At 30.8% G+C, this 69,013-nt stretch overlaps 10 protein-coding genes and 5 non-coding genes across 26 annotated transcripts in view; 5 read left to right on the top strand and 10 right to left on the bottom strand.

Annotated features, from left to right (window-relative positions):
* LOC112695915 (uncharacterized) overlaps positions 1 to 806 on the top strand; it is a 2,273-nt gene extending 1,467 nt beyond the window's left edge. For both annotated transcript variants that reach the window (XM_025748450.3, XM_025748452.3), the window contains exon 2: positions 1 to 806. This exon is cut by the window's left edge. In XM_025748450.3, coding sequence (XP_025604235.1) covers positions 1 to 285 — 285 coding nt within the window. In that variant the 3' untranslated portion in view covers positions 286 to 806.
* A 12,771-nt stretch (positions 807 to 13,577) lies between these two features.
* LOC112695914 (amino acid transporter ANT1) lies at positions 13,578 to 16,355 on the top strand. The gene is made up of 3 exons (XM_025748449.3): positions 13,578 to 14,197; positions 14,721 to 15,368; positions 15,877 to 16,355. The coding sequence occupies exons 1-3, from the start codon at positions 13,979 to 13,981 to the stop codon at positions 16,258 to 16,260; spliced, it is 1,251 nt and encodes a 416-aa protein (XP_025604234.1). The 5' UTR covers positions 13,578 to 13,978; the 3' UTR covers positions 16,261 to 16,355.
* A 6,609-nt stretch (positions 16,356 to 22,964) lies between these two features.
* Positions 22,965 to 26,920, top strand: LOC112695913 (probable glutamate carboxypeptidase AMP1). Of its 4 annotated transcripts, none has more exons than XM_072197977.1 (10): positions 22,965 to 24,233; positions 24,507 to 24,753; positions 24,947 to 25,095; positions 25,195 to 25,263; positions 25,403 to 25,490; positions 25,725 to 25,808; positions 25,922 to 26,010; positions 26,133 to 26,246; positions 26,358 to 26,492; positions 26,580 to 26,920. In XM_072197977.1, the coding sequence occupies exons 1-10, from the start codon at positions 23,298 to 23,300 to the stop codon at positions 26,766 to 26,768; spliced, it is 2,100 nt and encodes a 699-aa protein (XP_072054078.1). In that variant the 5' UTR covers positions 22,965 to 23,297; the 3' UTR covers positions 26,769 to 26,920. The 4 variants fall into 4 exon arrangements, 2 of the variants coding, with proteins under 2 accessions (XP_072054078.1, XP_025604233.1); XM_025748448.3 differs by having other exon boundaries at positions 23,019 to 24,233; positions 24,507 to 24,749; positions 24,943 to 25,095; XR_003150615.3 differs by having other exon boundaries at positions 23,101 to 24,233; positions 24,507 to 24,749; positions 24,943 to 25,095; positions 26,383 to 26,492.
* Positions 26,921 to 27,769: 849 nt separating this feature from the next.
* On the bottom strand, positions 27,770 to 27,842 carry TRNAR-CCU (transfer RNA arginine (anticodon CCU)). The gene has a single exon. It is a non-coding gene; the product is annotated as a tRNA-Arg (tRNA).
* Positions 27,843 to 27,939: 97 nt separating this feature from the next.
* On the top strand, positions 27,940 to 30,440 carry LOC112695911 (uncharacterized). The gene is made up of 8 exons (XM_072197976.1): positions 27,940 to 28,120; positions 28,218 to 28,421; positions 28,522 to 28,615; positions 28,912 to 28,986; positions 29,329 to 29,408; positions 29,504 to 29,616; positions 29,785 to 29,884; positions 30,068 to 30,440. Coding segments are annotated over exons 1-5 (489 nt in total). The 5' UTR covers positions 27,940 to 28,005; the 3' UTR covers positions 29,330 to 29,408; positions 29,504 to 29,616; positions 29,785 to 29,884; positions 30,068 to 30,440.
* Positions 30,441 to 30,484: 44 nt separating this feature from the next.
* LOC112695908 (MATH domain and coiled-coil domain-containing protein At3g58280) lies at positions 30,485 to 37,294 on the bottom strand. 5 transcript variants are annotated; one of them, XM_025748445.3, is made up of 4 exons: positions 34,515 to 34,724; positions 33,500 to 33,643; positions 33,223 to 33,383; positions 30,485 to 31,499 (listed from the first exon to the last, which is right to left on the bottom strand). In XM_025748445.3, exons 2-4 carry the CDS (start codon positions 33,616 to 33,618, stop codon positions 30,583 to 30,585), a joined length of 1,197 nt encoding a protein of 398 aa, XP_025604230.1. In that variant the 5' UTR covers positions 33,619 to 33,643; positions 34,515 to 34,724; the 3' UTR covers positions 30,485 to 30,582. The 5 variants fall into 5 exon arrangements, with proteins under 5 accessions (XP_025604230.1, XP_072054072.1, XP_072054073.1 ...); XM_072197971.1 differs by lacking the exons at positions 30,485 to 31,499; positions 33,223 to 33,383 and adding exons at positions 36,231 to 36,385; positions 36,473 to 36,774 and having other exon boundaries at positions 33,601 to 33,643; positions 34,515 to 35,285; XM_072197972.1 differs by lacking the exons at positions 30,485 to 31,499; positions 33,223 to 33,383; positions 33,500 to 33,643 and adding exons at positions 35,201 to 35,285; positions 36,259 to 36,385; positions 36,473 to 36,774 and having other exon boundaries at positions 34,260 to 35,060.
* A 156-nt stretch (positions 37,295 to 37,450) lies between these two features.
* On the bottom strand, positions 37,451 to 42,500 carry LOC112695909 (rhomboid-like protein 15). 4 transcript variants are annotated; one of them, XM_072197975.1, is made up of 14 exons: positions 42,364 to 42,500; positions 42,107 to 42,270; positions 41,824 to 41,989; positions 41,289 to 41,592; positions 40,847 to 40,879; positions 40,674 to 40,765; positions 40,521 to 40,594; positions 39,760 to 39,854; positions 39,595 to 39,667; positions 38,712 to 38,890; positions 38,352 to 38,403; positions 38,211 to 38,267; positions 37,771 to 37,845; positions 37,451 to 37,686 (listed from the first exon to the last, which is right to left on the bottom strand). In XM_072197975.1, the coding sequence occupies exons 2-14, from the start codon at positions 42,146 to 42,148 to the stop codon at positions 37,681 to 37,683; spliced, it is 1,248 nt and encodes a 415-aa protein (XP_072054076.1). In that variant the 5' UTR covers positions 42,149 to 42,270; positions 42,364 to 42,500; the 3' UTR covers positions 37,451 to 37,680. The 4 variants fall into 4 exon arrangements, with proteins under 4 accessions (XP_072054076.1, XP_025604229.1, XP_072054075.1 ...); XM_025748444.3 differs by lacking the exon at positions 42,364 to 42,500 and having other exon boundaries at positions 42,107 to 42,349; XM_072197974.1 differs by lacking the exon at positions 37,451 to 37,686 and having other exon boundaries at positions 37,759 to 37,845.
* Positions 42,501 to 43,392: 892 nt separating this feature from the next.
* On the bottom strand, positions 43,393 to 46,033 carry LOC112695907 (small ribosomal subunit protein uS7). The gene is made up of 5 exons (XM_025748440.3): positions 45,888 to 46,033; positions 45,695 to 45,795; positions 45,241 to 45,512; positions 43,780 to 43,983; positions 43,393 to 43,661 (listed from the first exon to the last, which is right to left on the bottom strand). The coding sequence occupies exons 2-5, from the start codon at positions 45,791 to 45,793 to the stop codon at positions 43,607 to 43,609; spliced, it is 630 nt and encodes a 209-aa protein (XP_025604225.1). The 5' UTR covers positions 45,794 to 45,795; positions 45,888 to 46,033; the 3' UTR covers positions 43,393 to 43,606.
* On the bottom strand, positions 44,231 to 44,312 carry LOC112700631 (small nucleolar RNA Z102/R77). Its single transcript, XR_003153537.1, has one exon. It is a non-coding gene; the product is annotated as a small nucleolar RNA Z102/R77 (small nucleolar RNA).
* Positions 44,456 to 44,537, bottom strand: LOC112700635 (small nucleolar RNA Z102/R77). Its single transcript, XR_003153540.1, has one exon. It is a non-coding gene; the product is annotated as a small nucleolar RNA Z102/R77 (small nucleolar RNA).
* On the bottom strand, positions 44,703 to 44,786 carry LOC112700632 (small nucleolar RNA Z102/R77). Its single transcript, XR_003153538.1, has one exon. It is a non-coding gene; the product is annotated as a small nucleolar RNA Z102/R77 (small nucleolar RNA).
* On the bottom strand, positions 44,968 to 45,050 carry LOC112700636 (small nucleolar RNA Z102/R77). The gene has a single exon (XR_003153541.1). It is a non-coding gene; the product is annotated as a small nucleolar RNA Z102/R77 (small nucleolar RNA).
* A 1,463-nt stretch (positions 46,034 to 47,496) lies between the features above and the next one.
* LOC112695906 (small ribosomal subunit protein eS28) lies at positions 47,497 to 48,266 on the bottom strand. The gene is made up of 2 exons (XM_025748438.3): positions 48,213 to 48,266; positions 47,497 to 47,900 (listed from the first exon to the last, which is right to left on the bottom strand). The coding sequence occupies exon 2, from the start codon at positions 47,897 to 47,899 to the stop codon at positions 47,702 to 47,704; it is 198 nt and encodes a 65-aa protein (XP_025604223.1). The 5' UTR covers position 47,900; positions 48,213 to 48,266; the 3' UTR covers positions 47,497 to 47,701.
* A 1,724-nt stretch (positions 48,267 to 49,990) lies between these two features.
* On the bottom strand, positions 49,991 to 52,786 carry LOC112695905 (IQ domain-containing protein IQM6-like). Its single transcript, XM_025748437.3, has 9 exons — positions 52,611 to 52,786; positions 52,249 to 52,460; positions 52,041 to 52,149; positions 51,881 to 51,946; positions 51,714 to 51,802; positions 51,526 to 51,613; positions 51,199 to 51,429; positions 51,003 to 51,104; positions 49,991 to 50,884 (listed from the first exon to the last, which is right to left on the bottom strand). Exons 2-9 carry the CDS (start codon positions 52,446 to 52,448, stop codon positions 50,192 to 50,194), a joined length of 1,578 nt encoding a protein of 525 aa, XP_025604222.1. The 5' UTR covers positions 52,449 to 52,460; positions 52,611 to 52,786; the 3' UTR covers positions 49,991 to 50,191.
* A 790-nt stretch (positions 52,787 to 53,576) lies between these two features.
* On the top strand, positions 53,577 to 57,546 carry LOC112695904 (eukaryotic translation initiation factor 3 subunit C). The gene is made up of 4 exons (XM_072197970.1): positions 53,577 to 53,725; positions 53,928 to 53,966; positions 54,061 to 55,857; positions 56,370 to 57,546. Exons 2-4 carry the CDS (start codon positions 53,943 to 53,945, stop codon positions 57,342 to 57,344), a joined length of 2,796 nt encoding a protein of 931 aa, XP_072054071.1. The 5' UTR covers positions 53,577 to 53,725; positions 53,928 to 53,942; the 3' UTR covers positions 57,345 to 57,546.
* Positions 57,547 to 69,013: the final 11,467 nt, after the last annotated feature.

Here is a 69,013-nt window from a genome sequence, read left to right as displayed (position 1 = left end):
CCAAGAAGATCTTGCAATTTGGTAATTTCTTTAAATCAAGGGCTGAGAGCATCGAACCTTGAGAGAAAGCTTGAACGAGCTGGTGGGCTGACTCAGTGGCTGACATCACTTGGACTAGGCCAGTTTGTTAGAATTTTTCAGGGGAAGAGTCTCAACAAGTATCAGCTGGTAAATTTAACCATGAAGAAGCTCAAGGATATGGGTGCGAATGCGGTGGGCCCTCGCCGGAAGCTCATACATGCCATCGACTGTGTTTGTCAACCATACTGTTTTGAGGCGTTATAGAAGTTAGTAGGGATATTTTTAATTTTGGTAAAACATGGTCGCTGTAAGCCCCTGCTAATGCCCAGTACCTTAGCCTCAAAGAGGATGCTTGGGCCAGCCTGGTTATCTGCCGAGATTTGGACTCTTGTAAATAAATGTAAGCATAGCCGTCTAAACCTGAATGTTACACTACTATTTCACTGCATCCTGCTTGGATTTCAGTGTTTCACTCAGAATCTCAATCACAAGACTTAGGATCTATCTGTATCTCAATTGTTCCTTGATGGTCATATATCTAAAAGCTCGAGGAAAACATTGGTGGAAAATGGAAAAAGTGGGCTGTGTTGGTGATAAGATAAGATGTGGTAGGACGAATGAAAATGGCTAAAGGAGTAAAGGATAAGGACAACCCAAGGAAATACATATCCTGAACAAATGACAATGCCAAGATTCTGGTGATGAGTATTAGTATTATTATTGGATTGAACGTGTGATAATAATAATTATGAAATTTGTAAAATAAAAAAGTTATGTTACGTGTACACCAAAATCAGTCACTAAAGTCAGTTATCAATATAAAATATAGTATAAAATATATGCTGAAATATAAATACACATTGAAAATAAATTAAACTATACATGTATTTATATACAAATACATTGGTGAATGATTTGTATATAACTTCTATGAAATATGTGCCTAATTATCTTAATTTAAGAGTGATTAATTTTTTACTTTATTATTTTATCAACTTTCTCATTTTAAAAGATCTTGATTCTTAAAATATATATCTATTAATAAATTTTGCTACTCAATAAAACGCCAAGTAGAAACTAAAAAGGGTTGATTCAATGTATATAAAAAATAAAAAATGGTTAGATTTTAAGGTTAGTGTTTAATTAATATATGGGTAGTTATCAATTAATTTTATATAAAAAATATATAAAATTTAAGTTTTTAATGTGTGTATATTAAAATAAAAAATTGCAACATTTTTATATATAAATTTTAGAATATTTACTCATTTTAGTTTTTAAAAAATTTTAGACTACACTAAAATTAATTAGTTTGTTAGTTCTCAACATTTAACTCTGCAAATTCATTAGTCAAAGACCCGCTTCGCTTTGTCAACTCTTAACAAAACTGTCTTACGTATTATGTTAAGTTGTCGCATTAGACGTTAATTGTCACACGTATGAAGGAAACAAATTGATTCCTAGACATATTACAATCAATCTAATCCTTTAAAATATTTATTATCGATTACATTAATATCTAAAATTATTTATTATAAGACAAATCAGTTTCCAAATATATTTATTATCAAGAAAAATAGGCTACTACAAACATAAAAATAAAAAATAAAAAATTCAAGCTATAATATCTATTTTTTACTTATAGAGATAAAGTTTTACCCTTCAATAGCACATTTACCTAAATCATCTTGCAATAGCTCCAAAAATCACTTCTAATTCTCATCGGTCTTACTATCTACTATGCTATAGGCCATCGCATAGAAGTGATTAAGACAAAATTCAAGACTAAGAGAGAAAATGAGACTAATATTGAAGAGGTTGGACAAAATAATGCTAATGGAGTTCCACCAAAAAATAATGAAAAATAATGAAGGAATATAGGGAGAAACAACTGAAACTGGAGCACATTAAGTAGTAATTTAGACCGGAACACAGGCAAGCTAGAAGTGAAAGACCTGAATTTCAAGTTTCTGTAACAACTAATAATGTACAAGATTCACAGAATTAATGTCCATGACTCATTTACTGTGCTTGAAATAGTGCAAGAGGCTGCTTTCAAATCAAAACTTATAATTTAAATCACAATTATACAAGAAAATTTGAATCTAATCTGGCTCATCAAAATTTGGTGATAATCAAGTTGGAGAAGAAGCTCCTTATTCAGGTTCATTTGACACACGAGAGGCATTTGATTACATAACAATTGATAATAAATATTTTGGAAATTAAATTAGTTGTAATTTGTCTAAAAATTAATTTATCTTCTTCGTACACCGACATTTAACGCCTAACGTGGTTACGTGATAACTTAACGTGATATGTAGGATATGTTGTAAAATAAATAAATAAATAAAAGAAATAAATATAAATATAGAAATATAAATATGATATGTTGTAAAATAAATAAATAAATAAAAGAAATAAATATAAATATAGAAATATAAATATGCTCGTATTTGACTGTGATATAAGAAGTTTATCTATTCATTTAATATTATATGATGTAATATATAATATAAGAGAAGGATATATATATATATATATATATATATATATATATATATATATATATATATATATATATATATATTAAATGAAAGAGAGAAATATTACTTAAAGAAGAGAGGGAATTGATTTTTTATTTATTACTTGCTTGCTTTTTTTCGAGACAAAGGCCTCTATTTATACATGTATGAAGGGGATCAATTTCAACATTCATTAATTATTATTCCTTCTTTGAGAATGTGAGTACTGCATGGGAATGGGCATCCACATCCCATTCTTATCACAACACTCCTCCTTGGATGTCCATTTAGGATTATTGCCTCATTAAAACCTTACTAAAGAAAAATTCTATGGGAAAAACCTTAGTGAAAGAAAAAGAGTACAATATCCTTTGTGATGGGGACCGTCTCATTAAAAACTTTGTTAAGAAAAACCCAATGGAAAAAAAAACTTGACCAAGAAAAAAAGAGTACAATCTCCCCCTCTTGCCAACATCATTTAATGTCTCGAAATCGGTGCATCCCAATCTCATGTACCAATCTTTCAAAGAAGGATTTTGGGAGTGACTTTGTAAATAAATCTGCTAGATTGTCACTTGAGCGGATCTGTTGGACATCAATTGTCCCTTGATTTTGAAGATCATGAGTGAAGAAGAATTTGGGAGAAATATGCTTTGTTCTATCACCTTTGATGTATCCACCCTTAAGTTGAGCAATGCATGCTATATTATCTTCAAACAGGACAGTTGGAGCTATCTTATGATCAATCAATCAACATGATGACAAAATATATTGAATCAGACTCCTCAGCCAAAAACACTCGCGACTAGCTTCATGAATCGCCAGTATTTCAACATGATTAGAGGATGTTACAGCAATCGTCTGTTTCGTGGACCTCCAAGATATAGCTGTACCACCATATGTGAACAGGTATCTTGTTTGAGATCTCCCTTTATGTGGATCAGACAAGTATCCGGCATCTGCGTAGCCTACTAGTTGTGACTTGGATCCATAGGGATAAAACAATCCCATATCAACCGTTCAATGAAGATATCGAAAGATTTACTTGATTCCACTCCAATGTCTTTTGGTTGGATAGAAACTATACCTTGCTAGTAAATTCACAGCAAATGATATATCGGGTCTTGTATTATTAGCAAGATACATTAGCGCTCCAATTGCACTAAGATATGGTACTTCAGGACCAAGGATATCTTCATTTTCTTCTTTAGAACGGAATTGATCATTCTCCACATCCAAAGACCTTACGATCATTTGGGTACTCAAGGGATGTGACTTATCCATATAAAATCTCTTCAAGATCTTTTTTGTGTATGTTGTTTGATGAATAAAGATCCCATTTTTTATATGCTCGATCTGCATGCCGAGACAAAATTTAGTCCTTCCAAGATCTTTTATCTCAAACTCTTCTTTTAGAGATTTTATTATTGTTGGAATCTCTTCAGGAGTCCCAATGATATTTAAATCATCAACGTACACAGCAATAATAATGAATCCAGATGTAGTTTTCTTTATTAAAACACATGGACAGATATCATCATTCTTGAATCCATTTTTGGCCAGATACTAAGTAAGACGATTATACCACATTCGTCCAAATTGCTTCAGAACATATAAAAATCTTTGCAATTTGACTGAGTATAACCCTTGCGAATATTCATTGGATGGTTTAGATATCTTTAGTCCTTCAGGGACTTTCATATAGATATCCCGATCTAATGAGCCGTATAAGTAGGCTGTTACCACATCCATTTAATGCATATGCAGTTTATGATATGCAGATAAACTGACCAAATAACGCAATGTTATCGCATCCACTATAGGGGAATACGTTTCTTCATAATCTATACCGGCCTTTGTGAAAAAACTTGTGCCACAAGTCGGGCTTTATAGCGCACAACTTCATTTTTCTCATTTCGTTTTCTCACAAATACCCATCGGTATCCAACAGGTTTTACATCTTCAGGTGTACAGACTACAGGCCCAAAAACATCACGTTTTGCAAGTGAGTCTAATTCAGCCTTCATGGCTGCTTCCCATTTTGGCCAATCATTTCTTTGTCGACATTCTTCGACTGATCTTGGCTCAAGATCCTTACTTTCATGCATGATATTTAATGCCACATTATATGCAAATATTTTATTGACAATTGTCTTATTTCGGTCCCATTTCTCTCCTGTAAAGACATAATTTATCGAGATCTCGTCATTTTCACTATTTTCAGGTACCTGAACGTCTTTTGGCGTTAAAACTATATCAGAATTTTGGACAACTGTAGGTGTCTCTACTATGTCTTTTTCAACAGGAATAATATTTGCCTCTTTTCTCTTTCGAGGATTTTTGTCTTTGGAAGCGATAGGCCTGCCACGCTTCTGGCGTGTATTTGCTTCGGTGGTAATTTGTCTAACTGGGACATCAATTCATATTGGGGCATTTTCCGCTGGTATATAAGATTTGGTTATCCTCTTTGTATCAGAAAATGCATCAGGCAATTCATTTGCTATTCTTTGCAAATGTATAATCTTTTGAACTTTAAGTTTACATTGCCCTAATCGAGGATCTAAATGCATCAAGGATGATGCATTCCAATTAAGTTCCTTTTCAGGAAGCTTATTCTCTTCCCCTAATGTTGAAAATTTTGATTCATCAAAATGACAATCCGCAAACTGGGCTTTAAATACATCTCCAGTTTGTATCTCAAGATACCTCACTATAGAGGGAGAATCATATCCAACATATATCCCCAATTTTCTTTGAGGTCCTATTTTAGTGCGATTAGGTGGTGCAATGGGAACATATATCGCACACCCAAATATTCTTAAATGGGAAACATTTGGCTGCTGGCCAAAGGCTAATTGTATAGAAGAGAACTGATGGTAACTCGTTGGCTTCAAACGAATAAGTGCTGCGGCATGTAAAATAACATGCCCCCAAACCGAGGTTGGGAGATGTGTTCTTATAAGCAAGGGTCTAGCAATTAATTGAAGGTGTTTAATAAGCGATTCTGCTAACCCATTTTGTGTGTGAACATAAGCTACTGGATGTTCAACACTTATTTCATTAGCCATACAATAAGCATAAAAAACTTGGGAAGTAAATTCACCAGCATTATCAAGACAAATTGCTTTAATTGGATTTTCTGGAAATTGTGCTTTTAATCAAATAATTTGAGCCAATAATCTTGCAAACGCCATGTTGCGAGAAGATAATAAGCACACATGTGACCATCTTGAAGATGCGTCTATTAGGACCATAAAATATCTAAAAGATCCACATGGTGGATGAATAGGTCCACATATATCACCTTGAATCCTTTCTAGGAATTCAGGGGACTCAAATCCAATCTTTACTGATGATGGCTTTAATATTAACTTTCCCTGAGAACATGCAGCATAACAAAATTCACTAGTTTTAAGAATCTTCTGGTTCTTTAGTGAATGTCCATGGGAGTTTTCAATAATTCTCCGCATCATGGTTGTTCCCAGATGACCCAATCTATCATGCCAAGTTATGAATTCATTTGGTCTAGTAAACTTCTGGTTTACAGTGGCATGTGATTTAATTGTACTAATCTTGGTATAATATAACCCAGATGAAAGTGATGGTAATTTTTCTAATATAACTTTCTTATTTGAATCATGAGTTGTGATACATAAGTACTCATGATTTTCCTCATTCATAGTCTCAATATGATATCCATTTCAACGAATATCTTTAAAACTCAACAAATTTCTTCGAGACTTGGTAGACAATAGTGAATTATTTATTATAAATTTTGTTCCTCCAGGAAACAAAATTATAGCTCTTCCGGAGCCTTCTATCACATTGCCTGAGTCAATAGTAGTATTAACATATTCTTTTTTTGGCACAAGATGGGTAAAATATATATCACTTTTGAGAATAGTGTGCGAACTTGCACTATCCGCAAGGCATACATATTCATTACATATCCTTACCATTCTCTTCAAAGACAAATAATAATAAAATGAGTAGCATGTACAGTTAAATTGAATACTTGATCGGAATTATTTTCCTAAGAAACACTGTACATAACAATAATATCATATACTAAAATTTTATTTTAAAACATAACACATTTAATGATTTCAAAATTCATAAACATTAATATTTCATTATTTATATACATTACTTTTGAAACTTAAATACATAGAAAATAAAACTTAATAAGTCCTTTACATTATTTATTTACATGGATATGTAACAATCCCATATTTTAAACTATTCTATCATTGATCAAATGACCAATATTTCCTTCAGGATCCTCAAAGAAATCTGATACATCATAATGAGTGGTAGAATTTTCAGCATCATTTGAAACGAAATTCGATTCTTTTCCCTTGTGGTCCTTTTTCAAGGATGCCTGGTAAAGATCGACTAGGTGCCTTGGGGTACGGCAGGTACGTGACCAATGGCCCTTTCCACCACAATAGAAACACTTCTCCTCTGTTGATTTATTCTACCCGATATTTCTTTCTTTATCCCACTTCTGGTGAGATTCTTTCTTTTGAATATAATTCCTTTTTCTTCCATAATTTTTCTTGTTATTAAAACCTTGCCATTTACCTCTTCTGGGGTAATTTGTCGCATTTACTTCAGGAAATGGGGCGGCGTCAGCTGGGCACGCTTCATGATTTTTCAATAGCAATTCATTGTTGCGTTCAGCAACAAAAAGGCAAGAAATTAACTCAAAATATTTTTAAACCCTTTTTCTCGATACTGCTGCTGCAGGAGCACATTTGAGGCATGGAAGGTTGAGAAAGTTTTCTCCAACATATCATGATCAGTTATCTTTTCCCCACATAATTTCATTCGTGAGGTGATTCGAAACATTGCAGAATTATATTCATTTATAGATTTAAAATCTTGTAGACGCAAGTGTGTTCATTCATATCGAGCTTGAGGAAGTATCACCGTTTTCTGATGATTATACCTTTCTTCAAGGTATTTTCAAAGATCTGCAGGATCTTTTAATGTGAGATATTCATTTTTCAATCCTTCGTCAAGATGACGACGAAGAAAAATCATGGCTTTGGCTTTATCTTTCTGGGATGCATTATTTTCAGCCTTAATGGTATCTCCAAGATCTATTGAATCAAGATGGATTTCAGCATCTAATATCTATGATAAATAATTGTTTTCAGATATATCAAGAGCATTAAATTCAAGATGAGAGAACTTCGACATAATAAAAATTTGTTACCTGAGTCTTTCTAAAAATTTGATCAGAGTCTCGTGCTGATAACGTGTTGTAAAATAAATAAATAAATAAGAGAAATAAACATAAATATAGAAATATAAATATGCTTGTATCTCACTATAATATAAGAAGTTTATCTATTCACTTAATATTATATGATGTAATATATAATATAATAGAGGGATATATATATTAAATGAGAGAGAGAAATATTGCTTAAAGAAAATAGGGAATTGATTTTTGATTTATTACTTGCTTGCTTTTCTCGGAGGCAAAGGCCTCTATTTATACATGTATGAGGGGGGATCAATTTTAATATTCATTAATTATTATTCCTTCTTTGAGAATGTGAGTACTGCATGGGAATGGGCATCCACGTCCCATTCTTATCACAACAGGATAATTCTATTAGGGGTTGACAGAGCAAAATGGATCAAAGACCAATGCAACTTACAAAATTAAATATTAAGGATTAACGATCTAAATAGTTTTAACTGAAGACTAAAATATCTTAATCAAAATTTTTTTAGGATTAAAATAAATAAATATTCTAAATTTTAATGTATTTTTAGGCATGTTTTTATTCTAACTTTTTGTTTTTGATATTGGAGTAGCAATAGTGTTTTTTTAAAATATGAGTTGATGGAGTGTTATTCTTAAATGTAGAACCATTTAATTAGATAAAGAAAAATCAGACCATCCGATTTGTGAGAAGTACAGAAATCGGACCGTCCGATTTGTGAGGATACAGAAATCGGATCGAGGGATTTGTGAAATAGGACCGAGGGATTTGTGAAAGTACAGAAATCGGACCGAGGAATTTCTGTTAAAAAATAAAAAAATTTGAAGTATAGAAATCGGACCCTCCGATTTGTGCATCTTCCATACTTTTGAAAAACACCAAAAATTACAATGTTAAGGTATATCACTACTTTTACTTCCATATACAAAAAAAGAGAGTATGTCTAAAATGAGCTCAACACTTATGTGCTTATTGAATGTGCCACATTTATATAGACTATTAAATTTTATTAGATTAAAATCAAAGGTTAATATAAAAAAAGAGTATTGATGGGCTTTAATAAGGGTCTGTCTATAATAAGCTCAACTCTTTTGAATTTTTCTAATGTGCACAAATAATAATTTATAAATATGCCTCATATGGGAGTTTAATAGTAATTATTATTTTTTTACATTTACCACATATTCCTTTCATTTTCGCTTCTCTTTGTACGCACTCCATTCAACCCTAAATCCACATTTTTCTCCATCCTCTGCCACCGTGACTGCGTCTTTCTTTACTGCCGTCGCTGCCTGAAGTTCTGCTTTGTTCAACTGGAGCTAGAATTCAGGTTTCCTCTCTCACATTGTGCTTCATTTCTAACTTGATTTTTCGATGTTATGAAAATAAAAATCATATTTTTACTCTTCAATGTAGAGTTATAGTGTGATTTGTGTTTGGAAGTTGATTTAGGATTTGATCAATGAATTCTTGGATTTGTCAATTGCATAGAATTTTTCAATTCAGAACTTAAAGCAATTAAAAAAATGGTGGAAAGAAGCTGTGATATTTTTCTGTATCTCCTCAGTCTAGTACCTCATTGTCTCATTCATTATTCTCAACATCTCTTTTCTCTCTTCGCGTCATTTGTTTTCAGCTTCAGAGTAGTGGCGTGAGTCTCTGCGAGTCAGCATCATCGTCAGCGCTATGGTGCTCTACTTCCAGAGTTTCAATGGAGCCTCAGACTTAGGTATATATGAATTTGCTTTATTGATTGATTTCATTTTTTTTTGTTCTTTTTATGTTCTTGCTGTATGAATCTGTTTCGTTGAATTCATTCAATTATTTTTTTGTTATACTTATTTTTTTGTTAAGGTTTTTTGTATGAGTTTATTTCATTCATTTCATTCAATTATTTGTTTTGTTCTGATTATTTGGTTATTTGAATTTTTTTTGGGTTCTGTTTATCAGGGTAAAAAATTTTTTGTATTTATTTTTATGATTTTGATTTCAATTTATGTGTTTATGTTTCTGTTCATGATGTTTTAGTTCAATTTCTGTGTTTATGTCTCTTAAATCTCAGGGGCAAATGATGATGAAGAGGCGGAGCAAAACCATCAACCATCCATTGCATCAATCAAAGAATAGTTTAAATTCCTTTGTTTATGTTTCTTTAAAATTATGCCTGGTCCGTTTGTGATGTAACAGAATAATTTTAAATTGGCCTGATTCAATCTTGTGTTTGATTTATATAATAAACATATTCTTAATAATTTTTTGAAGGTCAAAATTTGTTAACAAAGTTAGCAGTGTACCAAAATGTGTAATTTGGAACTAGATTATTCCTATGGATTTCTTTCCATAGTAGTCGGATCTTTGACAATGTAGAATATTTATAGGATAGGATAGAAACTCTGACATTTGAGGTTGTGTTCTCTGCCTAAGTGGCTAAGTTATCCAAATTTATTGAATTCAGCTATACACATAACATCATAAACAATCAATTCAATATAATAAAAAATAAAAATGGAACAAAAAGAATCATCTAGGTTCACTAATAACAAACTGAACTCTTTAACTCAAATAAAATGAAATTATTCAATAAAATAACAATTGAGACATTCTTTCATCCATTTTCTTAGTACATCAGAAGATAGTGATAACTGATAACTACATTTCTTTTCAAGAATGACACAAGGATTATGTTCCCATTCACATATCATCATGTATGGCGGGTACATCACTCCCTCGATTGGATCCTCCTTGATCAGATCCAAAAGTAGTTCGCCTGCTCATGTTGGCTCGCTGCAACAATTGTACTAAGGCTTGAAGCACTTCTGATATTGGTGGTTGGAATTCAGGCTCCAGCTGTGCCAAAAGTTTATTAGTAGAATGAAATAAAAATATGCTAAAAGATTTTATGACTACCTGCTCCCAATCTCCATTGGTGAATGAAATTTCACTCTTGATTCTGATGCCTCTATTGTCATGGACTTAACTTAGACTCACCAAATTAAAAGTTTAATAGACCTAAACCACACAAAAATAAAAACAAGCCAATAAGTCAAAATGAGAGAATACTGAACCAAACTTAATGCTCATGCAATTAGTTATTTTTCCTAGTTCTCTGTATAGTAAGAAGCATTTGGGACATAATGGTTAGAGGGGATATATTTCAAGAATAGTGGACTTTCAAATTTTCATGGCAAGGCTTAAAGGAGTTGACCATAATAGTTTTGCTGTCATATTTGACTGTTCAGATTTAACTATTGAAATAAGGCAAGTAAGTAACCATAGAAATTTACAATTTATTCTAACACAAAGGAGGAAAATCACAATAAAATAATTAACGTCTTCTACAAACAATAGAATCATAATAAAAAAATTAACAAAATTGCAACCTATGAAACCCCCTTTGATATCCACATAATCATAAATAGAATGCAAGTACTATGTAAATTCTTATTTTAAACCTTCTTCCAGTAATATAGCATAAAATTTTCAGAATTAAATCTTTGCACACAAAAAATTGTTATCGTACAATCTGCAATTGTGATTTTGTTGAATTTGCTTTTCATATTATAGTAATTACAATCTTGAGTGTAGTTCTACTGAGATCTAACAAGTGATTTCTCAGAAATTGGCATTGAAAAAATTCTTACGAGAGTCGAGAAGGAGCTCGAAACCACCAACGGGGCGTCAATGATCACAGTAACACATGGTTATATCCCCATCCATCTCTTCTTGTCACCTAAATCATGTAATCTTGTTCTTTCCCTTCACCGTTGTCCTCGACAATATCGGTGTCATGGCCTTCTTGGCACTAACATTGGTAACGCCGACATTCGGGATGATGTCGTCGGCATTCGTCCAAGGAAGCGTTTCCCAGATTAGCATACAGAGACAGAGTAGGATTTCGTTTTAGTCTGCCTTACCGAAATTAGCAGACAGACAGGGAGAGTCTTGTTTTACTCTAAGGAAGAGGAGGGGTCTTTTTAGAATTTTGAAACATATTATATTTTTTGATTTAATTTTTAAAAAGTTTTAAATTAATACCATCTCAACCGTTGGATGTTTTTTAACATATTCCAATTATCTTAATTACATGGTGCATCAGATGTGCCCAAAATGCTTGGGCTAATTTTAGATTGACCCTTTTAATAAACAAAGAATATCATAATACATAAATAAATGTTTTAAATGACAATACTTTAATACATAATAGTTTAAATGGTAATAGAATCTTTTATTCTTAAATAATTAAATATAAAATATATAAATACAAAATATTTAACTTTTTTTATTTATTAAAGTTAATTATTATATAATTTTTTTATAATATTAAAAAATTATATTAAAATGATATTTTAAATTATAACATAAAAATATAAAATAATTAAAATTTTATTTTATATTACTTGATAAATAATTAAATTATTATATTCAAAATTTATTAATTAAAATATTATATATACTACATGATATATATACGTAGATTATATAATCCTATATATGTACGTAAATTATATTTTAAAAATATTTTTATGAAAAATTATATTATAATATTTAATAAAAATAGTTAATTAATAAATTTTGAATATAATAATCTAATTATTTATCAAGTAATATAAAATAAAATTTTAATTATTTTACATTTTTATATTACAGTTTAAAATATCATTTTAATATAATTTTTTAATATTATAAAATTATGTATAATAATTAATTTTAATAAATAAAAAATATTTAGATATTTTATATTTATATATTTTATATTTAATCATTTAAGAATAAAAAATTTTGTTGCTATTTAAAGTATTGTGTATTAAAATATTATTATTTAAAGCATTTATTTATGTACTATGATATTTTGTATTTGTTAGAGTTCATCAATACTCTTCTTTTATATTAACTTTTAATTTTAATCTAATAAAATCTAATAGTCTATCTAATATAGCACATTCAATAAGCACATAAGTATTGAGCTTATTTTAGACATATCCAAAAAAAGCCTTTTAATTTACTCTTTTATAAAAGCTTTTTTATTTTTTATTTTTTTTGCGACTTGAAAAGTTTTTTTGGTTGATATTCTTAGCGGGAGAATGTCACGGTAAATTTTAGAAGGTTAAATTTAATAGTGTTCGTAGAGTTTTCTAAAGTATTTGAGAATGCTTTAGATGGTTCCGGAATGCTCTAAAATGTCTTAGAAGGTCCCGAAATATCTTAGAATGTTCTAGAAGATTCTAGAAGATCATAGAGTATTCTAGAAGAGTGTGGATGTATATAGAACTATGAAGAGTGGTATGAAATAATCTAGAAGTATTTAAAAAGTTGTGGTATGATGGATATTTGTAAAGAAGATTTTGGATAATTAATCTAGACTATTGATTAAATTTGCTCAAGTGTTTGTTACAAATGATTCACACCCACAAACTCTAATTCTCACCCCTGTTTATAGCCATCCACCTCATCAATGGATGATTAGGATTAAATTTAATCAATGGTCCAGATTAATCATCAAGAACCTTCTTTACAAATATCCATCATACCACATACCACAACTTTCTAAATACTTCTAAATTATTCCATACTATTCTTCATAATTCTATATACATCCACACTTTTCTAGAATATTCTATGATCTTCTAGAGTCTTCCAGAACCTTCTAAAACCTTCTAAGGTATTCCGAGATCTTCTAGGACATTCTAGAACGTTCTGAAACCATTTAGAGCATTCTAAAACTCTACAAATACTGTTAAATTTAACCTTCTAAAATTTACCTTGACAATGTGATATAGTCAAATTTCAAATGAAAAAAAAAAGTAGGGAGGAGGAACAATTCATGAATGTTGGTAGCTAAGAACATTCCTATAATATTATTGACTACTTGTCCAGATCTACTAAATTAGTTGTTTCACCGCGTTTGTTCACACTTCTGTTCCAACGCTTCCATTTTGCAAGTAACCATGTTTGTTACTTCCTTTCTTTCCATTTTCATTCTCCACTGCATCCAATCGTTTCCAAGTAACTTTCAATTACCCTCTATACCCAATATAAAATTATATAAAATCCAAAAAGAAAAGAAGAAGAACCAACGAATCACGTAATCATTTGGGGTCACTAATTCATTGATCCACACATCCAACTCCACTGTTCCGTTTGTCGTATAAACACCGGAACCCTAATTTTTTAGGGGAATCGAGGTTCGAGAAGATGGTGAATCTTGACACCGGAACCGTGTCACAACAACTTTTGGAGCCTCATCATTCAACCAAAGCTTCAAAGCTTCAAACTTTGGGGAACATCATAGTCTCTGTTGTTGGAACTGGAGTTCTAGGTCTCCCCTTTGCTTTTCGGATCGCTGGATGGGTTGCTGGGTCGCTTGGTGTTGCAATCGTCGGCGTAGCCACCTACTATTGCATGCTCCTCCTTGTCGGTGATCTTTCTTCTCCACTCTTTATGAGAGAAAAAAATGCACAATGAATGCTACCTGTTTGTGTAAATGCTTTGACCTATCTTATGCTTTATTAGATCTTTGTTAAGCTAGATTCAGTGAATCTAAATTACAACTTGAATCTTTAGGAGAGATGGATCTAATTGAGTGATTGGTGATACTTTAAGGAATGTATATAATCATATTTTTGTTGAAATTGTTGTTAGCTAAGAAAATTGTGAACTTTTGTACATCATGATGGTTTGGGCTTTCTTCGATTTGGTTTACTAATGAATGCTTTCTTTGCCTACTTTCATAATTTTTTCTGGTGGGGTCCTATGTCAATAACTTTGTCTAGCTTTGATGATATGATGATATCATTACAAAAAGAAAAAGAGACCACAATGCAAGTGGATGAATCAAAGTTTCATGATACATTGATATGTCCTTTATTTTTGCTGCTGCTTTTGTTGTGCACATGCCTTGTTATTTGACAGTTTTGCTTTATGCTTTGTGGTGTAGGTTACGTGCAGACGGAAGTTGTCTTCAGAAGAACTACTAGTGGAAGCAATAACTTATGGAGACCTGGGTTATAGGAGCTTTGGAACCTCGGGTCGCTATATGACAGAGATTTTGATTTTGCTGGCACAAAGTGGAGGATCGGTTGCATATTTGGTATTTATTGGACAAAATCTCCAATCTGTATTCCAAAGCTATGGATTTGCGATGAGCAGCTTTATATTTATGTTAGTGCCAGTTGAAATTGGATTGTCGTGGATAGGCAGCTTATCTGCTCTAGCACCTTTTAGCATTTTTGCTGATGTTTGCAATGTCCTAGCCATTGGAATTGTGGTGAAGGAAGACATACAACAGATCCTACAGGGTGAATTTTCGTTTGGACAAAGGACGACAATCACATCCAACATTGGGGGATTGCCATTTGCAGCAGGCATGGCGGTTTTTTGTTTTGAGGGTTTTGGAATGACACTAGCCCTAGAGAATTCTATGCGGGATAAATCCAAATTCCCAAGATTGCTGGCTCAAACTTTTAGTGGGATTTCATTTGTATACATTCTTTTTGGGTTTTGTGGTTACATGGCTTTTGGGGAAGAAACCAGAGACATTGTGACTCTCAACCTCCCTAGAGATTGGTCATCTCTTGCAGTACAGGTAAACAGCTCTCATACTCATATTTGACTTGAAATGCTTATTCTTAAACAGTGCACCTAGAGTTATATATATATACAAAGTTAAAACGAAACAAACATTTTTTGTTTTCCTTTCCTCCAGTAATTTATATTTGAAGTGGATAATACCTGATCCACTTGCGGATATATCCTTGCACATTTCCTTGGTGTCTAGTAATTATAACTATTGATATCACTTTCATTTCGTATTTGTGCTTGTTGTCATATGACTCATATCAAGGAATCTGTTCTTACCTCATAGCACAATCTTCTTGTGTACGTTTTACTGGCTGTGTACACATTGAGGATTCATCCCTAATACATGCTTGTCAAGTACTAAGCATTGCAAAGAGTGCATAAAAAGGCCAATTTACATTTCTGTTTTCAGGAAATTCTTATCTTTTTTATTCTGTCTTCAAATTTTGCCTTTGATTGCATTGCTTATTTGCTCATAAGAAGAGTCTGAAATCTAACCTTTTATCTGATAACAGGTAGGATTATGTATGGGGCTTGTATTCACATTCCCAATCATGTTACATCCAATTAATGAGATTATTGAAGGTAAATACAAAATCGGCCGGAGGGAAAATGATGAATCGGCAAGAGTAGGAAAGATTGCGATATACATCAGCCGTGCAGTGGTGGTGGTTGTGCTTGCAGTCTTGGCTTCTTTCGTGCCAGAATTTGGCGTGTTTGCATCATTTGTGGGCAGTACTATATGTTCAATGATGTCATTTGTATTGCCAGCCACATTTCACCTAAAACTGTTTGGCCCTTCTCTAAGCACTTGGCAGAAAGCCTTGGATTTTATTGTGTTACTCTGTGGATTATTCTTTGCTATTTATGGCACTTACAACACAGTGGTTGGAGTTTGATGCTTCTAGAGGTTGAAGATGTTTTAAAGTTTGTAATTTGTATGTAGCATAAATGTTATAGTTATTCGAGCCAGCTTACTTTTGTGGTTCGCAAAGCGAATTGTGCTTCTAGTTTTGCTTTATTTGAGTTTTCCTAAACATATATACTCCTAACCTAAAGATATCTAAAGAGGATTGTAAATCTAGAAGGAAAAAAGGGCATTGTTAGTCTTCCAATTATTTGTTGGGTTTAAATTAGTTTTCACTCTAAATCCTCAAATTGGGATGAACTAATGCGGCTATGGATGGGGAGGAAAAAAAAGAAATTTGTTCTACCATGCATAACTACTGGATTATAAAATTATCAATCCCAAAGAGAAAAGGCTATTATATTTACTTAAATTACATTCAACTCCTTCTCAAGCCACCAATTTGTTTCCTTAAAAACTAAAATAATTAATTTAACTTCAAGAGTTGATATTTCAAAAATAATTTATATTTGTGCCATATTTTTCTATTGTAAACATGATCAAAGAATACCCATGGGTACTCAACAAATACAAGTAGCATACATAATTAGATGAATAGTTACAATAAACTTTTTTTATTTATTCCTTATGATATCTCTCAATTCAATAGGTTAAAGACTAACTAGTGACAAATTTGAGTTTCATTTAAAAAGTTTGTCGTTAGCTAATAAATTATTGTATATATAAGATATGATTCAGATTTTCGACGCTTGTTTAAATGAACGAGTTAAGTGTCGTTAGCTAATAAATTGTTGTATATATAAAGTAGAATTCAAATTTCTGGCGATTATTTAAACGAACGAGTAAAGTGACCATATGATAAATCCATGCATGTTAGTAACATAGTTTATAGTTCCATATATTCTGACTAATGGTTAGGAGTGCATGTTTTGCTTTATAATAAACTTTTTAGTGGCTTTTTGTTATCTAAATTTGTGAATGAAATATTAAATTAGAAAATTAGTAACCAAGAAAAACTAAAATTTGGGCCTGAACGTGAGGTTCAAATTTCTTCTGAGGCAGCGTCCGATTTGTGCTGGTGCTGAGATGCCGCCATTCGAGTTTCTCATAAGGAGGTAGGGGGTGGTACTTACAAGAGACTACGATGCTTAAGTTAGCAAAGGCTTTAAGCAGGTTTTTAATAGATCGGGTTCTGAATATACCTGAGGACTATAATGTATTTATAGTAGAATCGATAACCAACCTTTAAAATAATTTCGTCTTTGATAGTTGATTTACCGTTTCTTTTTTTAAAGAAAGTTGTTGAAATTTCTCTTTTAAAAAAATAGAAAATATCTTAAGTATTAGTTGCTTATTTAAATAAGTAAAGTTAAGTTGTTGCCATGTGCCCAACTTTTTTGGGTCAAATAGAGATGTATGAAGCTACTTTTTTTTGGTAAAAGAATGAGCCATTTTTATTGAGTAGATTTTCGTTTCTTTTAGGCCTGACTATAATCTCATGGGCTAGGATATGAACAGAAATCAAACACTGAGTTACATTGAGGGAAAAAAAAGTGTTTAAAAGCACGGGTTAAGTTAAATTCTTGTTTCTTCTTGACCAAAAAAAAAAATTCTTGTTTCTTGATTGGAGCACTATAATTGCAAACTACTATTAACGAAGCACACCTGTCCTGGGGTGTTTATTTGGGGCATTAATTAGACATTGATGTGAGTTTTTGTTGTTTTGTTTTTGTTTCTATTTCGTTTTATTGTTCTTTAAAATCAAGCCGTCATGAGTTAATGTTAGCATACGTTACCTTTCTCTTTTGTGACAGTTAAATATGACAGCATGTGAAAATATGAATGAATGATTTCCTATCAATTAGGATTTGATTTGATTCCCTATCAGTTAAAGATTTGCTTTGTAGAGTTCTCCACTGAATCTATGTGGTCCAATTGCAACAACATATCTGTGAATTCAACTGCAATATCTTTTAACTTTAATTGTGATCATAAATTCATAATATTATTTGATTTATTATTTTTTTAGCATTTTTGTATGATATAAAAAATATACATAAAATAATAAATATGACATTTTTGTTAATTGTAACTATTGTAACTGCTGTAAATGCAATAGTTAGATTTTTTTATTTAATTTTTAAATTTTTTTTATAGTATAATTTTAAATGAGCCAATCAATTTTAAATAATTTTTACTAAATTATGTTATGATTTTGTTTTAACTTTTAAGTACTTAATTTACTCTTTCGATTATACATAATATCAATTTTCAATAATTTAGTTGTAAATATATTACTTTCTAATAATTCTTGTATCAAAAGACAATTATAATTAAATCAATTAAGATTAATTTAATAATTAATTCATTAATCTGCTTAAATAAATGTTAAAAATTTAAATTTTATTTTATATACATAATAATTCATTATTCAATAATAAATTTTTAAATAAAATTTTAATCCGGAATAGATTAATTTTTACCCCAGCAATTATAAACGAAATCACAAATGCAATTTATTAAACCATGGTAGGATCCACTATCCACTTTATGTTCACCTATACATGAAAGTGAAAGTGACAAAACAATTACTAACCATAAAAACAAAAGCAATAACACTTGACCTGACAAGTGAAACAGTAAACACCAAGAACAAAATTTGGTTGCATTCATCATTACTATTGCAGCCGCAACTTTGTTTTTTGTCTTGACTAAGGTTTATAGCTTTACTCAGCACTTTGCTGGGACACATTGATAGGCATTAGGGTTGTTGTTTTATGTTGTGGTAATCTTATCCACATAATAACTCCATTTCCATGGCATCAAGTCATTTTCGTTTCCATAACTGTGCATGGTCACTTCATCATTCTTCTTTCGTCATCTTATGGACTTTACTCAACAAGGCTTAATAGATCACACACCATTATTATGCAACCCACTACTCTTCCTCTAACCACTCTTTCTATTCCAATCCCTTTAGTGGATAAGATATCTCATATCCCCTCCCTAACCAAATTGCCCCTAGCAAATCACAATTCACTTTAATAGCTCAAAGATCTACAACAATAATGACACTTTTGTGATACATTTATTTGGTGAAGATATGTTTTATGTGTGAAAATAATAGCTGATAATCATTAAATTGATTAACATAATAGGTGTTTACATTTTAATTAATATTTTTTATTAAAAAAACATATTTATATGAGTAATTTTTTATTTGCTATTCATCAATGTTACGAACTTAAGTTATAATTTTAACGGTTTAAAAATGACTCAACTCTTAAACTCAAATCGTCCTCTTATAATTTAAGAATTCGAAACAAACTAAATAACCGAAAATTATTAATTGATATTTAAAATTAAATCTCTCCTATCTTAACCAACAAAAAGGATAAATTAACAAAACAAATTATATAAAAAAAAAGTTTAGAATCTGCTAATGCCTTATACACATACTTAAAATTCTACCTCTTAATTTTAAATCTATTTTGATTTGAACGTGGAAATATTTTTGTAAATTATCTCCTACCATTCAATCGATTTTATTGAAAACCATAAAGTTCATCCAGCCAAATTATCTCATCTTTAAAGAAACTCATGAACAATCAACAATTTGCAATAGTTTTGTTTTGTAGTGAGATACTTATTATAATTTCATTAGATTTTGCTATCGAATGTTTAGGATATTTATTAACAAAATTTTATTTATTTATAGGGCTTAGTTAATAATGTATTTACATTTTAAAACGTTTGTCAAAACTAATACTATGATCTTGGTGAACAATATATTTGTCAAGTCTCATTTCTATTAATTATTTTTATATAATATAATAAACATAAAAAAAATCATTTAACTTGGAGAGAGAAAGTTTGAATAAAATAGGTATTCTAAATATTCTAATCCTAGGAGAGATATAGCGAATTAGCAACAAATATTGGTTAGACGATTTGTTAAGATGTATGATTTGGGCTGATCTAAATTATTACATAACAAAAATGTTTAATAACAAAAATATTAGTTAAAAATAGTTAAAATTTATCCTATTTAATTTTTATTAATTATTATAATAATTAATAAATTAAATAAAATAAATTTTAATTTTTCTTTTTTACACATTATAGGCTCTTGTCCAAACTATTTTAAGAGTTTAAATTTGTTAATAGGTAACCTGTCAAAAGCTAAGTGAGGATTCACCAAACCTATTTTCATGTTTAGAGAAATACCCAATAGTTAGTCAAAATATCTCATTTCTCATTATAATTGATATATAGATAAATAAATCTTTTATTGATTTTTTTTTTTGTAAAACAGAATTTTGAATATATTTTTATCATTAAAATTTATATTATTATTAAATGATGCAAAAAAATAATTTAAAAAAAGACAATGATTGAAATTGAATGAAAATAGATAAATTAAATTTGAAATAAAAAATAAAAGAGATAAATTAAATTGAATATAAAGATAATTATTTTATTTTTATTTAATTTTTTTATACAACAAAAAAATGATTTGCTCGACTTAACTTATCCACACCATAGATTAGGAACTGAATATAAAATTATCACTCAACTTTCTATCCAATTTTTCTATGCAACAAGAAAAAGACTCACTCAACTTCACTTATCCATACTATGGTATTTCATCATGAAATCAAAAAGTGCTTTAACATTCTTTTAATCTCTTTATGATGACTACAAAAACTTACGAGGTATTTATAATCTCATATTATATTAAAATTAAAAAAAAAACTCCTAAATTCACTAACATAAGGTCTAATTTACAAATTAACTAAATAAAATTAAAATATATTAAATTAAAGAGGAGTGCTACACATACAAGTCATTTAGTTTACAAGTCATACAAGTTGGGAGAAACTTAACAAAAAGCACGCTGCCCCATATACGATTTCCATGGCATGCTTTGCGTTATTCCTTCTCCTCCTCCTCTTCCTTCTTCTTCTCCTACTCTTCTTCTTTTTTCTCCATGAAAACGAGTTTCTTGTCAAATTTGTTCGATCTCCTTCGTGCGTTCTCTCTTTGTCTTTTCATTTGTTGTTTTATCTGCGTTTATCATTGGTATTCTTGCTTCGTTTTTTTTTCTTTTCGATTTTCATGGTTTCTAAAATCAAGTTTTGAAATCATTTTGAAGATAATGGAAGTTCAGAAATACACCTAAACGATTACAGAAATACATCCAAACGGTTACAGAAATACACCCAAACGGTTACAGGAATTCACCCAAACGATTATATAAATACACTCAAATGATTACAGAAATACACTCAAAGGATTATAAAAATACACCCAAAGAATTTAAAAAATACACACAAAATTCGTTGAAGTACACCTTATGTATAATTCAGAATTCTTCCTCTTTCTCCTCCTCTCTTCTGCTTCTTCTTCTTCATTTTCTTATTTCATATTCTCATAATTCTTTTTGGAAGGAAAAAATTAAACAAAAAAAATACATAATGTTACAAAATCAAAAGAAGAACGAGGAGAAACATGACGATGAAGATAAAATACTTCAAAAACGAAGAAGAAAAAGAAGAGGCACGGAAAAAGAAGAAAAAAAGAGAAAAAAAAGATGAGGCATGAAAAAAAAGAAAAAATAAATGACTTATACGAAAAAATGCTTATATGTAAAAAATTTCTCTAAAATTAAATATTTCAATACTTGAAATATAAATTAATAATTACTAAATAATATTTAAACTTTTAATGTCACTGATATTTAAAGCATGTACCATTAATATTTGTCTTAATCAAAGTGATAAATAATAATAAAAGAGTAATCAAATAAAGTCCAAACTAGATCCAAACTTTTATACGATTTTGGTCTAACTTTGGGCAAGGTGAATTATATTTGAACCCACACTCTACAATTTTGCAATTTTGGGCAAGGTGGTTTGCATTTGGACTCAAACTTCTATGCATGGTGCCAATTTTTGGGGAAGTTGATTTGTAAAATTGTATTTGAACTAAGTATTTTGGTAATGAAAACAAAAACAAAATATATCGCACGTGGAAGGTTTGTGCTTAAACTTGGAGTTGGAGAATCAAAAAGGAAACAACTAGGGTGTGGCCAAAGTAAGCATATATTTAGAGTAAAAAACAACTACAATATACAAAAATATTACGTGCACATAAAAAATTCTTAACCAAATCAATCATTCTATATTTGTATATACATAAAAGCATAGTTTATTTCATTTATAATATATATTTTATATGATGGACTAATTAATATTCATCTAGCATGATTCATGTTAAATGGTGGCATGAGAGGTGATATGATTTTTGGAGGGAGAGAAATAATGGATGGTCAGTTGATTAATGCTCTCCCCACTCAGCCCAGGCGTGGACATCCACTCCTACTTTTGGCATGCTTCAGTGTCACTAACACTAACTCAGACATAGATTCTCATGCTTTTTCATACCAGAGAGCAGACCAGACATATAGTATAAGAAAATTAAATTAAATTATCTCATTTATTTATGGCCACCACGATTTGGGGTTATTTATTCTTAGCATCTATAAAAAAAGAGATATGTCCTTTCACAAAAACAAAGATTTTCATGTGAGTAGTGACAGAGGCTTCTTGTCCTAGATGAGTTTTTGGATTTTTCTGCCTACAATATTTTTCACAATGTGACTCATCTCCACCGTGCATGGACATAGCACATAGAATGAATTATAGAAAGAAGACACCCTTCACTGTCATCCACCTCTTCACATTCCCATCTTTATATAAATAATAATAAACTACCATTTTAACTATCAAAAATAAAATAATTTAATTTTGTTAAAAGTTAAATCTGTTATAACCATTTTTTTTAGACTCCTCTAAAGCCTATCATCATCATTCATTCATTTCCCCAAACCCTTTCACCATAAAGGCAAAAAAATGCACGACCATTATCCTCGAATCTATTATTAAATTAAAATAAAAACTACTTATTAGTCTCTTTCTCTTTCTCTTTCTCCATAATAAAAATAAAAAGAAAAACAAAACAGAGCATCCTCTGTTTCTCTGTGTACTCTGTTTTTTCCACCAAAAAATGGTGCGGATTATTCCCTTGCCCACCAACGCTATCACCGGAAAGCCTTCACCTTTGGAAACTTTTGTGGCCATACTCGTTCTCTGCATTCTGGGTTTCTATACCCTGTATTACCCTTACCCTGTTTCAACTTCAACCGCCATTGATCTCTTTCTCTCATCTGCTTCCAACTCCACCATCTCCTCCTACCTTCGCAGCCTCACCCTCCACCCTCACCTCGCCGGAACAAAGCTCGCCGCCGATACCACACGCCTCGTCATAAACCACTTCAGGTCCCTTAACCTTCCAACGCACACAACAACCTACACCACACTCCTCTCTTACCCTCTTCACTCCTCTGTTTCATTGCATTTCCCAAACGGTTCAGTTCTCAACCTTCCACTCACCGAACCCGTTCATTTCAGCGACCAGACCGGACAACCAGTGGTGCAACCTTACCACGCTTACTCGCCGTCCGGTTCGGCTTATGCGAGGGCGGTTTTCGTGAACTACGGCAGGGAGAGGGACTACCGTGCGCTTCGGGCGCAGGGGGTGCACGTTAGCGGCTGCGTCGTTGTGGTTCGTAAAGGCGGCGGGTTAGGGAGGGGAGCGGTGGTTGAGAAAGCTGAAGAGAATGGCGCGGTGGCAGTGCTGGTTTACGGGGACGGTGACACGTGGCGTGATGGGTTCGAGAGAGGTCACGTGATGAGGGGTGTGGGGGACCCTTTGAGTCCTGGTTGGGCTGGTGTTGATGGCGGTGAAACCTTGGGTTTGGATGATAGTGAGGTTTCGAAGAGGTTCCCCAAAATTCCATCTTTACCCTTGTCTGCTGAGGTTGCTGAGACTGTTTTGGGCTCCTTGGGTGGTGCTCCGGTGCCCCTTGAATGGAGGGGTACCCTAGGATCTAAGGTCAGGCACGTTGGTCCTGGTCCCACCATGCTCAATTTCTCTTACCAGGTTGGTGTTCTGTTTTGTTTGTACCTTTGTTTCATAACTGTAATTGGAATTTGACTTTTTTTTCACTTTTGAGTCTTCCTTCAGAAGTGTCATTTTTTGTGTATTGACTTTTTTTCATTCTCTACAAATCAGGAAATTTGACATGTTTTTCTTACCTTAATTTCTATGCATTGTCAAAATAGTTTTAGACATGTGTTGGATTTATGGAGTTCTCTTAGTAGGAGTTCTTTAAATGGAAGCCTTATGATGAAGTTTGGTGTGTGTATTTTGCAGGGAGAGAAGAAAGTGGCAACTATTCAGAATGTGTTTGCTGTGATAAAGGGTTGTGAGGAACCTGATAGGTATGTGTTGCTTGGGAACCATAGAGATGCATGGACTTTTGGTGCTGTTGATCCCAGCAGTGGGACAGCTGCCCTGCTCGACATTGCCCGGAGATTTTCGATTCTGTTAGGTTCCGGTTGGACTCCGAGGAGATCTATCATTCTCTGCAGCTGGGATGCTGAGGAATTCGGAATGGTAGGTAGTAGTAATTCCTTATTCACTCATTTTAACTATGATTCCCTTTAAGCAAGCAACCTCTTGAGTTTGTGGATGTTTCCAGCTCGAAGAATGAACGGAAACATGGTCAAGTTCTTTGCTTTTAATAATTTTGCTTCCTGTAATATAATATGATTTGGAATCATGAATGAGGTTAATGTGTTTTATGTAGATAGGATCCACTGAGTGGGTTGAACAAAACCTTATCAATCTGAGTCCCAAAGCTGTGGCATACCTTAATGTGGACTGTGCTGTTCAAGGGCCTGGCCTCTTTGTTGGCTCAACTCCTCAGCTAGACAATCTTATTGTGGAGGTCACAAAGAAGGTATCTTTATATCACTGTAATTTATAAATGCATTTGCATACATAATAAACTTATATATCATAATACCTGAACATCACTTAGCATTTGCATTGATTTCAGGTCAAGGATCCTGATTCTGAGGGTGCATCAATATATGAGAACTGGGCTGTCACTGGTGAAGACTACAATGTAAAGCTTTTGTTACTACTGCCGAGTATTTGTTTGCATTTGCTAACTCAAATGATGAAAAATTTTATATATTGTATCATATTAATGTGGATTTTGCCAAGGTTTGTTTTAAAAAGTGTGGTTTTTCGGTGGATTGCAGATTCAAAGGCTCAGTGCAGTTGATTCTGATTTTGCTCCATTTGTGCAACATGCAGGGGTTCCATCTATTGATGTTTATTATGGAAGAGGTACTTCTTTTTAAACTTATGGAGCCATTTACTGTGGTTATACCATCCGTTATTATATCTCTTTGGACATTGATAAACCAGAGGCTAATTTAAATCAACCAGGTTCCAAATATATAAGATCACTCCCTAGATTCTTTAATTTTTGTAATCAAAATTAATTGTTCTAACACAATATGCCTAAATATGTCATGTTCTATAAAATGTATTGTAATAATCCTACACCACTTCCCCCAGATTTTCCTGTCTATCACACGGCTTACGACTCGTATAACTGGATGACAGAGTATGGAGATCCATTTTTTCAGCGACACGTTGCCGGTTAGATTTCTTATCTAATTCCTGGTGATTTTGAGTGATTTTCTTATTGGTAAAAATATTTTTAATTTCATTTGGTAATCTCAAGATGTATCTTCTGTTCTTTGTTTTATTAGTTACTGGAATTTGGGGACTCCTAGCCCTTCACCTGGCCGACGATTCCATTCTTCCCTTCAATTACGTTTCCTATGCGAATCAATTATTGGTATGCATTCATAATCACCTAGTAGTTTATTAAAATTCTTGATAGCTATTATCTCTTTAACAAATCAATTGTTTCTATTTAATATGGAAGAAAAGAAGACTAACACTGATGTTACTTTGCAGTCTTACAAGAACAAGTTGAGCAACTTGTTAGATCAGCAAGTTTCTCTACATCCATTAACCATGTCAATTCAAGAATTTGCTTCTGCAGCCAAGCAAGTTGATGATGAATCAAAGGTAAACCAAACAATGCTTGCAAATGATGTATCTTTTAGTGCTAGAATCCCTTTTTTTTCTTCTTATTCCATTTCAATTCCAATTTATACTCATCTTTGTTCTGAATTGCAGCAACTGAGATTGCAAGAAACTGCAGGTGATATAGTAGATATGAAGAAGCGAGCGTTGAACGACAGACTAATCCTTGCTGAAAAAGGCTTCCTTGATGCAGATGGTCTTCATGGAAGGCAGTGGTTCAAGCATCTTGTGAGTGTGCTTGTGTTAGTTGACTTAGTTAATCGCTTTCATGTTACTAAACTTGACTTAATCACAATCCATGAATGCATCTTTTAGGTGTTTGGGCCTCCAAGGGACCAAGAAAACAAGCTAGATTTCTTCCCTGGGATTGCTGATTCAATAACACAGGGATCATCAAAGGCAACAAGTGAAAGAGAAAGGGTAGCAGCAATTCAACATGAAATCTGGAGAGTTGCAAGAGCCATTCAAACAGCTGCTTCTGCACTCAAAGGAGAATTCACCTAACTCATGCAAATCCATTTCTATGTTGAGTTACTCGTAAATATTCCACTCCAATAGTTTTGACACTTATAAATGTACATTAGCTTTCAAAAAGGGAGATGTTAATGTATTATGTCTTATATACTCTTATGTATGTATATAAGCAGTTTTTGTTATGGTTGGACACTTATTAATTATTAGGTGCATGCTACGGTGTCTGTATATATTTGCCTAACTTACTAAAATGAGATAAAATTTAATATTTAAATTAAAAAATATAAAAGTAAATTATTTTTTAATATTTAAAACTTACCATAAAAGATAACTTCGGCAATTTCAGACACCAAAATTACAGACACCAGATAATTGGCCTAATTATTATTCATACCTGCCAAGTGAAGTGACAACACAGCATGAGAAATTCTTAGGCGTTTCTAATAGCAAGTCGGTGCTTTTGCTCTTGTGAATTAATTAACTAGAGTGAGATCCGTTTGTTAGTCTATTATATTGTTTAAAAATTAATTAAAATATATATAAATTAATATTAAATTTGATGTATTTTTATTTAAAATATTTTGTAATATAAAATTTTTTGATATTGAAGTTGTGTAAGGTTATATCTTTATTTTTTGATTTTATTTTCACATTTGTTTTAATAAATTATAGTTAAAAATTAGTAAATAAAATTGTTAATGTTTAATTTTTAGTTATTGCAAAAGCAACCAATAGCGTATTAAAATAAGTATAATTATAAGGATATATATATATATATATATATATATATATATATATAATCAATTTATTAATTAGTTAATTTTTAAATTTTGTCAAATAATCAAAATTACTCGAATGACAACATTAAAAGAGAAAATAAAACTTAATATAAAAGAAGTTGTTATCCATTCTTATGTAATAAGAATCGGTAAATTGTCTTTCACGTTAGCATTATAGGTCCACTAATAAGAGTAGTGTGTGCATAAACATAAAACAATGCGAAAAATATAAAAATAAATAAGAAACTAAGTCGCGCCAGGTAGGGGTCGAACCTACGACTTTCTGCTTAGGAAACAGACGCTCTATCCACTGAGCTACAGGCGCTTCACGAACTAATACACTCAATTTTCTTTACTAGTTTCTTTCTAAGAAATTTGAAATTCCCGCCGAACTCCTCTTCTTCGAGAAGGAGCTGCAAAGGGGTATTCATTATTCACAGTTGTTGCAGAGAGAGAGAGAGAGAGAGAGAGAAACGAAGAAGAAGACGATGTCGGAGGATGCAATATGGAAATTCTGCAATGCGCTGGCATCATTCTGCAACCATCTTCAGTCCAATTCGGATGCTCTCAAATTATCTATAGATCGCCGCCCCATTCCTCTCGGTAAATCTTTCTCACAAAATTCAAATTCAAATTCAAATCAATCTCCAACCATCTCAGCACTTGAAGTTTGTAATTACAATTGCACTGTTCATCGCAGATTCTGCATCTTCCACCTTCGTTCAATCCCTTAACCGCCGCGTATCCACCTCAGCCGCCGACCTCGAGCTCCTGGACTCGATGTCGTTCGGCACCGTCTCCTTCGAAGAGCTGTTAGGTCACTGCAACGAACTCTATAAGAAAAACCACTCCGATCTACTTGAACTCGAAGATCGTCTCAAGAGCAGCTACGGCTACGTTCCAGGTGCTTCTTACTTCCTCTTCTCGCTCCTCTTTCCATTTTTATTTGCATTTTTTTCTTCCTTTGTTTTGTTGGATTGAGAATTTTCCATTTCGGGAATTAGCTCCAGATTTTGAGGATGAAGAGGATGATGAAGAAGAAGAAGAAGGAGAGATTTTAGCTCCTGTGCCGGATTCTAGCTTCAACGAAGATGATTTGTATCCTTCTCCGATTTTTGGCTCCTGAATAATTTTTAACATAGAACTGAAAAAAATGAAAATAAAAAATTCTGAAGATGAAATAGTGAAATTATGTTGATCTGCCACCCTGAATGATACCAAAATCAATTCACATATGATTGTGTTTTACATTTTTCATCCATTGGATTTATTTCTGTACTTTGTTTTCAGAAATTCTGTATTGAAGCCATGAAAACTGAAGATTGGATGACGATATGATATTTTCATCCCGTTTGATTTTATTGGTGTCTGTCCCTTAATCTAATTCTCTTCAGATTTGATGAATCTATGAGTTTGAAACAACTTGGACTCTCAGATGCTTGTCTGGCCACGTTAGCATCTGGAGGTTAGTGATACTGATATGCCACTTGCCTCCATTGGCATTCTTGTTGGTTGTGAGAATTTCATGCATATGTTTTGGTTCCAATATTCTTCATTTTCTGGTTAAAAGGGATGTCACTTGATCTGGTCTTGTGGTCATGTTGATGTTGATTTCGTGAAAACAAAACTTTTGCTTTAATTATTTGTTTGTTACTAACTCTATTTGTACCACTACCTTATTTTCTTGCACCGGTGCTGCTGATTTATTTCCACAAGAACCTGAGAAGTAAGTTAAAAGTTGTGAATATTATTTCCACATTTCTGTAGATGATTGCTGCAAGTTTCTCATTTTCTGAGCAATGGTTGAACAGGGATCAAGAGTTTAAGCTGCAGCAGCAACCTGTTGTAGACAAAATAGTGGCATCTGAGGGGAGGAATTTCTTATCTGATGGTAATAGTTTTCTTTCTTGCTTCAATACTTCAAATCCCACCATAAGCCACGAAGAGATTTTTTTTTTTAATGTATTATTTTTAAACTAAATTTAGAGGCAAACAAGGAGAATTTAGAGTCAGCTGAACCTTCCAGCTCTCTTATAAAGATATCGGAAAGAGAATTTGAATGTCTTCCTGGCTACATGAAGGGTCTAGTTACATGGGAGGTGAGGTTCTTTGTGTCTAACTAGATGTTTCTTTACAATTTACATGGATTATTGTTCTTTAGTGTTCTTTAAACTCTAGTAATTTGTCTGTCTTCACAGTCGTGTGTGCATTTACTTGATCTATTTAACACTTTTTTTTGGGGTTCTTTGTTCAACTTGATCTCCTAGGATTTACTTGTAGCTGTTGATAAAATCAATTCAAGCCTCAGGAAGAAAACCAATGGAGGCAACTACTTCCGGCAAGATGAAATCCCTTCATTTGATTTAGGTAGTCAAACTGTTCCATCTCTGCCCTTATCTGTTTTTTCTTTTTCTTATTCAACCACCACAAAATAACACTGCAGATTACCCATTAAAATGCATTAGCCTTTCCATAAAATCCATTATCATAAATTTATATGAACATTTCCACCAACATTGTATTTTTTTTTTTTTTTTTTTTGCTTTTCAGGTCCTAAAGCAAGATCATATTTGCTGGTTTTGGTGCGCATGAACCGATTGGTTGTTGAAACAATTGATGGAATACTATCGTACAGAGTATTGTAGATGTGAAAACCAATGAAGAACTGTGTTTCATGAAGAGGACAGGAAGAAAGAACATAGCTAGTTATAGAAGTCTCGTAATTTCAATGAACTGTCTTTGAGGTTTTAACTTCTGTGATCCATTCCCATTTGAAGCTTGAGTGTAAAATCTGCATATACCTTCTCTTTGTAACGATAAAGGTATTTGTAGCTATTTGTTATTGAACAATGTTAATAACAGAAGTCGATAGGATTAGAAAGCATTTATATGAGAAAGCTCATCACCTTTTAGTTTTTGTGCCTATTAATACACTAGTAAATTAATTGTGCTGTGTCATTTTTCCTGTTTTTAATACCAAATGCAATATTTATCTTATAAATATAATAGATTGATACATAAGCAGAACGAAATTATTGTGTATGGTGGGTGCAATATGGAAGTAATTAAGATATGACATAACCATATCCATAACCATATCCCAGTTCCTTATCCATGTCCTTTTCTTCAAATCCCATTTGTACCTCTGCCATTTCCAAGTCTCTCTTTGCCGACTCAAGATCGATTTCTGCCACAGCCATTTTGGCTCGGAGCATCTTCATCTCAATCTCCAAACCAATCACATTCTCCTTTAGGGTCTTCACTCTTTCCAAGTAGCCTTTCATGTCCAATGCAGATTCAACATGCGGCTCCAACCAACTCAGCTCGAATCCGAACAACTGAAGCTCCTCCCAAAGACATTGGAGTTTGTTGAATGCATTCTCGTCCATGTCCTTTGCCTTTGTTGTCTTGAGGAAATGTAGGACTTGACCTAATGCTATGAATGCCCATTGAATGAATTTCGGACTCTTTCTCATTTGGCTTTGGATCAGCGAAGGGTGCCATGAACATACCTCTTCCAACAAGGGAACATAAGCTTTTTCTTCTTCTCCTAAGCTTTTCACATCTAGAATCTCACTAAGAGTAGTAGTGTTTAAGGGCACTACTAAAGGTTCATCATCACATATAATAGTAGGATATAATAGAGGTGGTGCTGTAGGCACATAGTGTACTACATCATCTGAATTAGGTTGTAATGTTGTTATTCCATTAACATCATCTTCTTGGGTTGTGGTGGAAGTTGAACGGCTCAGTGTCTCATTTGAAGTTTGATTGTTAGAGTGATGAGTAGATGATGAGACATTATTATTATTATTGATGTTAAAAATGTTGGTGTCAAATGCAACATCGGAGACAGAGATTCGGACTTCAATGATGCAAACATTGTTGAGGAGATATCCTTGTTTAGGATCATAGAAGTCATTCAGAGCCACAAAGCTTGAACCCCAGCTACGGTATCCAGCATTGAACTTCTGTTGTGTCTCTGAACAATATTTTATATATTATTGCAAACATTAGAAATTAAATACATTTTAAAATGAAGTTAATTTTGATGCACCGTGAAAAGAATTACTTTTTACATTAACTACGTGAATGATCATCTAAAAGAATTATATGATTGTTATAAAAAGTTTTACGTTATCAGAATATTAAAATTAATCTTTTCTAATATTTTATATAAAGATGATAATTAAAAATTATAAGATGATTTGATATATTTAATTAAATTATTTAATATAATATGTATTTTATTTTACATAATATTTTTATAATAAGATATTTTCACGTAAAAAGTCAACACATAATTATGTTACAGACACCGCAATTTTCTTTTAGAAATGAATTAGGGGCATGCGTGCAAATTCTATTTGCTTATTAACTAGCTGAAAAACACTCATAACAAATTAAAGGGACAGATCTATGGTGTCGCACTATTTTTTTCGAACTTGTTTCTCTTTTACATACCTTAATATGTAGAGGGAAGAAATTAAGATAAGAGGAGTAAGTTTCTTAAGAGAAGTAAAATATTTCTTTTTTTATTTTATATAAAAAGTTGTTAATTAATACATGAACTGCTTATTTACTTATTAATATATGATTAGTATTCTCCTTTCTATTCCTTTTTGTCATTTTTTTAAAATATGCTAAATAATTTATTCTAATTGTATTATTATATTCAAAGTCAATTAGATAATATCATTTTAGATAAAAAAAAATTAATAGTGAATAATATCCTGAAATGTTACTATTTTATTGGGTGAGTATATCTACATGGTATTTTATAAGATGATTATTAGATGATTTAATATATGAATTTAATTTTGATATACCATCAATGTAAAGTAATTTTATACGTACATCAAATTACGTAATGTCACATTAATAAAAATAATTATTTTTTATATTGATCACATAAATGGTCATCCCAAAAAACAAAGTCTGATTATACCACAGTGTCAGTATGACAGTGCATCAAAATTAAACTATGATTCATTGAATTTTTTGATATTTATGCGTCTATATTGAAAATGGATCTTCTCCAGTTTTTTTAACAATTGACAAAATAGAGTATGATCTCTCACCTTTAATTCTATAAGTGGGACCAAAAATAAATAATTAGATTAAACACTAAACACCATCTAATTTTTTTTTTACTAGAAAAAATCCACTCCTATCTACATTTTAGCTATCATTTTTGCACCAAGACATTTTTATGTGAGTACTCTTTGTTCTACAAACAGTCAATATTCTCTTAAATTAACATCATTTAAATGACATAAATTATGAACGGTGATACAGAAGACACAATAATATAATTACTTTTTTTACTTTGAAACACCCAAAATAAAGTTATTTGTGAACACTCAACTTAATATCAAATGGTAAAACTTAGTCATGAAAAAAAGGTAAAACTTAAGAATATTAAAATAATTCCACCCCCCCCCCCCCAAAAGACGTTTTACCAAAATACAACAATTCTAGTTTTAAAAAATCATGTAAAAATGGTTAGAATTTAACTTATTTAACATTCATTAATTGTTGTGATAATTAATAAATATTAAATAAAATAAATTTTGGATATTATTTTGTCTCTGCATTACCATAAATCATAATATGAATTCTGATTCAAGGTTAATAATCATAACAACAGTGACATATAAAGAAAGAAAATTAAAAGTAACCATTCATTAATGTAACATGCATACCTCTTACAACTGACTTTTGGGGATCCATATGATTAATTAGAGCTAAACTGAAATATGCATATTTGCTCCATCCAAATGATGGTACAGAACCTCCAACCTTCAAATACAATGATAAATACTCCATACCTTTTGCTTTTTCTATTCGATGCACATGTATCTGCCTGAGATTAACAAAAAATATCAACATTTCTCTAAATTGAGTTACCTATATAATATCTCCAATTAAATAAAACTATATATATATGAACCATATGAACAATTAACAAGCATCTATTACCATTTACAACCACCAACTTGGAAGGACTTGGATCGTAGCTTCTTGGTGTTCTTCTTTGAGAAATTTTCAATTACCCATGTGAACTTCTCAATCTCCTTTCCTTGCTGATAATTCTCCATAATCCCAATAGCTATGAAGCCAAATCTGCACCCTCAACAAATCAATAAAAGTCAACTAAATTGGGCCTATGAAATAATTGATGAACCTCAAACGAATTTAAAGCTTTCATAATCCGAAGCATTACTTCAATGAAATTTCTGAGAAAAGTGCTTCTAATATTATGGAAGTTGCCTATATATACTAACAGAACAAGGTACCAGAATTTCTAGCATTAGTTTAATTGTTTTGACTTCAGAGAAAAGATATCTTAATCAACTAGAATTATATGTGCATAAATTAAAATGAAAAGTAGGTGCTGAGTTAATTGTTTTGCACCACAAAAGTCATACCAGTACTATATATGTCATTTAAATATATTTGAATTTGAATGCTACTACCTCAGTAGAACCTTAATTTATAAAAAGTCTACTTATCGATTGGACACGGATATGAGATGAGTAATTCTATTTATGCACAAAAGATAACTTAGGAAGGATAACATTTATTTGATGAACAAAGCTAAACTAAGATAAAGAAATACAAATTTGTTCAAATTCACATTTTAGAATAATAACATGACATGATTATTAGCTTTATGCCTTGTTATTATGGTTAAATGAGAGAACATAAGATAAAAAAACACCACATCCAACTCAAAATCTTGAAGCATAAATTAATAGGTTTCTCATTTTATAAACTCCTTATTCTTTTTTACTTTCTTCAATGTGAGACTAATTTTATACACTACTTCTTGCACTTGCAACATTAACATAGAAGGCAGCTAAATTTTCTATCTCCCACCATGATTTGGGACTAAAAGTGGATGAATAAGGAATGAAAAGGGTCCAAATAACACTATTGTTTTCCTAAAACATGGAATAGCCTAACACATCATTCATATCTATCTCTTTGTAACCTTTTCTTGCCTCAGCCAAAGCTTTCCTTGCTTCCACAAACTCAGCTTCTGCAGCAGCAAGTTCTTCCCTCAGATTCTTCATCTTGATCTCAATGGCAACCAAATTGTCACTTAAATCATCCATACCCGCTGCTCTTTCCAAATGAGACTTCATTCCCAGTGCAGATTGAACATAAGGCTCCAACCAAGTTAAGTTGAATCCTGAGTACCTAACAAGCTCCTCCCACAAACCTTTCAGATAATTACAACCATCTTCATCCATGTCCTTCACCTTGCTTGTCTTGAGGAAATGCAGAACTTGGCCTAAAGATGTGAATGCCCATATTTTGAATCGTTCGCTTCGGTTCCTCTGGCTCTGTATTAGATCAGGATGCCACATGCAGGCATCTTCCACCAATGGAACAAAAGATGCTTCTTCTTTACCCAAACTGTCCAAATTTATGATGTCCTTTAGTGTTAAATCTGAAAATTCATCTTCATCTTCAGTTCGACTAGACCTGCAGGTCGCGGAAGTAAGTGTCTCGCTCCCATCTGTTGATTCTGTTTCTTGATCATCAAGCAAGATAGAGATAGAGTCACTTGCTGGACTAATGCTACTGCTGGTTTTTCTTAATTTGATAGCATGAGGCGGAACATCAGAAACACAAACATGAGCTTCAATGATACATGTGTTATTGACTAGATACCCTTGGTTAGGATCATAGAAGTCACTGAGGGTAAGGAATGTTGAGCCCCAACTGCGATATCCTCCATTGAACTTCTGCTGAGTCTCTGGGGAAATTTTACAAACATCTGGTGTTAAAATTCCATGATCCAATAAAAATAACATCATGAGTGATAGATACATTTTCTGTTGTTGAGTGTAGACAAACGAATGAGTCTCACATGTAAGATGACAAATGGCGAATCCCAATTTGAAAATTTGTTCAACAAAGTTTGGAAATCTAAATGTGAGATATATTTTCAAAAGAGCACTCTACTGTACAGATTGGAGTGGTATAAAGAGAGTATAATTCTTTTTATAGTTATTTTTTATTATTTTATTATTATTCAAAATGTAAGTCCTACCTTTATTAATCTCTCTTCCATTCTATTAAAGGAAAAATCTGTAAACTTACATCTTTACCATATAATTCACCTTATATATGTGAAAAGCTATGTTTAAAAGGTTACAAGTTGTTACTTATTCAAAAGTTGCAACTTATTAAAAGATTGTAACTCATTGAATTTATAAGTTGTTGCATGTTGCATATACTTAGTGCCCATAAACTCTGCTTATTTCATTATTTGTGGTAACTCTATCTCAATTCTCAACACTTTCTTTGTGCGTAGAAGAAAGAATATAAAATATCATTATTTAAATTATCATTTAGTGTAAGACTTAATTGAGTGCAGAAATAAGTCAAGTGTTTTTTATTGTATCTTGTAAGAAATTCGCCAGAAACCTATTTTGCACACCATATTAAATTGGTGGGGATGAATTAATCCTAAGAGAGTGTGTAATACGCGCCTTGAAAAGTTGCATTATTATATTCTCTAATCTTTCTTGTTACGGTTTTAGTTCTATTGTTCTATCTCCCAAATCTCAAGTATTCCAACTAAAGGATTCACACTAAATAGCCAAAGTTGTTCCACTCTTAAGTATGTATATAGTGACAACCACATAACATGGATTAAAAAGTTGGAGAAGAAAATAAAACAAAGGGATGTGTGTACCCTTTACAATTGACTTGTTGGCATCAACCTGATTTGTAAGAATCAACTTGAAATACGTGTTTCTGCTCCAACCATAAGCCGGTAGAGAATCCGCAACCATCAAATACAACGAGAAATGGTTAACGTCCCTCCTTAATGGATACAAACGGATCCTCCTGTTAAGATAATTAAGAAGCACACCATAATTAACGAAATTAAAAGAGTTGTAGTAATTAACATTAAACAAGTGTATGTACTACTACCATTTATGATGTCCTATACGGAAAGCCTTGGATTGTAGATTCTTGGTGTTCTGTTTAGAGAAGTTTTGGATTTTCCACGTGAATGTCTCAAAACTAATACTCATATTGTGAGTAAGTAAAGGATATGAAAACTGTGAAGGCAGATATGAAAAGAAAGTGGAATGAGAAGAAGGTGAATGGAGAATGGGAATGTAAGTCAAGTCAACCGTGTTGTAAGTTGTAACATCATCGTGTAATGTAAGGAATGACGTTTTTGTAGTAAAATTACATTGAAACTTGAGATTCATGTCTGTCCACAATTAAATGGGACCATTGCTACATCACAAATAGGGTCCAGAAAATGAGATTTTTTTTTGAATAATAAAAAGAAAAAGGAAATTTCAATGAAGGAACTTGCAGGCTGCAGCATGCTTTAGAAATTACATCTCATTTTTATATTTGGAGATTAATTTTGTCAAGATATTACTTTTGTAGTTTCCCGTATAGAACTTTAAGCATTATATTATGAGACCAACATCTTTTAAGAGCTCTCTATGGTTTGTAATTTATTTATTTATTTTACAGTTAAGAGCTCTCTGTTGAGATGGCCAAACTCAAATACGATTGTAGGCTCAATGAATATTAATTAACTAATATAATAAAACTTAAAATGTTCAACAATGGTAAAGAACTTATTTACTAATGGAGAATGCTAGGGGGACAATGACTTTATTGAACAATATGAACAACTACCAATCAAATAAAAACACACTACACCTCCAAATTAACTTTCTAAATTTTAATATTAAAATAACCATCCGTACACTAGTAAAATGAACATCCGATATATCTATTGTTTACATTGTTTAATATTTTTATTGTTCACCTATACTTTTCCTTTACTAATAGGTTAGTTTCTGCTTCTATTAATTTAATTTAGATAAGTAAAACTATTCACTGAAATGGAAATCATAATTGTACAAAAAGACTGGCTCATAATTTGGCTATAAACAATCTTCTCTTGAAGGAAAACATCATATCCAACATTTGTATACTGTCTACATATGTTCAACTCCGCTAATTGGTGTTAGCATGATTTTCAGTGAAGTGTTAGTGGTCGTAGAGTCCATGATTACACAGTGTTTGAAATGAAAAGAGATAAGTAAGATAATCAATTAACAGTGTTAGCCAAGTCTCTCTCAGAATCCAACATAAACAGCCTTGCAATTTTAACCCTGAAATTTGAAAATGAAGGAGTCCATAAAATAATCAAGAAGTTCAATAAAACAGGAAATTAAATTAGTGAATTAGATTAGGACCTGCTGGCTCATTAGTATTTCCACTGCCACATTAAGATCACCTTCAGCAGCTGCCAGTGCTACCTCCACCTGTGTCTGAAAGCAGCCAAACACAAATGCATGAATAAAAAGAACTTATTTGTAGGGTTTAATCTACATTTGGTGCACATAATCCGAATCACGCCTCACCAAATTTGAGAATATATTATTTAATTACATATATCACCTGACAACACTCAACAGCACCACATATTGTTCAACCATATTCTTTCTTTAGGTCAAAAAGTAGATTGAACTTATTTTTGAGACCAGCAATAAATATGAGGCAGACCAAGGTTGCAACAGTATAACTTTAAACAATTGATCTCATAACCCTATTCTCAGACGTGTGAATATAATTATGCCACAGAGTTTCAGGTTATTTTCTTGATCTTGGAAAAGAATTAGAAATAGTTTTTTACCCTGTCAAAGCCCATTGACACCAGTTTCTTAATCTCCTCTTCTGAAGCTGTTGCACCCTGCAGATGAACCACATAATGAATATCAAATACCCAAATGAAGCACAAGAAAATAGGATTAGTAACAATGGAATGTAAAGGGACCTGATGCTGTGGAACATTAGCAGCCACTGTTGCTACATTACCAGCTGAATTCCTGAATTGAATCGGAAAAATAAAGTGAACATTCAAACAGGTCAACACTCAGCAACACAAGCTTCCCAATATAGAATAGTAATCACTAATCGTCCCAAGCGAGAAATATTGTAATTTGATTTTGGCATAGTGGCCATTACATTCATAATTGTTCATGTTGAGAGTAAAGGGCACTATTAAAATTATCAAACACTTAACACCATCAGCATCTTAGTATTGACACAAAATGATTGCACTCAGCATATTGAAATTTTGCTTATAAAGCAACCACCATAAGTTATCAAGTATGCTCAACACTATCTTTCATACCTTCCTCCTGATAACTGTTGAGCAGTGCTGTGAGCAGATGAGTCTAAAGGTTGATCAGGGCTGCTATTATCCAAGAGTCTAGCTTGAAGACTTGAATCTGAATTTAGAGCAGAAGCTGCTTGACCTTGACCAGAACCAAGGGTCCTTCCCCTCCCAGGGAACCTACTGTCCTCAGTTGGCTTCAAGGTATCAACCGAATACAATTAAATTTTATTGAGAATAACATGGCCATGAATGCATAGAGAAACTAGCAATGGACAACAACTTGTACTGAGGGTAGAGAAAGTGGTCAGGTCTACTACAGTTTAAGCTTTCAACATCACAATCCAATTTGACATAGCCCCAACAAAATAACTTCTTTCTTATGAGAGAAGAAACCCAATTTAGTTATTCCTAATTAGAATTGTTCATTCAAGCAAGTATGTAATATTTCACATATTCCCAATAATGAAGTAAACTTCTGAAGATAAGAAAAGTACATAATCATCTTATATATATATATATATATATATATATAAAATCAGAAGTCAACTATAAGATAAAAATAGTATTTGAAAACAAAAGAATCCATCTGAGTGTTGCCAGCTGCTTTAAATCCTGGGGAAATTCTCTTCTCAAGAACTAGTTACACAACAAAAGAAAAGGAAAATTTAAGTAACTGAAAGAGTTGCGGGAAATAAATAAAGTCAGACTAGTTTTGACACAGACTGTTAAGGCTATAATAAACATGTATTATACGAAACAATGATTATTCACTACATTGTTTTTACATAATGCACACATGAACTCTGCACAACTTCATACTTATATTCAGATAGCAACCAAGCTCATGCCAACAAGCAAGTAGTCCTCTGGCACACCTAAGACAACATAACTTGCATACCTGTGTGGCAGACACTTCTCTTTGCGGCATCAATGATGATAGGTTTCTCCAAACATTTCCAGAAAGTATTCCACTGCCAAGAAAGCATAGATTTAAATTAAGGCTTAGTATACACCAGTGCCACTGGCATGGTGCAATGTGAAAACTGGAAACCATAGTACTTACCCAGAAGTTGAATTTCGGCTTGTATGTGTAGGTATATAACCCGAAGTATTTCCACCAGTGCAAACAATAAATTTAGGACGTCTCACACACGATGACTGAAAGTCAATAGGACATAGACACAAATAAAGGTTAACATATATCGCATGTACGCATATATTTTCATGAGGTGAATGTCTATTTGATGCTTTTTCTATTTTTCTGTTAATTTAAACACAAAAAATATAGAAGAAACCAAGATTTAATGCAGATGTTTTATAGTACAATTCAATCATAACTTTTTCAGTGAATCAATCCATGTCATCAATTCAATCAAGTAGTTAATTGAGGCAATATAAGGTTCAGAATTACATTAGTAATTACTCGAGTACTTTTTGTTGCTACAATAGAGTCAATCAATATTTGCTGAAATATTGTGTTTATATGAATTAATTTAGCATATCAAAGATCTTCAACATCAGTTCACCAATCAAGCAAAGCAGTGCCAGACAAATTCGTCAAACACATTCATGTTCGATAATAGAAGGAAATATAGGAAGCAAGTCACATATCAAGAGAATAAAAATAAGTTTGCTAAGTCCAATCATTTAACAGAATAAGGCAAGCTAATACATACATGCACACCTGGTATAACAAAACTATTACCAACTCCTCTTGAACATAAAAGTTACAACTTGTTGTAACATGGACAGATAGCAGAAACACATAGATAGCAAATTGGCAATAAATGGAAACAAAAAGCTCAGACATATAAAGATACGTACAAGCAAGGATGAAGCTTCAATGGAAGAATAAAAAGATGTCCCAGGTATTAGGATATTGAACAAGCCATATGTATCTGAAAATTCAAACACAGCAATATAAAAACCTGAGGTGAACCACTCATTATGCTAAAAAAAGAAATAGTGAAATCTGACATGCAAACCCAGATATAATGCCACAAAGGTGTCCAAGAAGTGAGACATTCTCCATGAGAAGCTGGAACACCACTAGCAAAAGGAATGGATACCTAAAGCAGAAATGCCCAATTTTTCATAAAAGTGAATCAACAAAATGAAACAATCATCCCAAAAATAAAAATCATACTCACCATTTTGCCGGGACGTTAAACAAGCCAAAAACACTGCAGAATTCAAATAGAATGTTAATAAATTCACTAGTGAATGCCAATAAGTTCAGATGTTAAGATATCAGATATATGATATATCAAGTGTATACTGTCTTTATGGGGAAAAACAAGTGAGGAAAAACATTTCCATCTAAATTGGTTGTGACTATTTATAAAACAATATAGATGTCATAGTTACACTTGGTATCTAACTCTCTCACTTTGGAGAGAACATTCTAAAACTACTCATTAGCATCATTTCTACTCCATGATAATATTCCTATCTGATTTTAAGTAGCATGAATATATCCCTATATGTGGTTTCAACCAAATTATCTTACAGGAAAAGGTGATAACTAACATATTAAACTGACTTTTTCAATAGAGGTAAATGCCCTGTGCCAGCAATATTTATATAACCAACCTCCGAGATTGAGCTCCACTCAGGCTTGTCTCTATAACAATCATGGAAAACAGAACTCCCGAGAAGCCTATAGCACACTCATTCATGAAGTATTCTGACGATTGAATAGGATTGTGTGCCACCAGCAGTGCTACGAGAATGTGGAATATAGCATTGCTCGTGGCCAACAAAATCGTGACATATAGCAGGCGAACTGAACCCATGACCCTCTCCATCTCAGATCCCATGGGAACTAAGGCCATCATGTTGAAGAGAACATGAAGCAGCGAACCATGAAAAAGAATGGAGGTATAAATCCTGTAAACTGCATGCAAAACAGAAACAAAGCAAAGCCATCCGAAAATCATAACATGAAAGCAACCACAAATGAGAAACAATATTACAGCAACAGAATTAAAGCCAAGCCTATACTACCTTCTAGAATTGAATTTAACATGTTCAAGCTGAGAATTCAAAAAGCCACTAAATCAATTAACTGACTCTAAGCTTTATCCAATCAATAAAATACAAAACGATTCGAAGCAAAATGATTTACCTTGAAAACGTGATACAACAGCAGACGGCAAAAAGCATACCTCAGCAAATGAATCATATCCAACCAATAAACAAACCAAGTAAATAATTCCACAAAGAACCACAATAGCAGAAGTGAGGAACGGAATGCTTTCCCAATATTGATTCAACCTAGTAGAAACCCCAGCCTGCGTCCACCAAGTATATCAATTTTACAAATTCTACCACATTGGCTAATAATTTTTGAAATCAAAACCTAATTCATTTGAAATTGAGAGGAAGATATGGAAGAGAGAAGAGGAAACCTCAGAAACGATATTGGGACGCATGTTTCTGGGTCGTGGCATGCACCAAAGTAAACAAGTTTGAGTTGTTTGTAGAGTTCAGTTGCTGATTTCGTGATTCAGCTTCTCAAATCTGTGAAATTCAATTCCTTGCTTCGTGGTTGCGTACGGAGGATCTGATCCAACTGCAAACAATTCCAGAAGCCTCGTACGCTTACCAACTTTCTAATATGTTTCAAATGGGGCAAATTAAATTAAATTAATTAATCGTAGTTTACCTCGTCTTAAGAAAATAAACCTTGTTAAACTCGTCGAAACTTTTTATTCAAGTCAAGGAATTTTAATTTCTACAATTTTAAGTTTTTAACAATAGTTTTGCTAAGCATTGCTCATAAGACAATATTTAAGAAACAGGTTTCTATTACTTTGTTCCTTTACTTTATTGAATACATAGGTACTTAAAAGAGTATTTGAAACAGAAGAATTCTGAGGTTTGCCAACTGCTAAATGTTGGGGAAAATTTTCTTCTCAAAGTTAGTTACATTGCAAAAGAGAGGGAAAATTAAGCGACCAAACTAAACGAGTTGAAAGAGGTAAATAAAAGCAAGACTAATTATGAAAAGAAAAAAGCATTTATTACACTTAGACTTTAATCTATAGCATCAACCACTGGAATAAGGTGAATTATATGGTAAAATGTAAATTTACAGCCCCCTGGAATAATGCTTTATTTATGATTCAAATTACTGTCAAACTATTTTGAATTATTGATAAATTATAAAAATTGAAAATATGACAACTTTTATTTATACATGAGTTTCAATCAAATGACATCAATGTCAATTTAACTGAAATTACGCAACTCATCTTTTTTTTTTAAACTTCTTATACCACTCGATAAGCCTGTATTGAAAACGTTGTTACAAAATAATCTGTTCAGTTGAAAGCCCATTTTTTAATTTTCTACTTTGATTAACAGATTAGATACTTCAAGTCCAAAAAAAAAAAAACAGATTAGATACTTAAATTTATTATGAGCTCTTTGGCAGCAATTCGTTACACGTGATAAGATTAAAGACTAAGTTAATTGGAAAGTCATTAGGCATTTGCTTTGAGATTATTCGTTTCCTGCTATTATAACTTTGTAGTTCTGATTCTAACATGATTATGAATCAATGGGCACACCTTATGTCACAATAGAATGATGAACTTTTTTTCCCAGGAACAACTATGATTATAAATTAGGTCAAGGTTTGAAATCCACGAGGGATAAACTAAACAATTTCGTAATAATTAAAGAAAGCAGGGGCAAGAAACTCTAGTAGACTACTGACATTGGAAACAAAAATCTCGAAGCAACAAAATTGTTCATGACATGTAAATCCAGCAAAATAATACCAAGTAAAGGCCATACGCAAAAGTATATCCACCTTGTTTGGGAATTACACCTTTTTTTAATAAATGATGCTGAAAAAACAAAACAAAATAATTCTCATCACTAAGGCTACTTCCAAAAGCTGCTTAACGATTAGCCTTGGCGACTCTCTCTATCTCATCCTTTTTCTTGATAGCATAGCTGAAATGGAAATATTAATTTCAGCATTCATTAGTATGATGAAGAGTAAATGTAATAACGTAACTTTCTTGTCACTACACCGACAAAGAATTGCACTTAGATTTAAATTATAGATTACCTATTCGATGAACCTTTTGCTGCGTTAATAAGTTCATCAGCCAAGCATTCGGCAATTGTCTTAATGTTCCTGAAAGCAGCTTCTCGTGCACCTGTTGTTAGAAGATAGATGGCCTGATTGACACGGCGAAGAGGCGAGATATCAACAGCCTGCCTCCTAACAACTCCAGCAGACCCAATACGAGTTGCATCTTCACGAGGACCACTGAATAAAAAGATAGAATTCATATAAGTCAGCTTTAATAGTGTCAAAGGATTTCTCTTTGATGAAAATGCTGAAATATGAATTTAGTGAAATGTGAGCACTTCAATAAATTCAAGCAACAACCCGTATTTAAAAGTTAAAAAAAATGTATTCCACAGAAGAATTTTACATAATCATGACAAAGCAAAAAATTTTCCCAGAGAAGTGGAGAAAAACTACAATCCCATGAACTAGTTATAATTTAGGAGAATGATCAGATAGAGCTAATACAAAATGCCATCATCCAGGCAATCAAACCAATAGGGAAACAATTAATCATCATTTCATTCTCCTGTACTAAAGGTTTCATCAAGTTGAAATTGTTTTCAAAATTACACAGTACAGAAATAACAGCAGAATGCACTAGTACAAAAGCAATAGAGTCAATCTCCCAAGTAATAACAACAAAATCCAAAACCAAATTATATGTGGAGAATAATCAGATAGAGCTAATACAAGAAGCCATCATACAGGCCATCAAACCAATAGGGAAACAATTAATCATCATTTGATTCTCCAGGAGATTATATCGGGTTGAACTTTTTTGTTTAAAAATTACACATTTTAAAACAATGGCCAGTAGCATAAAAAGTTAAAATAAAAACGCATCAAATTTCCGAACTAGATATATTTTCAACTGCAACTAAGAAATTATGGAATAATAACAAATGATGTGAGGAGAATGATCAGATAGAGCTAATACATAGTTGCCATCATTGAGGCAATCAAACCAATAGGGAAAACAACTAAACATCATTTCATCCTCCCAATTCTATCAGACTAAAACATGAATATAACAAAGAAAGGTTAAAATAACAGTCCATAAAACATATCAAGATAAAAACATTACATAAAACCTAATGCTCTTTTATTCTTCAGTCAATTAACAACATAATATCGTATATCATTAAAGTTTCAAATCAAACGATGCATAAAGGACAATGAGAATGGTCAGATAGAGCTAATACAAAATAGCCATCATTCAAGCAATCAAACCAATAGGGAAACAAATAATCCTCATTCCATTCTCCGAATCCAAAACACAATACCAAGCAGATTTTCAAGGCAAAACAGCAAAAATAAAAAACAATTATCTTCAGTTCCCGCAATTTCATCACACACAGCACTACACATTCGCATAGCATTATGCCATTAACAAATTTATCCAGTAAACCATAGCAATAAAAATCCATAGATCTACAGACAAACAATCACTACCTGTTGATAACGGCATCAACGATGACTTGGATAGGGTTCTGGTCTGTAAGCAAGTGAATGATTTCCATGGCGTGTTTGATGATCCTAACAGCCATAAGCTTCTTACCGTTGTTTCTTCCATGCATCATGAGGGAGTTAGTGAGCCTCTCAACGATCGGGCACTGTGCCTTCCTGAAACGCTTCACTGAGTACCTACCGGCGGTGTGGGGAACGTACGTCGCATGCTTCGACGGCACCACTCCAATGTAATCAGCCAGGGAGATATCAGTCACCTGAATACAACAACAGAATTCCAAAACAAATCTAACATTTCAGATATTGTTTAATGCCTATAAATACAAAATAGCAGTAATAACAGAACAAAATTCAAATAAAAAAAGCCATTACAGAACCTACATTATTCTAATAGATCGAAAACGGAAAACAAGAACGGAAGGAAATGAGAATGGAGGACCTGGACATCGTCGAAGCTCCATCTGTTGAAGAGCTTAACGTCGAGCTGTGTGGGATCAACTTCGGTAGGAGCAGCAGCAGCAGCAGCAGCAGCAGCCATGGCTGAAGAGAAAATTGTTCAACAGATAAGGTGAGTTAGGGTTAGATAAATCGAAGAAGTTGAAGGAATCAGAGAAGGAAGAAGTGGAACGAACTTGAGGAGAAGGAGGCGGCACTAAGCTTCGAAGCTCTCTCGCTCTTGTTGCAGCTCCGCTGTAGTGTGATAAACCCTAGTTTTAAGCTATTTATAAAATCGTTTTCTGAATCCCAAAAACTGTATAGAATTTAAGGAATAACATTTTTGGGCTAGGCCCATTAAAGTTTTAAAAACTTCAAACAATTGTTTTTGTGGATAAATCATAGCGTCCGCCCATATAAGATGGCTTTTCACAAGACAAAGACCAATTCCTTATACCCTAAAAATTTCTTACCGGGTTTAGGTGGTCTTCTTGTATGAAAAGCTTATTGTATAGTTCATTATAGTTTTATCACATTCTTAATTAAATTTTTATGGTTGAAAATTTGTAATTAAATTTTTATATTAAAATTTTTAATTAGAACATTTTAATTTTTGGCTAAAAGAATGTATACTTTTTAAATATTCGTTTTTTTGTTTAGATTAATTATAGGATATTTTAAAAGTAAATATTCTATAACTATTGTATTTTTATGAAAAATAACAACCAGTAAAGATGTATTATAAATTTTTATATTGTATAAAAATCTAATTACAAACTTTAACTATAAAAAATTAATTTAAAATGTGGTGAGACAATGGAAATTAAAGAGTAGATCGTCACTCTTTCATTGGTTGATGAGGAATACTTCAGCGGTAAGCCAACTGAACACAATAACATGAGTATATGTAAAAAATATTTTGACGCTTAACTTAAATAAAAAAAGTGAATATAGTGATATATCTCAAAATTAAAGCATATCTTTTTTTCTCGAGCTTACAATATATTTTTATAACCTCTTTTGGGGGAAATCTTTATAAACCGAGCTAACATTGGGAATATTCAACCATATAGACATATATAACTTGGCATTATTTATACATAAATCTTTTTTCCATTACTGTTTTCGAATTTTAAAATATAACCATTTTCCTAACTATATCTCAAGTTAGAACCGAATTGTAACTAAGCGGATATGATGACAATACATTTTTCAACCACTTATATTTTTAAGAAATAAAGAAGAAACGCTTTTATTTTTCATTCCAATTCTACCAGCTTGACCCTGAACACTTTAGGCCTTCGAACAAATTCCAGCTAGGCAACATTATTATCAATTTATCATGCTAGTACTTGGAATGGAGGAAAATAAAAATATAAAATACTAGCATACTAAGCACGTATTGGTATGTAGATCATAACATGGAAGAAATTGACATCTCATACAAATATTATGCTACTCTAATCAAGTTTGATTATTCATCAAACTAAATTATTTTACTCTCACTTATTCTGGTAATGATTATAGTTAAAAGAATTGCTTAAATCAATATGCGTAAAGCACTTTCGTCAAATTAATGTTATATCCACTTAAGTGACAAATCCATTTTTCAAAACTTGAATCCCACGAAAGGAATAGTAAGGAGTTAAGACTAAGATTGAGATAAGAGAATAAATTGAAGTACTAAACTGAAACCCATACAAACTGGTTGAAGATATTGAACTGTTTCAGGGGGTAACAAAATCATTATATTATATGGCTGAGTTGCAGATATTTAAGACTTGAGGCCACACGTATGATCGAGAATTAAATATGAAAACACACTATATAGAAATCAAAACACATTAATCCATACTCTCATATCAATCTAATACACATTAAGCCAAAATTCAAATGGAAAAATAGGTCCAAAAAACATAAAAAGAAAGCAATATAATTGGGAATTCACTGACTAACAAAACTCAAAGCAACATTACTTTGACTGCATTTGTAGGCAACAAAAGAAAACACTTCAACGCAACCTCCTTGCTTCTCTTTCAGATTCAAGCAGGGTGAGAACATCACCTTCTCTAACTGGTCCCTTCACATTCCTCATAATGTGACGGTTCTGATCATCCAAGAACTTCACTCTAACCTGAGTCACCTGACCTCTGGATCCAGTACGGCCAATAACTTTCACAACAACAGCATGCTTAATCCCAGAATCCATCCTGCAAAATCATAATATTAGGGTTCGAAGCAATTGCGCTCGCAAAATTAACTCTATACATGGTAACAAGTAATTCAGGTTTTTCTAAGAAAAAAAAAATTTCACAAAGATCAATCTACTTGAAAAGTACTGAATAATAGCGGAAAACCTAATGACCCTGATCAGCTATTGCAAACATAAATTAGATTGCTTTCTCATGTTACAAGATTTAGGATTAAACTCTAAGACTATATTTGATTATATTTAAAATTCTATAGTATCCATAAAGGAAGAAGAAATCAAAGGAATAACAGAAGGAGGAGGAGAAACGAACTTGTGGCACAGACGAGGTGGCGGAGGAAGAGGAGAAGGAGGCGGCACTAAGCTTCAAAGCTCTCTCGCTCTTGTTGCAGCTCCACCGTTGTGAGATAAACCCTAGTTTCAGCTATTTATATAATCGTTCTTTTTTGGACTTATTATAGAATCGCTTTTTGGATCCCATTTCAGAAACGCTAGTTTTGGGGCAGGCCCATTTAACTTTGTGGACCAAAAATATGGCCATGATTAGTAATCTAATATTTACTAAAACAAAAAAATTGGGTGTTTAAAGTTTTTTTACAAAAAGAAAAATAGCAAATAATCATGTCTATATTGAGAATACGACATAATAGATAAAGAAACTAAAAGTAGTGTTTTATATTTTGCTTAGTGATAAATAAATATAAAATGAAAGAAATTATAAAAAATTTAATTCATTTTCATTTTATTCCTCATACAAAATTTATAAATAAAATATAATTATTAAAATTTAATAAAGACAATAAAAAAATAAAAATATAAGTGGTGCCTTTTATTAATATTTTTTTTTATCTTTTTTCTATCAAAAATAACACAAAATATATTAAATTAATGTTTCGTAACACAATGCTATGTTTATATCTCACTTATTAAATATGATTTTGTATTTTTTCGCATCCTTGTTTTATTGTTTTATGCTTATAAATAAACGCAACGTTTTTGGTAGCATTTTTCTTGATGGGAGTTGTATGTTAGATACTTAGATTGTTAGTTCACAAGGATGCACGACAATTTGCATGTGGAAAAATGTTTTCTACTCACACTTCAATATAATTGTTCCTAGGTCGATTCAACCACAAATCGTTTGATCTATAATGATTCCTAAAATGCAATTATTTTAGTGGTAATATGGAAATGAGTTTAATTAAATTCGACTTCGATCTAAATATTTTTTAATTAAAATTTCATTTTATATTAATCTTAAATAAATCAGGTTAATTATATATAATTTTATAATTTTTATATAATAAATTAATAAAATCTTATTTTTAAAGATTGTATTTAAAGTAAAAAATAATACTATATAACACTATTTTAATTTTTAAACTATATATAATAGTGAATATTGATAGAGTTTACTTTAAAGTAAAAATAATTTAATTGAAGTAAAAATATTGAATTTTTTATATTATATAGTATTATTTTAAATTATATATAATACAAATGTTAAAGTAAAAATAATACAATATAATATAAAGAATATTAATTGATATATAAAAATATAATATTTTATTATTAATATCAATATAATATATATATTTTAGTGATTAAACATAATTTCAGGTTAGATTAAAAATAATACTGAATAAAAATAAAAAATCCAAACCCAAAAAAATATGAATAATATTACACATCTAATTCTTTTTGTTAATCAAGTTCAATCAAGTTGATTTAACATAACAAAAATTAGTTATGACTAGAATTATTCCAAGATTTATTATTTAATTAGTTGGACTTGGTTTATAAAAAAATTTGAATATGTAGAATTACTCAAAAAATATACTTGGAGTTCGGGACGGTATTGAAAAACCATATATTTAAGTTAATAATTGTTAGAGTATAATTAGAATCAATTAGCATTATTTAGCATATCTAAATATTTATTATTGAATATTACATCTTTATTATTTCGATTATCTTAACACTTACAAATACCCTTTTATATTGTATCATTTTATAAAACTTAAGAATAAACAATCCTTTCTCCAATTTAGCTTCTTGTTTCTAACAATGATGATATTGGGAGTATATTAATCTCTTCTAAATGAGAATTATAATATGCAAGCTCTTCTCATTCACACATGACTATGACCTACAGAAACTATATAAAGTTATAAACTAATAAACATTACAATAGCCTCATTCAAAAAGAACAGAGGCCTCAAATTGCCAAAGAATTCCTATTCTAGTTTCTCTAACCAGAAGATGGTTCCTAATAGAAGCAACCTTATTAATTCATAGGCTAGCAATTGGCCTGAATGTGTTGGAATTAGGACTCTCAACATCAGCTGCAGAAATTGCATGGACAAAATCTAGATGTGCAAGGCTTAAATGAAATGCTTGTAAGACACTATGAGATGGAGTAGTTCTTCCTCTCCTTGGAGACAAATGTTGATGCTCTGGAATCCTAAAACTAAGCTTTGCAGGGTAGTCTCTCAAGCAACCAATTCTTGAACCAGAACCTGTTCTCCATTCAGTGGATAAGTGATTGCCCAACTGACATGACTTCATTCCTTTGTGTGAATCTATTCTCTTCATTATGTTTTCTTTTGGGATATGTCTTTCATTCTCTTCCTCTTCTTGTTCTTCAAACAAGTGGGATTTCGGAACCATGAATTCCTCCTCATCAGTAAAGGACTCTTCTGCTGTCGCATAGCCACTTTCTTCTAGAGAAGGATCATCGCCATTCGGCGTGTATACTTGCTCTTCAAAATTGTCAGACACATTGTCCATTTCTGATCCTAGTTTTGATGTCAATCTTGACAAGGGTGCATGAAAATCTAACTCAGCATTACAATCTTCATTTTCCATGTCAGGTAGAACTAGTTCTTGGGCTGAAGTTAAGTATGCCTCTAAAGGATTGTCTCCCAAGCAAATTCCGTTGTTCATTTTGGCTTTATCTTCTTCTTCATGGTCTATTCCGTGTTTCTGGATACAATGAAAATAGAATATTAGCATGAGAGGTGAAGAATTATTTGTTGTATGCAACATGTTAATTGAACCTTTTTGCATTTCTTTTACAGATGCTGTGTTTTGATTCTTTTACCTTTACATCTGTGAGTTTCACATTATGCTCCTCAAGGAATGACATGAATTCCTGGAAATTTTCCTCTGTTGGGAGATAATGTCCACTGTGAGCCCAAACTTCCTTTGGAGTTGTAAAAACAACAACACTATCAGCTTCCAAATCATGTCCAAAAAAGTCATATTATGAAATCAAGAGTTTAGTTTCCTTTTCATACCTTAATAACACCATCATCCACCACTAATCTACCAGCAGATAGTGTAGCACCACCTGCTAAGAAACTTGAATGTTGAAATGTACCCTTGTTCTTCTGCCCAATATATAATGTCTTTGATGTGCTAAGCACAAAAATCCACTTTAAATCTCTTGTTGTATTAATAGATTCCCCACTTTGCTTATAAAATAGTCTTCCATCCTCAATAGCCACTTCATAAATCTTTCTTTCCTCCTGCAAAAAGCAACAACATTTAGAATTGCAAACTTTTATGTAATAGAAAATTTTATATATTTACACATAATTGCATTCAGATATAATAGAACTCACTGGACCCAAATACTTGATGCATTGCTGCTGAAGTTTTGATCTTGAACATCTCTCATCACTCACTTCCTTGCCTTCCCCAACATCAAGCCTACAAATAAATACCAACATTGATAAATACTCATCGGTTGAAAAAAAGAGAATCAACTATGTGAGAAAAATATAATTCATTATTGATATTTTCTTCCTACCAATAGAAGAAAGGTTGATAACTGTCACATTGGAGCCATTTAACATAATAGAATTGAAGATTGTGGCCATAGCGATGCCTCGGGTCAATCTGTTAAATTTAACAACTAGTTAGCTTAACTTCCAGCTTTGTTTAAACAACATCACTTTAATTAGCTATGAGACTTACAGCTTCAAGCCAGTGCTGCAAAGCAAGTTTTCGAGCCCTCTCATCCTTCGATAGACCCTTTCCAAGCTGCCAAAAACAATCCTTGAACTTTAAACCACAAGAATAACACAATAATAGATACAGTGATTTATAGATATACCAAAAAGTGAAAGTAAGCTACCTTGGCAGCTCTGGTTCTTGCTCTAGACCAACGCGAAACAGCAGTCTCCTGCTTCTCAAAAAATGAGATAGAACTATGTTTTAGCTCAGCAAAATCTAAAACTTTCCACCTGTATTGAGTTTTTTATGGATTCAATTTTAGTATCATACACAAGCACAAGAGACATCTTTATCATTTAATGTTATCACTCAAAAAGTTCAAAACTAACCATCTCTGTTCAGCAAGGACTGCACAATCTGCTAGTTGCCTCCTTGTTCGGAAACTCTTGTAAACTTTCTGCAACTTAAGCGCAGCTTCATCCATTTCACTCCGCGACACTTGCGATGGTGTTTGGAATTTCTTCTCGGACAAGGAACTGCATGTTTCTAACTGATTCCCATTGAAGCTAAGTGATTCATTGAATACCATCTTCTCTGCACACTATAATAAGAAACGATGCTCAATATCTTCAATGGCAGAAGGTGGACATTGCATATATACACATCAATCATAAGACCAAGAATTTTGGCATTTCTAAACCTAGAACAAATTAAATGTCCCAATTCTAATACCAATAAGTCAATAACGTACCTTGATATGTGCCGGTGGGAGCAGAAAAGAAAATGTGCTCTACGAGAGCCAGAGCCAAGAAAAAAAAAATGTGAGAGAATCAATGGAAGGAGCAAAGAATGAATGAGAACAATAAGGAAGAAAGTTGCACAAATATAGAGAAAGGTTTTGCAAATGTTATTAATGATACGTTTTTTCTATTTTTGCAATGTTCTCGGAGTCAATAGGATAACAGAATAACAAAAAAGCACCAATAAAAATAATAAGCACCAACTATATGGCTATCAGTTTAACATTTTCAAGTTTATTGTAACAAATATTAACCTAAATTAAAAATTAATCTCAATGCACGAGTAATAATTAAAGATTTAATCAATCACTTAATTATTTAATTTTAGAGTAATGCTACATATTTAAATATTTTTATGAATCAAGTTTAATTAAGATAAACAATAAGATTTAGAATAATATTAGTCATAACTGATCTTTGTTATGTTAGACCAATTTAGTTGAATTTAGTTAACAAAAAAAATTTAGATGTGTAATATTATTCTTAATGTTATTAGGACTTGTTTGGGAGAATTTTTAAAAAATGATTTTTTTTTTAAAAATTATATAAAAAAGTAAAAATAAAAATATATGTTTGGATATCTCATATAAAAAGATTTTTTTATCTATCAATTATATTTGAGTATAACTATATAAAATTATTTTTTGTTTATTTATTATGTAAAAAATATTTTTTTAAAATCTTTTAAAAAAGATATAAATTGTAACTTCTCAAAAAAGATGTTTTTTTTATTTTTCTAATACTTTTACTTTTATTATTATAAATTTATAAAATACGCTAAAAAAATAAAAAAAGATATTTTTTATTAAAAATATATATGCGTTTAAACAAGTATTTATTATTTAGTATACAACTTTTTTTTTTTCACGATATCCTCTAAAAAATCGCAATAATACACTTTTGGGCCTAGATGAAGCCCAAGAACCCATCCCTATATAACGGAAATTGTGCCCTAACCGCTCCTCCCAACTTCTGAATTTCCCGCAACCCGCTATCGACTGTGTCGAGCTTCAGCGGCAGAAATCCATCAACTAGCAAAACCCTAATCTCCCCCCAGATTTCTCAGGTGTGTGTATCCTTTCACTCTTAATTTTTCAATCTCTCTTTTTTCCTGTCCTGCCAATCTGTTTTCGCAGTTATAAATATCCGAGTATTGTATAAATTCCGTAAGCGATTGTTTCTGTTCGTCTGAGGGTGCACACACTTAGGGAAGCCTGGATGCATATATCGCTTTTCTTCATTGTTTTCTAATAGATTCGTTTTTCCAGAGCTTTTGACAAACGATGGCGTCAAGATTTTGGACCCAGGTTTGTTTCGAATTTCAGTGCCTCGTTGGTTTAATTTGTAATTTCATGGGATTGAAGAACACTCCGTTTCTTACGTTATTTTTTATAATACTAGGGTGCGAGCGATTCTGAGGAAGAAAGCAGTGACTTTGATGAGGTTGAAGAGACGACGGCTGGTGAGGTCGATCCCGCTACCACGAGCAAGTATTTGACAACTGAGGTGAGTGACAGCGATGACTCGGATAGCCAACGGCGGGTCGTCCGGTCGGCAAAGGATAAGCGATTTGAGGAGATGGCATCTACCGTTGATCAGATGAAGAATGCCATGAAGATCAATGATTGGGTGAGCTTGCAGGAGAGCTTTGATAAGATCAACAAGCAGCTTGAGAAGGTCATGCGTGTTACCGAGTCTGAGAAGGTCCCCAGTCTCTACATCAAGGCCCTGGTGATGTTGGAAGACTTTTTGGCTCAGGCTTTGGCCAATAAGGATGCCAAAAAGAAGATGAGTAGTAGCAATGCTAAGGCTTTGAACTCGATGAAGCAGAAGTTGAAGAAGAACAATAAGCAATATGAGGAACTGATTAACAAATGCAGGGAGAGCCCTGAGAGTGAAGAGGAGAAAGAAGAGGAGGAATCCGAGGAAGAGTATGAGAGTGATGGTGAGATTATTGAGCCGGATCAGCTTAAGGGAAGAGATGACCTGAAATCAGATTCTGAAGTCTCTCACTATGAAGATGAAAAGGTGGATGCTGGTGATGGACCCTGGGACCAAAAACTTAGCAAGAGAGACAGACTTATGGATAGGCAATTCATGAAAGACCCTAGCGAGATCACGTGGGACACAGTCAACAAGAAATTCAAGGAGGTTGTGGCAGCAAGGGGCAGGAAGGGAACTGGAAGGTTTGAGCAGGTTGAGCAGCTTACTTTCCTTACAAAAGTTGCTAAAACACCTGCACAGAAGTTGGAGATCCTTTTTAGTGTGGTATCTGCCCAGTTTGATGTTAACCCTGGCCTAACTGGGCACATGCCCATTAATGTTTGGAAAAAATGTGTGCATAACATGCTGGTCATTCTTGACATTTTAGTGCAATACACTAACATAGTTGTTGATGATGCCGTGGAGCCAGATGAGAATGAAACACAGAAGGGCCCTGACCATAATGGACCAATTCGCATTTGGGGAAACTTGGTCGCTTTCTTGGAAAGAATAGATTCCGAGTTTTTCAAGAGTTTGCAGTGCATAGATCCACATACTCGTGAGTATGTTGAGAGACTCAGGGATGAGCCAATGTTTCTTGTTCTTGCTCAGAATGTCCAGGAATACCTTGAAAGGGTTGGAGATTTCAAAGCTGCTTCTAAGGTGGCCTTGAGGAGGGTTGAACTCGTTTACTACAAACCACAGGAGGTTTATGATGCAATGAGAAAATTGGCCGAGTTGGCTGAAGATGGGGATAATGAAGGGGCTGGCGAGGAGAAAGGGTTTGAGGATACAAGAATTCCCACTCCATTTATTGCTACTCCTGAGCTTGTGCCCCGGAAACCTACCTTCCCTGAGAACAGCAGGACTCTAATGGACATATTGGTGACCCTGATATACAAGTATGGTGATGAGCGCACTAAAGCACGGGCAATGCTTTGTGACATATACCACCATGCTCTTCTTGACGAGTTCTCAATATCCCGTGATCTGCTGCTCATGAGCCACTTGCAAGACAGCGTCCAGCATATGGACATATCAACACAGATACTGTTTAACAGGGCTATGGCACAGTTGGGTCTATGTGCTTTTCGGGTTGGGTTGATTTCCGAAGCACATGGCTGTTTATCTGAACTTTATTCTGGTGGAAGGGTGAAGGAGTTGCTTGCACAAGGTGTGTCACAGAGTCGTTATCATGAAAAGACCCCAGAACAGGTCCCAATCTACCTCTTTATTTTCTGCATATATGGCTTATTTAGTTTTTTTGTTGTTAAAAATAGAGCTCTGTAGTTCCTTATTCAGAAGCAGAACTGATTATTTTCAGCTGCAAAATTCTATGTTCCATTTTTTTATTGAACTATTATATGCACTGCATGATGTGTTTGCATAAGTCTGCCAAAACTTCACAAGGGCAACAAATATTTGTTCAAGCCCACTCCCCAAAATAAATGTGCAAGTTGTTTTGTGAGAAATAGTTCTTAGTTATTTATTTAAAAGTAGAACTGCTTAATTTTTAAACTTCCTTTAATGAGTGCTTTTCATTTGTGCTTGACACATCAGCATTGTTGTCTCTGCATGATTCGCTTGCATTATATCTTTTAAAAACTCATATTTGCAAATTGTTATAGTTTTTTTTTTTTCTAATTTCCCAAGGCGTCATTTATCTATTTAATTGTAGAACTTTCATTGTTATACTTGACATCATACCCTATTTTCCCCTCTTCCAGGAAAGGTTGGAAAGAAGGCGTCAGATGCCATATCATATGCACATAAATCTTGAGCTCCTGGAGGCAGTGCATCTTACAACCGCCATGCTTCTTGAAGTTCCCAATATGGCAGCCAATGTTCATGATGCAAAGCGCAAAGTCATTAGTAAGAATTTCCGCCGCTTACTTGAGGTGAGTGACAAGCAAACATTTACTGGTCCACCTGAAAATGTCAGAGACCATGTTATGGCTGCCACAAGGGCTCTTGCCAAAGGAGACTTCAACAAGGCTTATGACATCATTGTGTCTCTTGACGTTTGGAAGTTTGTCAGAAACAGAGATACTGTACTTGCAATGCTGAAAGATAAGATCAAGGAGGAGGCATTGAGGACATATCTCTTTACGTTCTCATCATCTTATGATTCTTTGAGCCTTGATCAACTCACAAAAATTTTTGATCTCTCTGTTGCTCATACTCATAGCATTGTTAGTAGGATGATGATCAATGAAGAGCTTCATGCAAGCTGGGACCAGCCAACTGGCTGCATTATTTTCCAGGATGTGGAGTACTCTAGGTTGCAGGCATTGGCATTCCAGTTAACAGAGAAGTTATCCATCCTTGCCGAGAGTAATGAAAGAGCAATGGAGGCAACGATAGGTGGTGGTGGATTGGATCTTCCTATGAGGCGTAGGGATGGCCAGGATTATGCTGCTGCTGCTGCTGGTGGAACCAACACTGGGGGTGGCAGGTGGCAGGACTTGGGTTCTCAGACAAGACAAGGTGGTGGGCGATATGGTAGTGAAGGTGGAAGGCCATTGGCTTTAGGCCAAGCTGGTGGGGTTGGATATTCAAGGGACCGGGCAGGACGTGGATCTGGTCGGTATCAAGATTCTGCATATGGAGGTTCAGGCAGGACTCAAGGTGGATCCTCATTGAGGGGACCTCATGGAGATGTATCATCGCGCATGGTTAGCCTCAAGGGTGTGCGTGCTTAAATCTATCATATTGCTAGGCTTCGGAGAGTATTTATTTTAAAGTATTGTTGACAACGTTGTTTATCCTTGAAGATTGACATTTTCTGTTATGCTCAGTTTTGATAGTTCGGCTAATGCGGTATTATAACATTCAGTCTCTGTCATTTTTTTGCATCGTATTTTACATAAAGCTGCAACCTGCAACGAGGAATCCATTTCTTTATTTGATAGTTGCTCTTAACTTTTGGATTTGTACTGTGAGGTCGGTTTGTTGGCAATTTGTTGTGTGTGATATTAGTGAACTTAAGATCTTGCATGCTTTAACGAATGGTCAATTATCTCGAGTTGATTGACAAATCAACGTCTTTTTAAAATAATAATAAGGATAATGGTTATGATGGAGTGAAGATTTTCTTTTGGTAAAAAAATGTTAGTCCAAAAAATATATTATGTGAAATACATAAGTTTTTTTTATCAATTTAGTAAAAGATTTTTATTTTTTATTTAATTGTACTCTTCACTAAATAAAATTTTTAATTATAAACATAAAATCAGGTATAGGAGATGCTGAGACGAGAATCGGATTTTTTATTTTAATATGGAAAAGTGGAGAGAGTTTTACGTTAATACAATATGCAGACTGTGTATTGTAATTTAATATTAAAATAATACAATATGCTGTAATTTAATATTAAAATAATACAATATGCAGTCTGCGTATTGTATAGTCTTCATAATTTTGTAAGACACCATAATTTCCAATATTAAAGAATTACACCAATTTTTATTCAATATCCAAAAAAATTAATCGAAGCGAATTTTTTATTTTAATATGAAAGAGTGGAATGAGTTTTACCTTAATGTTGTAAAAAATAGAATTTTACAGTGTTATGGGAGTTTAGGGTTGATATATTCGTATTTTATTTAGCTTGATTCTATATTTTGATAAGCCTGTTTCAGTCGTGTCAGTGTTAACTTCTAAGATGACATGATCTGAAGGGTGAGTTTTAGCATTAGCCTCACTTGAACCAGGTTAATAGTTAGCATGTACTTTTTGATGCAGGTTACTGCCTATGTAACAGGTCTTTTGTCTAATTCAATTTTTTCAGAGATAAGATACATGAGCTTTTTTTTTTTTCAAGCCTTAGCTGGGATTTGAACCGGGTGTAGCTTGCAAGAGACATACAAACTTGATATTTACAATATGGTCCCGGTTTTGGACACATGGGCCGCGAGATAATGGATTTTCATGTAATGGCCCCAATACAGATTAATGCCAAAGTTTCCTATAATGGGTTTTCAAGAGAAGAAAAAACATGCCATTAATTACAAATGTTTATGAAACCAACGAGGTGTATGAAATCAGTGGATCTGGAAGATAGATAGGTGTATAAGATGTATTTTTTTTATTATTAGATAATGAATTATAGAATTTGATTTTATATATTATAAGAGTATTATTTTTTTAAAAGTGTGACCAAATAAATAAAACACACTTTTAATATAAGATTTTTTATAAAAAAATATTTTTAACATTTTCGTTTGAGTATCTACCTAAACTTAATCCTTTGATACAGAAATTCACATATGATGCGTTTCTTTGATCTGGCACTTCTAGTTGTAAGATCCGGCCAACATGTAAAATATGTCATATCACACTCTATCTCATTATAATGATTTCTGCCAAAATTAAATCCTACAATCTCTATCTACTTATCAAAAGAAATCGTCTTCATACAAAGATAATTATAGTATTTTCATCGGAATATCCACTAATTTATTAATATAAGAAACCTTAACAATTGCCTTTAAACAAAATATTTTAAAATAAATCAGCATATGCTCTTTTATTAAATACTTGTTATTCAAGGATGTGGTATATAAAGCTATGGATTTGTTATTATAATACATAAGGGGACACAGAAGGCATAACAATGATTGTAGCAAATCAAGTCAAATGATGTTTGGCAAAGCAACGTCCATTGAAGCTGGGGTAAACACAAATGCATCTTACGTTATCCGCGCACGTGCCTCTTGCACGTCCCAAGTTGTTTGAATAATCATGATCACACAATTTCTCACAATCCGTCCGAGTGCAATTAAGCACAGCTACTTTCGATCGACATTGAGTTATTATTGCCTCTACTAATAATCCACCATCTGCAACAATAAAACTATTATTTATTATTAATTAATTATTTTTACAACACATGACAAGGATGAATCATGCAAGAGATGATAAGCAATGTTACTTAGTAATACATACTAGAGGCAAAGAAGAGAACAACAAACAAAACTATAAGAGAAGTGGACATAATCTGATTCTTCATTGTTTCCTTGTATCACGAGAATTATATTGTGTATGAGGATGAGAATAAATATGATTATAAAGATAGAATTATCAACGCACCTATTTATTTAATTTATAGAGAGGAGGATAAGGCAAAAAATGATTTAACTTTAAATCGATACTAATTAGTCAACTAAAATTTATGATTTTATTTACTCGTAATCAACTATATTTAGGATAGTAATTTGTATTAGGTGTTATATATTAATAATTAATAATTAATTGATTGCATATAATATCCCTTTAATATGCATTTAATATCGATATCTATCTATCTATCTATTCTATCTATATATTCCATTATATAAAAATTTAGTTTTTGTACTTGATGGTAAAATTAACGCTTCTAAAAGTGTTTTCTGATTTATTTATTTTTTAATTCATTAAATATAATTTATTACGATAAATTAATAATATCAACTAATTGATTTGATTAGATATTTAAGTATCACATAATTTAATACTATGGATATCAATTAATTGAATATAATAAATATAAATTAATTTAGTTAAAATTTCATGATTTTATAGTTTTATATATATATATAAACATGATGGAATAAAATTGTAAAAATCTTTTTATCATTTTAGACAAGTAATAGTGAATATAAAATTATTTAGGATGGATAGAACTAAGCACATCTTTTTATTAAAAATACGAATTTAAAAATATTATATTCAATTCTCAATAGTCAACCTCTAATTGAACTATTATATGTTCAAAAGATTTTTGAATAAATGAAATAATTTTAGGTATATAATTTTCTTAAAATTTAATTAATTCAAAATATTTATGGTCATTGATTAAAAAAGTAAATTAAAATGATAATTTAATATTTTTATACTCTTAAAATATTATTTATTTATTTTTATCATTTTCTATCATCTAATAATCATATTAATATAATTTAATTCAATAAAATTATTTATCACCATTTGATTGAATAAAAATTCTACTTTATTTAAAAATTTTAGGATTTCTCAACCTCAAGATCATCCATGTTAAATCACTAAGAAATATAACTGAAAGCGTAGAAGTGTCCTTTCATTCGAGAACATAGTTGAGATCAGATAACTTGGCTCTTATGATTCTTTGATCTTCGTCATTCAAAACCTTTTGTATCTCAAAAAGGACTAAATCGCAATTTTACAGTAGAAAAAGAGCTACAGAAGCAGGTTTAATGGGTTGGAGACTAAAATTTTGAAGTCATTATTTATATTTAAATGTGATACTCTTTAAAATTTAAAACCTAAATAAAACAATATCTCTAATTTTAATCTTATTTTCAAATAAAAAATAATAATAACTTATTTAATCTAATACTTTTGGCAATAAATAAAATCATTATTATATAAAAGGAATCTTCATACAAAGATAATTATAATAATATTTTCATTGAAATTTCCACTTCTTGTTAATATAACCTTAACAATTACCTTCGACTCTCACCATCTCCATCTGCATATGCTCTTTTACTAAATGCTTTTTATTCAAGGATGTGGTATTTAAAGCTATGGGTTTGTTATTATAATATATAAGGGGCTAGGGCAGACATAATAATAATGATTGGAGCAAATAAAATCAAAAGCAACGTCCGTTGAAGCTGGGGTAGATACAAATGCATCTTGTTCTATCCAAGCAAATGCCTTTTGCACGTCCCAAGTTACTTGAATATTGATCACACACTTTCTCACATTCCGTCTGAATGCACTGAATCATTGGTATTTCCGATCGACATTGAGTTACTTTTGCCTCTACTAATAATCCACCATCTGCAACAATAAAACTATTATTTATTATTAATTAATTATTTCTAGAACACATGACAAGAATGAATCATGAAGAGATGATAAATAATGTTACTTAGTAATACATACTAGAGACAAAGGAGAGAACAACAAACAAAATTATAAGAGAAGTAGACATAATCTGATTCTTCATTGTTTTCTGTATCACAAAAATTATTTTGTGTACGAGGATGAGAATAAGATTAACTAATCGCTACTGTATAGGTAGAATCATCAAGGCACCTATTTATTTAATTTATAGAAGAGAATAAGGAAAAAAATGATTCAGCTTTAATCGATACTAATTAGTTAACTAAAATTTATGATTTTATTTACTCGTAATATATTTAATCAATATAAATATTATTTTTATTTAATTAATGATTGATTTGTATTTAATATCTATTTATTATATATTAATTAATTGATTGCATATAATATCCATTTAATATGCATTTAATATCCAATATCTATTTTATCTATTCTATTCTATTATATAAAAATCGAATTTTTATACTTAATGATAAGGTTGATATAGCATGCATCTGTTTTCTGATTTATTTTCCTGATTTATTTTTTTAACTCGTTAAATATAATTTAATGCATATCAATTAATTGATTTGATTAACTATTTAAGTATCACACAATATTATGTTATATATATATATATATATATATATATATATATATATATATATATAACATGATAGAATAAAATCGTATAAATAATTTTTTTATTATTTTAGATATTTTATCTTCTTTTTTTTCTCTTTACATGTAATTTTGTTTTACGTTAACTTTATTTATTTAATGATGAAATATACTCAAGTTAGTTCTATCATATAATAGTTTATTTTTCTTCTATATATTTTGTTTTGTATAGTTACTATTGATTTTATTATTTTCGTTTTCTTCATTTGTTCTTTATTTTTTTATGACTTGATATGAAAAAAAAGGCAAAGAAAGAAAAAAAATATAATGGCCAAAGGAGGAAGCTAGAAGCCTAAAGCAGCAATATCATTTTTCAGCATTATATTATTAATATGATTTTTTTTCTAACTTTCTTTAATATGAGCTTCATTTTTTATTCTTTATTATTATTATTAATACTTTTATTTTTTCTTTAATTATAAATCTCTTTATAATAATTTTTTGATAGAATATTTTTTTGGTCTAATAGATTTTTTCTATTTTTTGTCAAAAATAATATATATTAGGAGAAAAAAGAAGATAAAAATTAAATTTTAAAATTTAAATTTAAATAAGATGTGCAAAGGACAATTATTTAATTGAGATCTAGAATTTATTTAATAGATTTAAACTCTTTGATTTATTGTCATTGAAAATTTAAATACTATTATAAAATTCTAGATATTTTTTATCTTATTATTCTTAAATTATACATTATACCGTATATTTGAAGAGTTTTTTTTTTAAATAAGTGCGACATTATATACTTTTTTGGATACAAAGAGATAATGAAACTAAAGTGAGTAACAAAATTAATTGTATAATAAAATACAAATTTTTAGAATTTCTAGCATAATTAAAAAAAATTTAGTTTCAAAATAAGTTTTTACTATACTTTTTATCTTTTATTTGATTTTTTTATAATTTTTCTTGATTTTCTTAATTAATTGTAATAATTCATCACAAATTTGTATTTTGTAAAAAATATTGTCAATCATATAATATGAAAGACGTAACCAAAAAAATTTAAAAATATTGGTTAATTACAAAATAAAAAATTATGAATTGTATTTTAATTATGTTGTAAAATATAAATTGAGGTTATTTAAAATTAATTTTTTATCATTAATGTTAAATTATAATAAGGTAAAAAATAAAAATTGTATATAATAATTTAATTTAATTATTTATACTACTAAAATTATTCTTTATTATATCTCATTTTTTTATTCATTGATGATCTTTAATTGTCGATTTAAAATAAAAATTTGAATTAATTGAATTGATTTTTTTTCATTTAGTAATATAATTATTGTGACATTTGTTTTACTCAATAATATTTTCTAACTTATTTAATCCGATTAATCATCTTTTTCTTATTTTATACCAATTTAAGTAATTAAAGTTAATAAATTTTAATTATTTTAATTCTTGCAACTTTTTATTCCAATAATATATTTTAATTAATGCATTAATACAATTTTAATATTTATATGTAGTTAATAATAATAATCTCATTTTAAAATGACATTTTATCCCCAATAAATATATAATATGTCTAATTGTAAAACTATTTTTTATATGATTATATTAGACATATTTACATTCAATTTATTTGATTATTTAATTAGAGTTAATTATATTAAAACAATAAATTAAAATTATGATAGAATAATTATATTGTTATAATTAATTATATTTTTTTTATTTTTTATATTAATTCAGATATTTAGTTTCTTATTATTATTATTATTATTATTTTTATTCTACGTGTTTATTCTCATAAATCTTATTAAATTAAACAAAGTATTATATATGTTCTTTTTATTCCTCTTTTATATATACATAAAATTTATTAAATTATTTTTTTCATCTAATAATTTTGTTTCTCTTTTATTTATATTTATTTTCTTCAATATTTTATTAGTTTTTATTTTTTAAAATTTTACTTTAATTTATATATTTGTTCTTATTACACCTAGAATTTCTTATTTATGTGTAATATATATTTTTATATGTTATACAAATATGATTTGATTCCATTAATTTGTAAATTTGTTTTGAAAAATCTAAAGCTAAAGCACAAAAAAATATTTATAGATATTTTACTTTTTTTAACTAAAAAATATAATTTTTTTTATATTTGTTAAAATTCTAAGTTAAATATGAATATTAATTTTTGAAATAGAATAAATATATTTTAAATTTTTTGTATCTAAAAATAATATTCTATAAATATTAAAATTATTTAGATGGATAAGTAATAGTGAATATAGAATTATTTAGGATGGATAAAACTAAATACATTTTTTTATTGAAAATACGAATTTAAAAATATTATATTCAATTCTCAATAATCAACCTCTAATTGAAGCATTGTATATTTAAAAGATTTTCAAATAATGAAATAATTGTACGTATATACTTTTTTAAAGTTTAATTAATTCAAGATATTTATTGTCATTAATTAAAAAAGTAAATTAAAATGACAATTTAATATTTTATACTCTTAAAATATTATTTATTTATTTTTCTAGCATTCTCTGTTATCCAATTATCACATTAATATAATTTAATTTAATAAAATTATTTATCATCATTTAATTGAATAAAAATTCTATTTTATCTGAAAATTTTAAGATTTCTCAACTTCAATATCATTCATGTTAAATCATTAAAAAATATAACTAAGAGTACAGAAGAGTCCCTTCATTCGAGAGTATGATTAAGATTAGAGAGCTTGGCTCTTGTGGTTCTTTGACCTTTGTCAATCAAAACCTTTTGTTTGTGGAAAAAGAGCTACGGAGGCGAGTTTGATGTGTTAGGAAGCAAAATTCTAAGTCATTATTCATATTTGAGTGTGACACTCATTAAACCTGAAAATCTAAATAAAATAGTATCTCTGATTTTAATTTCATTTATCCAAATAAAAAATAATAATGACTTATTTAATTCAACATTTATGACAATAAATGAGATCATCGTTATATAAGTCATTTAATGTGAAATTACTTAATTTGTGATTATAATTAATATATGTATTGCCCATAAATATATTAAGAAATAATAATTTCCTAACAATCTTTCACTTGGACTATACATATATATATATTTCTAAGATAATCATATCTTATAAAATTTATGCGTACATCTGAATGTTATTTTCCTAATCTATTATATCTATTATATTCTATTATATTATATAAAAATCAGATTTTTGTACTTAATAACGAAGCTGATGTGACATACTTCATTCTAAAAGTATTTTTCGATTTATTTTTTTAACTCATTAAATATAATTTACTACGATAAATTAACTATATCAACTTATTTTGGTAGTATTTTTTAATTTATTTCTTTTAATATTCTGATAGTATTTTTTAATTTATTTCTTTTAATTTATTAAACCAAATTAATTATAATAATTATATATATATTTATTAATTGATTTGATTAATTTATTAATCAATAAAATAATAAATTTATGAATATACTAGACAATGAAATATTTTCAATTAATAATCATATCAAATCAAATCATATCTACTATGTCAAATTCAAATCATGTAAATTAAGGATAAAATTAAAATAAAATAATATCTTACTTATTCAAATTAAATGTAATAAATACAAATTAATTTTATTAGATAATCATGATCTTTTGATCTTTTATATATAGATGATCAAATAAATTTATAAGAGTATCTCTAATGTTTGGTATTAATTTTATTTTATTTTAGGTTTCACATCAAGATGCCACATAAATATTTATGGATTATATATCATAAAAACTTGATTTAAAATTTAACGTAAAATTTGTCACTCCAATGCTTGGTTTTATTTCAATTTAAAATTTAAATTATTTTTTATTATTTTAAATAAATTTAATTAAATTGTGAAAATATAACTAAAAAAATATAAAATTATAAAATTAATAATTATATACCATATTTGATTGAGAAAAAAATTTAAATTTTATAAATAATTAAAGTTAAATTGATTTGATCCATTTTTCTACCAAATTGATAAGATGATAAAAAATAAAATTTAAAGTACAAATTAATACATCTAATTTATTTGAGTAAATTTTAATTGAATATTTGTTACAATGTTACAATAAATAACATTGCAACGTTACAATAACACTATTAATGTTTATTTAATGGATGGCTTTAAACAAGCGACAATATTTTACTTTTTTTTGTGTTTGTAAAGTGAGACGGTATTTCTTTATTAATATTAATATCCAATGCAAGTTTTAATTTTAAATTAGTTTATTTACTGTACATTTCAAAATTAATATCTAAAATTGATCTATTACTTATTAGACTTGCTCTAAGAATTATCATTTTTAAAATTCTTATTATTTTAACTCTTTTTTTAGATATAATTTCTTTTATATATAAATGTATTCAAAATGAGAAGATATAGATGGATATTTTGTTGATTGTTTGTTTGACGAATATCAAATATTAAAAATGACTCAATTTAAGCATCTTACCGCTATTAATGAAAGTTAGATCTGTAGTAATTAAGGTGACTAGTATATTTTTTTATAGTATTAGATAGAAGAATATTTATTAAAATAAATATACTCATTGTAATATTTTTTTTGTCAATTTGTTATTTTTTACCTAAAAAATATTATTCATGTAAATATATTATTTTTTATCAGAAGTCATGCATAATTGATTGATAAATTTGTGTAAAAATACTCCTATGGTAATTAAACATCGTACCATTAACTCGCTAAAGTTAATTCCCCTATGACTATTTCAATGTATAACACTATTAGATAGAAAATTATTAGATTATATTTGTTTCTAATGAGGTGAACGAATTTTTAGACCTAATCACAGTTAGAGTTAAAAAAATTAGAAAAATACTAATAATATAAATACGATTTGTTTTTAATATCCAACAATAATAATATATAAATTAAAACTAATATTGTTCGATACAAAATAATAAAACGTATATTATATTTGAATAATGAGAATTTTCTTACAAATCACATTAAATACATCATTTAATTTGCTTACATATAATTTTAAGTTTTCATTTGCTATTAACATTCTTCGTGTCTTTAATTTTAACATGTTATTTTTCGTAATGAATATATTATGAATTATGTTGAATTATATTAAATTAATTATTTTATAATTATTATATTAAGATTTTTTTGTTAATTTAAAAAAAATCAAAGAATATTTATAGATAATTGTGGTATCTATATTTTCTAATAAGAGGATAATTAAATACATACTTAGACAAAAATAAGGAGGAAATAGAGGATATTTTTTAAAAACAGGATAAAAAAGAAAATCTGTCGGGCCTACATGAATATCCATTACCATCTCTAACTAATAACAAAAATTTAATTTGAGCCAATTTGAGATGGAACACGTAGACTTCATCTGTATTGACTATTGAGTCCTAAGATAATAAAAGTAATTTAGATTTGGGATTTAAACAATGAATTTAAGTTAATCTTACTCGTTTAAATTAATATTTTTAGTCATTGTTATAACAAATATTATACTATTAAATATTATTATATTTAATATATATAAAAATTAGATAATTACAAAAAAAATTTAATCAAACTAAAAAATTATAATTATATATATTTTTTTAGTCATAAATATTATTTACTAACGTAAGACAAAAAATGAATAATAATAATAATAATATACTATCCCAACAGTGCGGTTTCCATGATCCTTCCGACTCCTCCTGTTAAGGAAAAGGATGCTGGTACGGGAAAGGATCTTAACTCGCTGTTTTGCGAGAAATCTTGAATTCTCCTTATGTTAGATGTTTGGAATGACCTGATCTATGAATCTTATAACAAATTTTTTTTTAGTAATAATTGATAGTTTTTCGAACACTTTTGTCTTTTATTTTAGTTATTTCCATAACTTTTATAAAGTAATGCTCAAAATTTTCTATGTCAGAGAACCCTTAATTTGCACAACTTCACGTCTCGGCAACTTTGTTGAGTTATAAATTATTAGTTTTTTTTACAGCATTGACTTGGAGTAGTCCATCTTTATTAAGTTATTTTTAGGGCTCGATCCGATCTTATTGAAATTGTTTTGTACGAGTTGTTTGTATTTCTTATATTAATTTGTATTTCATCGTTTGATTTTAAATAATATTTAACTCAACTAATTTGAGTTGATTGAATGATCATTTTACTTATTTGTTTAAACAAATATCAGGAATTTGAATTTTATCTTATGTGTGTAGCAACTCATTAATTAGCAACAGACTCTTAAATGAAGTTTTAATTCGTGGTAGATTAGTCTTCAGTGTGCCAAGTTAAAAAATATTGTGAAAAAGATAGTATTTATCTTTATGGCTGGTATGCCGAATTGAAAAATATTATAAAAAGAAATAATATTTATCTTTAAAGTATAATAATTTTTCATCGATAGCAGTATTTATGGAGATTTATTATTGTTAAAATTCACCTGGGATAATTTTATTTATCGGTATCATATTCATTTTTTAAGTAAAACAAAATTATCAACGTTTGTACCTGGTAGAAGTTCATATTTTATGACATAATTTCTAAGCTTTCAAACTTATATAGACTTATGTCATTACAAAAACTATTACTTTGGTTGATATTTTTTGGTAACATTACTGAACATCATCGTTGAGAATTAGTTTGTGCGAAGAAAAACCGTAATAACTTTTGTTATTTAATAATTTATTCATTTGAAAAATGAATTATTATCCTTTGAATTGGTAAATATATTTTTCTCTAATTCCTTACACTATTTTGTTTGACAATAATTATCATAAAAAAATAAATAACCACAATATCCTATAATATGATGCAGAAAATAATTTT

The sequence above is a fragment of the Arachis hypogaea genome, chromosome 6 (assembly GCF_003086295.3).
Source record: "Arachis hypogaea cultivar Tifrunner chromosome 6, arahy.Tifrunner.gnm2.J5K5, whole genome shotgun sequence".
Taxonomy (NCBI): Eukaryota; Viridiplantae; Streptophyta; class Magnoliopsida; order Fabales; family Fabaceae; genus Arachis; species Arachis hypogaea.
Note: the sequence above shows the minus strand (reverse complement) of the source record. Positions and strands in the feature narration are given on the sequence as shown.

Coding starts and splice junctions, on each gene's coding strand:
- LOC112695914 (XM_025748449.3), top strand. CDS start 13,979: ATGGTGAATCTTGACACCGGAACCGTGTCACAACAACTTTTGGAGCCT. Junction 14,198..14,720: donor ACTATTGCATGCTCCTCCTT/GTCGGTGATCTT, acceptor TTTGTGGTGTAG/GTTACGTGCAGACGGAAGTT. Junction 15,369..15,876: donor GGTCATCTCTTGCAGTACAG/GTAAACAGCTCT, acceptor ATCTGATAACAG/GTAGGATTATGTATGGGGCT.
- LOC112695913 (XM_072197977.1), top strand. CDS start 23,298: ATGGTGCGGATTATTCCCTTGCCCACCAACGCTATCACCGGAAAGCCT. Junction 25,809..25,921: donor TTTTCAGCGACACGTTGCCG/GTTAGATTTCTT, acceptor TTGTTTTATTAG/TTACTGGAATTTGGGGACTC. Junction 26,247..26,357: donor AAGTTGATGATGAATCAAAG/GTAAACCAAACA, acceptor TCTGAATTGCAG/CAACTGAGATTGCAAGAAAC.
- LOC112695911 (XM_072197976.1), top strand. CDS start 28,006: ATGTCGGAGGATGCAATATGGAAATTCTGCAATGCGCTGGCATCATTC. Junction 28,422..28,521: donor CAGCTACGGCTACGTTCCAG/GTGCTTCTTACT, acceptor TTCGGGAATTAG/CTCCAGATTTTGAGGATGAA. Junction 28,616..28,911: donor AGCTTCAACGAAGATGATTT/GTATCCTTCTCC, acceptor AATTCTCTTCAG/ATTTGATGAATCTATGAGTT.
- LOC112695908 (XM_025748441.2), bottom strand. CDS start 36,759: ATGAATCTCAAGTTTCAATGTAATTTTACTACAAAAACGTCATTCCTT. Junction 36,386..36,472: donor CGTATAGGACATCATAAATG/GTAGTAGTACAT, acceptor TTATCTTAACAG/GAGGATCCGTTTGTATCCAT. Junction 35,286..36,230: donor CAACAAGTCAATTGTAAAGG/GTACACACATCC, acceptor AAATTTCCCCAG/AGACTCAGCAGAAGTTCAAT.
- LOC112695909 (XM_072197974.1), bottom strand. CDS start 42,148: ATGCCACGACCCAGAAACATGCGTCCCAATATCGTTTCTGAG. Junction 41,990..42,106: donor GTCCCAATATCGTTTCTGAG/GTTTCCTCTTCT, acceptor TGGTGGACGCAG/GCTGGGGTTTCTACTAGGTT. Junction 40,880..41,288: donor AGTGGAGCTCAATCTCGGAG/GTTGGTTATATA, acceptor TGAATTCTGCAG/TGTTTTTGGCTTGTTTAACG.
- LOC112695907 (XM_025748440.3), bottom strand. CDS start 45,793: ATGGCTGCTGCTGCTGCTGCTGCTGCTGCTCCTACCGAAGTTGATCCC. Junction 43,984..45,240: donor GTTGATGCCGTTATCAACAG/GTAGTGATTGTT, acceptor CTTTTTATTCAG/TGGTCCTCGTGAAGATGCAA. Junction 43,662..43,779: donor GCAAAAGGTTCATCGAATAG/GTAATCTATAAT, acceptor TTTCCATTTCAG/CTATGCTATCAAGAAAAAGG.
- LOC112695906 (XM_025748438.3), bottom strand. CDS start 47,899: ATGGATTCTGGGATTAAGCATGCTGTTGTTGTGAAAGTTATTGGCCGT.
- LOC112695905 (XM_025748437.3), bottom strand. CDS start 52,448: ATGGTATTCAATGAATCACTTAGCTTCAATGGGAATCAGTTAGAAACA. Junction 51,947..52,040: donor CAAGAACCAGAGCTGCCAAG/GTAGCTTACTTT, acceptor TGTTTTTGGCAG/CTTGGAAAGGGTCTATCGAA. Junction 51,803..51,880: donor TGCAGCACTGGCTTGAAGCT/GTAAGTCTCATA, acceptor TAAATTTAACAG/ATTGACCCGAGGCATCGCTA.
- LOC112695904 (XM_072197970.1), top strand. CDS start 53,943: ATGGCGTCAAGATTTTGGACCCAG. Junction 53,967..54,060: donor CGTCAAGATTTTGGACCCAG/GTTTGTTTCGAA, acceptor TTATAATACTAG/GGTGCGAGCGATTCTGAGGA. Junction 55,858..56,369: donor ATGAAAAGACCCCAGAACAG/GTCCCAATCTAC, acceptor CCCCTCTTCCAG/GAAAGGTTGGAAAGAAGGCG.